A 72,089-nucleotide genomic window follows, 5' to 3' on the forward strand; every position below is an offset into this window, starting at 1 on the left:
ATTAGGGGCAAGGAAAGCTACCAGCGTACATGCCAAACGAATTTGGCTTCCGTCTGGCCGATGTATGCCCATATGCTGCAAAAAAAAAAAAAAAAAAAAAAAAAAAAAAAAAAAAAAAGGTATGAAATAGACTATGCTATTCCATCCCGCGGGGTCCAGAAAAAAAAAATAAAAAAAAATATATATATATATATATATATATATATATATATATATATTTTTTTTTAAACATGGTAGGCTATGAGTGACTGATGCCACTGTATGGCATCCCTTAAACGATCTTAAGTGATAGGACGGATGCGTTAAATGGATGCTTAACAGTGGCATCTGTCACCCATAGACTATTTAATAGCATATGTTTAACGGAGACATCATAAAAACTTTTACGACCCCTTTTAATGACGTATCCGGCAAACTGATACCATTAGAGCCTATGAGTGACAAATGGCATAATTTAATGTATGCGTCGGGAGCTTATCCCAAAAATGTGACGTAAAACAGCCCCTTTGATGGTCAGCTGACCCTGCTGAAATCAGCGAATTGGGTCGAAATGAATCTTATGTAAATAGCCAGTTTTACCCCGTCATACAACATAAAAATACCATACAGAAGTAAAATGTAATAAGACCAGACATAAAATATTACGGTTTGAAGTTTTATATTGACTGCTGAATAAAACAGCATGATTCTTCAATTAAACAATATACCATCTAGAATTGAAAAGCTCAATAAAAGGGAATGTGATGGTAGTTTTGAAATATAATGAAATGGACGCCATTTTAAAGTATAAATCATTCAAATGAATGTGTATAAAGACATCTACAGGGCAAGATAACAGAAGAACGCAGAACTCTTGCATTAGGGATCAGCTCTATGGTTCAGGCACCTCAAAGGAAAGGCACCTCTGGAATAATTTGTTAGAGCCCCTGATAAATAGATAGACCAACCTAATCTGCAGGACAAGACTGTTATCCCACTTCACATTGTTCTAGATAAACAACTAGCAAGTCAAAGACCTGTGGCTGAAAAATTGCCAACCATTGAGGGAACACGGGAAACACTTTATCACCTTGGGTTGGTGAGGACACCTACATATAATCCCGGCTTAGCCTTATTACAATACTTACACGTCTAATATACTTTCGGAGCTTTGTCTTGTCTTCATCATCTACAGATTAAATTGGTTGCTGTGGAGCAGTCCCGCTTTGTAGTCTGGACCACGCCCTAACAGCTGTTAGGATGCATTTAGGGGTAGAATCCAGACTACAAAGCCAAACTGCTCTACAACAACCGATTTTGCAGGAATCCGCAGGAGACAACCAAAGCTCTCCAGCGAAGAATATATTAAAAATTGATTGTAGGTTTAACAGCGATTTATTAAAAGTAATTTTTAAAAGTTTAAGGATCTATGTAAAAATTTTCCCCAAAATGGAAACTTCTGCGGCCTCACCAAAGACCAGCAAGGAAGAAAGCCAAGATTTGGAACTTTACTACAACTCAAACATCTGTAAACTTGTGATTACATTGAACACTTGATATTTTTGTTACCTAATTGAGAGGTCTGTGCATATAGCGATTGCACCGTAATCATTGTTTTGGAGGACGTCTACATTGTAACGATGGAACTGCAGGCCTCTTTGGCAGCATAGGGGGCAATCAAGTTCTGTCAGTACAGCTTATTCCATCAATGACAGCCGGACAAGGAGCTGTGAAAGTGCATGAGTTAAAAACAAAACTTTTTTTTTTTCCAATCAAGTATTAGTGGAGGGATGGGCATGTGTGAAGTTTGAGGGAATGAAAAGAGGTATTCATAGTTTCTCTGGAGTGGCGGGGACCGGACGCTCCACATAGAACAAAATATAGGCTTTTGCTTTCATCACAGTCTCTTCTTCTGTAAGGGTTACTGTACTGTCATTGAAATGGAACCAGCGTCCTTCATGGGTTGCATAGGCTGTGTAGTGACCAGAGCCAACACTGTCCAAGAAAAAATAAACACAAATAAAAAACAAGGTAATTCCAGATTTAAATAAAATATATGTAATAAAAAAAAAAAAAAAAAAAAAAAAAAAAAAAAAAAAAGAAGTGTTCAATTGTATAACACAGCGGTCATTCATCAAAGATTGTGTGGTAGTGAAAATTAGAATTTAAGGCTTATTTATCACACTTCTGGACCTGGGTGCCAGGGAGAGAAAGAGAAACCAGAAGACTTTGATTGGATTTTTAATTGGATGATTCCATTAATTTAAAAAAATACAAAAAAAAAAAAAACTTGACACCCAATAAGGCTGGGTTCACATGGTGTGCATTTGTTGAGTTTTGAAATTGCCCAAAAAAACAAACAAAAAAAAGCCAAAAAATAATAATACACGTACGTTTTTACAAAGGGTTTTCAGACGTAAGCCTATTAAATTGAAAACCAGATTACAGCTGCAATACTTTGTAAAAACGTATGGATATTTTTTTAGAGGAGTTTCAAAATGCAACAAAAACGTACAGTGTGAACCCAGCCTAAGAGACACTTGAAGGAATAACATGTCTCAGCTGTCAGATAATCTCATTCCTCAGCTATAAAACAGAATTAACAAGTGCTGGGCATCTAGCACTAAAGGCACAAGGATAGACACGCTCCTTACAATCATTGTACTCACCCTGAACCATGATGAACTACAACAGCTGCTAGATCATAAAGACAGCTTTCGGGACCCATATTTTCTGGCTGAGAGAACGACACAAAACATACTTTAAGTTGCAGAAGACATGAAACTCTGCTTGTTAGCCGCATTATCACAGTTTTTTTTTTTTTTTTTATATAAATGTATATAGGAAAGAGCCAGCATGTGACATGCATTACCTCCAGTAAAAAGCACTTCATGTCCAATCCTCGCAGTGGAAACTCTACGTATGTGTCCACCTTGTTCCTAAGGTAAGCGGTCCAGTGGAATCTTTTCAAATGTAAGCAAAGCACCTGCAGACACATGAGGCCACATGAGACGTGTGGTAACAAACAAAATATCTGTAAAAATGATTGCCTGGTTTAGAAAACCCATTTTCAAATACCCTATTAGAGCTTTCGGAGTCAATTGAGGGGTTTGTGTAGTTTTAGACCATCATCAATTAGCCAAAGTAGAGAATGGCTACAAAAAGAATCTCTCTGGAGGATCTGGCACATCTGTGAATTACATGAACGGTTCATTGGTTTCAATGGGGATAATGTAAAGGCCCCTTTACACTGGCCAATTATCGGGCAAACGAGCGTTCACAGAATGCTCGTTCCCGACAATTGCCCTATGTAAACAGGGGAATAATCAGCCGATGAACGAGCAAACAATTGCTCACTCATCAGCTGATCATATAGTTTTAAATACTGAAAATATTGTCGTTGTTGGCAGCACATCTCCCTGTGTAAACAGGGAGATGCGCTGCCGACAGGATAATGTATGGGGACGAGTGTTCGGAGTAATGACCGCTCGTCCCCATACATAGTTCCGTGTTCCAGAAGCAAGCGAGCGCCGATCAACGAGCTGTCTCATTGATCGGCGCTCGTTTACACGGCACAGGCCGGGCTGTGTAATAATACTTTTATGCTTAATGTCCCCCATGGAGGCACTGCTGGAGAATTGAACACTGGTTCAACAGGTTCCCTTGTAGATTACAGCTAATCTCTTAAAGTCCCATCAGTGGGACACCCTGTAACTAGCTTATTTTTTTCAGGGATCCCTGCAACAAAAGGGGATTGTCTAAAGCGGACAACCATCCTTAAGTGCCCGTTTGTGACGCAGCTGTTTACATTTTATTTTTTTGCGGTTTTTGAGCAAACAGAAACATAGGGACATTGTTATTTATACCTCTCTTCTAATCCCTGTTGCATTGGATCTTGTTTTGGGTAAAAAAAACAGAATCACTGGTGTGTAATCATGGCATTAGTAGGTTATTTCTGCAGTATAATTTCAGTCCATCAGTTTTCACAATAAAGGTCTTTGGTCTCACGCACCAGCTGCTGCACGGAATATCAGCTGTCTACTATGTGAACTGCTGAGAGCAAAAGCATGCATAAGTGATTTGAGCTGTGGTGCAATTCCGGCACAGCACTAGCGTGGTAGTGGATCAGACTCAAAAATCATAAGGGGCCTTTGGTCCTGCATTCTAGGCAACAGTGGAGGTCCCGGTTTACACCAGTACTACATTTACTTTTTTCCCACTATGAGCACTAAAGACACCAGTATAATTTTCAAAAACAAAATATATCACTGAAACAGTTTGCGTTATATTTTCCTCACCCTTATTCCAAACCACATAGCAGCAATAACAGCTATAACAATAAATTATATTTTGCATTCAGATATGCCAAATCTAAATTGGTGTGGGTACATAGGACATTAGCAAAAATAAAAATACATTGAAACTATCCCTGACCTAGACCAGATTTATAATGGCCTTAAGGTTTGAGTGTACCATCCCTTCAGAAGACCACCTTTTACTGCAGTTTTGGGTGGCTACCTACATTGTGGATGATGTTTGTTTACCCCAGCAGAACATACCCATTCTTAATGGGTCTAAAAATCATACCATTTTCCACATGCTAACCTTTGGTAGTTTCTGGATCCAAAATTTTTTGGTGGATTTCTGTTTCTTTTTACATTTCAGGCACATGTAGAGCTCGCTCTCATCCAATTCTTCAAGGTCTGTGAAGCTGCGAAGGCAGTCTTAAATGAGAGAGATAAGATGATGTAAAATACCTGCAAGCCAAAAATCAGCATGATGTAAAAGCCACAAAAAGGAAATTGCCACCTGAAAGTTTAGTTCTGGTAGGAGTTTTTCAACCACCTACAGTCCCTTCATGTTGTGCTCACCAGAGCGGCCTCCGTAGCCACAGTAGCCCAACATCACAACCAAAATTTCCACACTAAAATGGATGGGGGACTGCCCACTCTTGTCAAAATTGTGATCTCTAGTAAATTACATTATGGCCTCATGCACACGACCGTAAAAACTTCCGTTATTATGGGTCGTAATTACGACCCGTAATAACGGGCTCATAGACCTCTATTGGCCACGGGTACCTTCCCGTTTTCTTACGGGAAGGTGCCCGTGCCGTTGAAAAAGATAGAACATGTCCTATTTCAGGCCGTAATAACGGCACGGACAGCCCATAGAAGTCTATGGAACTCCCGTAATGATGGGTGGCTACATGTGTGCACCCGTCATTACGGCAGCGTTGCTAGGCGACGTCCGTAAATAGTCACTGTCCAGGGTACTGAAAGTTAACTGATCGTCAGTAACTCTTTCAGCACCCTGGACAGTGAATTCCGATCAGAATATAGAGCAACCTGTAAAAAAATAAATTAAAGACGTTCATACTTACCGAGAACTTCCTGCTTCCTCCAGTCCGGTCTCCCGGCCGTTGCCTTGGTGACGCGTCCCTCTCGACATCCGGCCCGTCATCCCTGGATGACGTTTCAGCCCATGTGACCGCTGCAGCCAATCACAGGTCAATCACAGGCTGCAGCGGTCACATGGACTGCCGCGTCATCCAGGGAGGTCGGGCTGGATGTGAAGGGAGGGACGCGTCACCAAGGCAACGGCCGGGTAAGTATGAATTTCTTTAAATTTTATTACAGAAACGGCTGTCCCTTCTCTCTATCCTGCACGGATAGAGAGAAGGGCTGCCGATTAGTGCAGTGCTATTTTGCAGCCAAAAACTTGCCCGTAAATACGGGTGGAATACGGGTGGAATACGGGTGACACCGGACCCATATTTACGGGCACGGGTCCATAAATACTGGTGCAAACCGGGTCGAATACGTGTGACACCGTACCCGTATTTATGGGTGGGAAAAAAAAATACGGTCGTGTGCATGAGGCCTAACCCGTATGAAAATAGATTGTTTAAGAATAGAGGTTGCCCTCTGAAATTTATTAAAGTATGGGATCCTTACCTTATTCCCAACAAATACTCTCACCACTTAGGTCTGAACTTTTGGGTCTGTATTTTCCACTTAGTGCCCTACTCATTTCTTTTTGAGTAACTTAAACAGTATGCCTGTCCTCTTCAACTTTGGCCTTACTGAATGCTCATAATTTTTAGACAGATGTACCACCTGTTATGTCTGATATTACTTCTGTAGGCCTCAATGTAAAGTATATACATGTTTTCACCATTTGATAGAGTGTTCTGCATTGTACACAAACGTTTTATTAAATGTCAGCTTTGTGTTTAATAAAGCAAGCTAAAAAAATAAATAAATCATTTTTCATATGTTCTTAGGTCGCTTTAATAGCAAACCGGAAACCTAAAGGCAACACTAGGTATGGATGAAAAGTTGAAGGCAAGTACGTTTGAAGTATGGCAGATTTCTTTGATTTAAAGTTGACAAGCCATTTGGCTGTTCATTGAAATTATAGATTTTTTAACAAGATATATAATCGTATTAAAATAAGTAGCGCTAAAAGAAGTGAGGTGTAAAAAAGCTGGAAATACAGACAAATTCAGCAGTGCCATTAATGACACGATAGATGCGAAAAGTGGACAAAATGGGGAGGGGGGGGGGGGGTGGTGGGGGACAGTGGCGCTCCTCCTCCTCGTCTTATGTATGGTTTGGATTTAGTCTTCTACCAAAATACTGAGCAGAAAGCCTTTGTCTGGTAGTGGGCACACCACCAGAGAATCCTGCAGTCGTGAGTCCCTGCAGTAACGGTATATGCCGGCAGCCACCTACTGCGACCTCTGGGAGGATAAATCCTTGTCGTGGGGATAAAATTGCAAGCAAGAGGCAACAAAGAAAAAGTTTACGCAGTCTCTTGGTAACAGCGCCAGGATAGCAAGTACAACTGCAATGTGTAAAATGAAATTCTCTCTTTATTTGTGCAGACCAGTTTTACATTTTACACATTGCATTTTTACTTGCTAGCCTGGCGCCGTTACCAAGAGACTGCATTAATGACAAGGGTATCCGTGCCGGAGGTTGCTGGGAGAAAAGAAAAGCCACAATTTTATGGCTCATTTGACTGAACCAAGTCTTCGTGCAGTTACAATGTTATACTGCTATGATTTGTACAATGTAGATTGGCAAAATTACTCTATTTCCATTAACATTTGATGTAATAAAGTAACTAAGAAATTAAACTAAATCTGTTTGTGCCACCTTTAGCAGTAATAAGTACAACTATGCTCTTCCTATTAGTTCATATCAGTCTTTCACATTGTTGTATGGACAGATCAGAAAATATGGAACTACTTTAACTACATCGGTCATATTTTAGCTGGCGTAAAACAAATACACTATTATACAGAAATCTAAATGTTATTTTTAGAGGTTGGAAAAGCCTGTTAAAGCAAACACTCTATAGAGGCTTAGACACGTTAACTGGATTTTCCCTTTTAGTGATGATGCAGCAAGACAGTGATACAAAACACAAAAGGAAGTCTACTTTAAGTTTTGGATTGACGCAGTCAAAATCCTGACAAACTCAATAGAGAACCTGGGGCAGAAGCAGAAATGAGCATTTCATGCAGGCAATCCTACCAATGTGACCATTATCTAAGTCGGGTTGAGTAGAACCATGGTGGGACTACTGTAATAATATGGACGCTCTAATGCGCCCAACTACAGAGGTCTGAAAGTGGTCATAAGGTTCAGTATGCAGCTTCCTTGGTCTCTGTGTGTGGTGGGGCTATTCGCCATCTCTTTGGCGTGGCCGTTTAAGTTTATAGACACTTTTCTGATGGGATAAAGTATTTCTTCGGAATGTTATCATTGACGGCCTATCCTAAGGATATGACTTTGGCACCATTGCCCCTTCATTGCACCGACTGGCCAGGATACCGGAGGTCCAACCCCCTCCGGTAAAACATTGATAGCCTATCCTAGGGGGTAAGACATCAACATTTAGGTCCTTTATTCATTGAAGGTGCCATAAAGTGCACACACCCTGGTACACCGTCTATACAGAAAATGCAGAAAGTAGGAAACTAAATTGATGATACATTCCCTCAACAATTTGCATTGTGGGGTTTACCCGTCTTGGAAATGTATGGATAAATTAAAAACTGTGTTACCATTCCCCTTGTCAATAGGGTGTGTCCCTACACAGTCTGGGACAGTCAGCACTAAATGGGCACTTTGACTGTGTAGGGTGTTGTCTAACAATGACCTCTTGTTTGTGTAATTGATCAAGTCCTATGATTGTTCTAACCAGCTGTATGGATTACAGAACTGAACAAGCTTTAAAAAATAAAACATAATTACATGCCCAATGTCAAACATATTGATGCTCAATAAAGTGAAAGAAAAAAGAACCCAAAAAAACCCCAAAAAACCTGGAAAGCTGAAATACTGAGAAGCGTCAAATGTCGTTGCCAAGCCATTATCAATCTATACCTTTGAGAGTGCAGGTTGGTCCATTTTCTTGGTTCTTACGTTTGTTACGGAATTGACTGGGAATATCTAGAGAGAGGTCTGCAAAGAGAAGAAGTGATCAGGATGATGCACATTCACTGCAGGTCGTACCTTAAACGTTCTCTATACTATTAAAACAAACAACGCCTGGAATTAAGAGGGGTGCCACTGTAAGGACTTGTGCACATCATGTTTTGGTCCTACATAAAGCTCCTGACGTATAAGTTAAACCTAGGCTGTGATAGACGCCTTAACAGTGGCATCCGTCACCAGAGTTTTATGGCATCAGTAACGTATACGTCATGAAAAGCTATTGAAAAAGACCATAACGTATGGGTTAAATGTATACCTGTAAAGTATGCCATACAGAGGGCATACGTCACCCATAGACCCACACGTTAAAAAAAAATATATAAAAAAATTTAAAAAAACGAAAACTTATACCGTGCATTATTGGACTAATGGAGCCCCATGGACACATTTAGCGTGTATGTTGGAAGCTCTCCATACGTACACGCTAAACCTAGGGCAAAATGTGATTCTCCCAGGCACGAATAAACATTCAATCCCGATTTTGCCTCAGAATTTTTTTTCTTCAACAATATGTTCTGATCGATTTCCAATATAAAGGTATATATGATTCTGCCTCTGTATTGAACGCAAGACTTGTGGGAGAAAGTTGTCCAGATGTGCTCTTTAGACTACACCTCTAGATTAGAACACTGGTATGTGAATTTTTGAAGTTATAAATAGGGGTGCACTATGATGCAGCATTTAACCTCAGATTAGGTGTTTTTTTGGTTCTCCATCAACTGGGAACATGTAAACACCAGGTATAAGGTAAGATACGCACTTAAAGCAGATGTTCACATTGTGTAACGGTCAAGTCACTGAGCAGTTAGTACAGTGGGTAGTTTCTTAGGGTATGTTCACACAGAGTTTTTTTTTACACCGACGCGGAAACCGCGTCGGAAAACGTGCAAAAAAACGGCCGAAAAAGGGTCTCCCATTTATTTAAATGGGAGGCGGAGGCGTTTTTTTTCCCAGCGAGCGGAAAAATAGTCTTGCGGGGAAAAGTGACATGCCCCATCTTCGGGCGTTTACGTCTCTGACCTCCCATTGACATCAATGAGAGGCAGAGAAAGCGCACTTCTCGTTTTTTTGCCTGCGTCGCTCAATGGCCGAGGGAGACTTTAGTGGTAATAGGAATTTTTTCCTCCCAAACATTCTAACTTGTTAAAAGTAAATAAAACCAAGACCATTCTGCTCTTTAGGTCTTTGAATCAATTGATCCAGATATGCACAATGTTAATAATAAAAGAAATATACTGGGAGATTGAGGCTGGCATGCCATGCACTAACATGGCGATAACTGCATCACAGAAATGATGGATGTCTAATTTATTCACTGCACTTGAGTCATGGTTAACTTGATTACGACATGAGTCATTGCAACATGTTGTCATTGCAACATAGATGGCATGGTAATATGAGACACTGTGTCCAGCTGGGAACTCTGAGTGCTAGGTTCTTAATATGAAACACATGTATATTGTTATAATGTAATAAACTAATCATGTATATTAAATGTGTTATCACTGGCACAGTATATGTTTTTAACAATTTTTTCAACTGCACTTGACACTTTATTTAACCATTGTTTTGTGGTTATCTTTTAATCTTTGGAATATTGGATTAATTCCATCTTAATATTAATATTTTACTTAACTATCACAATCATGTAATCACATGCCATGCTGTATTTAAACCTGCTATTCACATTGTGTGTTATGCCCCCATGTGGGCTGAAACGTTGCACTGACGTATGGGTGAATAAACCTTTTTTTCACTGAATTGGAACCGGTGTTGTGCTGCCTAATCGTTTGGAAACTTAGATTCTCCATGCCCCTTATTAGCTTCGTTGCTCTTCTTTGTATTTTTTCTAACTCCAGGGTATCTTTTCTATGAACTGGAGCCCAGAACTGAACTGCATATTCTAGATGAGGCCTCACTAATGCTTTGTAAAGTGGTAATATTAAATCCCTGTCCCGTAAGTCCATGCCTCTTTTGATACACCACAATATTTTGCTGGCCTTTGAAGCAGCTGATTGACACTCCATGTTGTTATTTAGTTTATGATTTACAAGTACACCCAGATCCTTCTCATCAAGTGACTCCCCCAGTGTGGCTCCCCCTAGGACACATGATCCATGCAGGTTGTTCGTACCCAGGTGCATAACTTTACATTTATCTACATTAAACTTCATTTGCCAAGTGGACGCCCAAACACTTAGTTTGTTTAAATCTGCCTGCAATTCACAAACATCTTCCATAGTCTGAACTATATTGCATAGCTTGGTGTCATCTGCAAAAATAGAAATAGTGCTATTAATCCCATCCTCTATATCATTAATAAATAAGTTGAATAATAGTGGTCCCAGCACTGAACCCTGGAGTACACCACTTATGACCGGTGACCATTCAGAGTAGGAATCATTGACCACAACTCTCTGGATACAGTCCTTGAGCCAATTCTCAATCCAATTACAAACTATATTTTCTAAACCTATAGTCCTTAATTTACCCATTAGACGTCTATGGGGGACAGTGTCAAATGCCTTTGCAAAGTCCAAAAACACTATGTCCACAGCGGCCCCTCTGTCTAGGCTTCTGCTCACCTCTTCGTAAAAACAAAATCAGGTTGGTTTGACAACTTCTGTCCTTCGTAGTAAAAGTGACAGCCAGCACGGTTTTACTATTTTTTGCCACATAATTCTGTATATAGTCCCTCAAACATCTTCACAATGGATGTACTGGTCTAGAATTACCCAGGAAAGACCTAGAACCCTTTTTGAAAATAGGCACCACATTTGACCTGTGCCAGTCCCTTAGTACTATACCAGTCACTAGAGAATCTCTAAACATTATGAAGAGCGGGACAGCAATAACTGAACTAAGCTCTTTAAGAAGTTTAGGGTGTAACCCATCTGGTTTCAATAAAAAAAACTTCTCAAAATCAGGAGCTGATCAACAGCTCCGTATTTTCAGACGTTTTTTTAGCAAGCGTGTGAACATACCTTAAAGGAACAGTGTCATCACAAATTATTTTTTTATATGTTAAAGATGTTAGTGCTTTATTAAAAACGTTTATATTCATTTGTGTGTTTGTGTTTTACTTTTTCTTATTTTTACACTTTTTCTTCCCTATGGGGGCTGCCATTTTTTGTTCCATTTCTGTGTGTGTCGATTAACGACACATACAGACATGGAATACGGCAGCCACAGTCCCATAGGGACTGCGAACGGCTCCCGTCCCATTGACTGCAGTGTACGGCGTCTGTGTGGGAACTGCGCATGCGCCGCTCCCACACAGTCCTATTCGAAATTGGCGCCGTCCGGCGCCATTTTCCTGTGGACCGGAAGTCGCGGCCGGACAGTAATATTACTACTTCCGGTCGCGGCTTCCGGACTTGTGCACTTGCACCAGCGGCAGCAAACGGAGCGGACGGGCCGGAGGGAGCCGCGGCGGCAGGAGCAGGTAAGAGATTTCAATGTATGTTCGTGTTTGTGTGTGTTTACTACTGTATGTAAACCTACTACACTGTGGGTTAGCTAAAAAAATGGCGACACACAGTGTAGGAGGTTACACCGTTCAAACCCCTCGTTTATCCCGGCACTAGCCAGGATAAAGGAGGGGGGGGATGCTGAGAGCTCACTAGAGCGAGGGCTTTTAACCCAATGTTGCAATGCTGCAATTTTGGAAACAGCTCCATCTAGTGACCAAAAATGGGTAGTATTATAAATTAGAAATAATTTATAATATTTCCTGGACTCGTGCAAAAAAATAAAAAAAATTTGAACAATGTTTAATCACCCACACACTAAATGTTTAATTTTTTAAAAAAAAACATGTTTTTCTGGCAACACATTCCCTTTAACCGATCGCCTTCTTCACTCTCCAGGAGAGAGGAAGACTAAAGAGTTAAAAACAAAACTTTTAGTACCTTATCTGCCAAGATAACGAGCACACTGGCTCCTTATCTCTGGGCAGAAGCGATGGAGGGAGAAGGTGGTACCAACACACACAGGGAGAGAGAGAAGTGCATACTGCTTGGAGAGCTGCACTTGTAACTTGTTTCATTAAAAAAACAAAAAAAACACGTTTGTTTTATGAAACGAAGTCAAAGAGGTCTCGACACTTGTAAAGAGCTGACATAGCTTCTGCACTCAAACCCTGATGCACGCTGCAAACGTCTATATACGTGCTAACTAGGGATGTCACGATACCAGAATTTGGACTTCGATACCGATACTTCGTTTAGTATTGTGATTTCTATACCAATTCAATACTTTGCCAACAGTAATTAAAAAAAAAAAAAAAAAAGTTCTTCCATTTTCTGATGTGAGGCGCGAGGTGTCATGATGAATTTTGAATGTGTCTCACATTAATAGTAATTAACCCTATCATGTTTCTCAGTCATAATGGTTTAATGTGTTAGGTACATGATAGGGTTAATTACTATTAACGTGAGGCACATGGAGGTTAAATTCATCACACCTCGTGCCCCACAAAAAGTGATAAAATAAACACTGCTTTCTATTTTTTTACAGTGTACACATCATAAGTGATGCAAAAAAATTGTTGTGCAGGTTATTACGGCCGCACCAGTACCGAATGTGTATATTTTATGTATTGAGACTTATTTTATTGTTTATTGTAAAAAATGTGTATGTGTATTTTTTTTAAATTTAACATTACTTTGTTTTTACTTTATTGTACTGGCATATCTCTATATTACAGTACATTAGCCGGTGTACTGATAGTACACAGGCAGTTGTTAGGACATACCCAAGTATGCCCTAAAAACAGGAAATATGGTAGGACATCCCCGGGGTCCTTCAATGGACCCTGGCCTCTCTGCCCATATATGGTATGTCTCTCAATCGCGTCACAGGAATTCCCTGACACGCAATTCAAGGGGCATCCCCCCTCATTTTCCACTGAATGCTGCAGTCCGCTTTGATAGCAGCATTCACAGGAATAACGGCGAAGATGAGAGGCTTCTCTGATCTCCACTGTTATAGAGCGGGGCTGCGGCTGTGTAATACAGTCATTGCTCCGCTCCTGACAGGAAGTGCGTGCGTGGCCAGCATGAGGAGATGTGGCCGGCGCTGCACTTATGAGCGCAGGCACGGAGGACAGAACATGGGGGTGTTTTGCAGCACGGCCGCCATGTTCTGTTTTCAGTGCCACCGCTCATTAATGCAGCGCCGGCCGCATCGCATCATCCTGACCCCGCGCACTTGTTATCAGTACTCCGGAGCGCACCAATGACTATCACACAGCCGCAGCCTCGCTCTCATACATTCATGTGTTACAATGCTGAGCTGTGCGGCCGCAGCCTCGCTCTCATACATTCATGTGTTACAATACTGAGCTGTGCGGCTGCGCAGCTAAGTATCGAAATACACGACATAACTGTATCGAACCGTTTGGGGATGCAGAGTAGAGTATCGAAACAGTATCGAAGTTTCGATACATCGCGCATCCCTAGTGCTAACTGCACGGTGCATCGGCAGTTAGAACGTATATATCCGTATGGCAGTCGTGAAGGGGTTAACTTAGCTTGGACCATATCTACATTTAGTCAATTCAGTATATTAATTGATGTATTAACAGCACTGGCACATCAGTGCACTTTCTTCTGTTGTATATACAGAGCTAAAGAACCCATTTAGTAACTCTGCCTTCTCTTGATCCCCTGTGCCCAACTCCCCATTACCACTATCTAGGGGTCCTACATATTCAGACCTTTGCATTTACTTGACAAATTTTTTGGGATTTGTTTTACTATCCTTGGCAACCTGCCTTTCATTTTGTATTTTTGCTGATTTTATTACTTTTTGGCAGATTTTATTAAGCTCTTTATATTTTACAAAGGCTACAGCTGTACCCCCAGATTTATATTTTTCAAATGCCCTTTTTTTGTCATGTATTGCCCCTTTCACAGAAGGTGTAAGCCATGTGGGGTTTAATTTTAGTAATTTATACTTGTTACCTATATGAATAAATTTTGCACTATAATTATACAAAGTGGATTTGAAAATCTCCCATTTATCATTTGTGCCATTAGTTCTTCCCAGTCTATCCTGAATTGCAGCCTTCATCCTGGGGAAATTGGCCTTCTTAAAATTAAATGTTTTTGCCCTCCCAGCCTGTGTATTTTTTACAGTATAGGTAAAATGTAACTATATTGTGATCACTGTTAGGGCATGCCCCCACGTGGCGGATTTCCTCCGCAACTGTCCGCATCAATGCCGCACAGAATCTGCGTTGCAGATTCTGCGGCGGATCTGCCCAAAATGTGCAGTAAATTGATGCGGACTAGCTGCTGCGGACTGCGGGAAAAGTGCTTCCCTTCTCTCTATCAGTGCAGGATAGAGATAAGGGCCAGCACTTTCCCTAGTGAAAGTAAACAAATCTCATACTTACCGGCCGTTGTCTTGGTGACGCGTCCCTCTTTCGGCATCCAACCCGACCTCCCTGTGATTGGCTGCAGCCATCACTTAGACTGAAACGTCATCCTGGGAAGCCGGACTGGAGACAGAAGCAGGGAGTTCTCGATAAGTATGAACTTCTATTTTTTTGACAGGTTGCTGTATATTGGGATCGGTAGTCACTGTCCAGGGTGCAGAAACAGTTACTGCCGATCGCTTAACTCTTTCAGCACCCTGGACAGTGACTATTTACTGACGTCTCCTAGCAACGCTCCCGTAATTACGGGAGCCCCATTGACTTCCTCAGTCTGGCTGTAGACCTAGAAATACATAGGTCCAGCCAGAATGAAGAAATGTCATGTCAAAAAAGCGATACGCATCCGCAGCACACATAACATGTGCATAACAGCTGCGGACTTCATTGCAGAATTTTGACTCTCCATTGAAGTCAATGGAGAAATTCCGCCATGAGTCCGCAACCAGTCCGCCACAACTCCGCAACAACCATTGTATGTTGCGGACACCAAATTCCGCACCGCAGCCTATGCTCCGCAGCGGAATTTTCAGCCTCGTCTAAACGAAGCCTACTAAAAAGTGGAAGGCAATGGAGAAACGGCTCCGCTGCGGATTAACGCTGCGGAGTGTCCGCAGCGGAATTCAAGAGCAATTCCGCCACGTGTGGCTTTGCCCTTACCGAGGTTTTCACGAACATAGACGTTCCCAACAAGATCTGCATTATTAGAAATGACCAGATCCAACAGAGCTTCACCTCTAGTCGGGTCTTCCACAAACTGGCCCATAAAATTTTCCTGCAACAGGTTGAGGAAATGTCTCCCCTTTGCAGTTGAAGCCAAACCATGACAACAATTAATATCCCCGTAATTATAATCTCCCATTATCACTACAGTAATAGACATACTTTGGTAATCGGTCTAACTTCTGATTTATTAAATCTTTTCACATTATGGCTAGAAATTCTCTTTATGCGGCCCATACACGAGACAGAAATTGGGCAAAATTCACTATTTTAACCATTTCGGTCAATCATACAAGGATTTTACACAAAAAATGGCATACTAATTCCAGCTGAATAATTTACTGGCAATGTTACATTTTTTTTTAACCTTTTCATCAACTGAAATGTATAATGGGTTTTTAGCTACAATGGAGTGAAAAAGTGGCCTCTGATCGGCCAGTTCAGTCTGGCATGTTCATGGGGCGGTAGTTCATATGAAAGCTCCAACTTTAAATCAATCGGTGGCATGCCATCCAATTTCTATGTAATGTGTAAGGACAATATAAAAAGGAACCCTCTGGTCAAAAAATGAAAACATAAGCCATCGTATTTAGAAGTGTTCATTACATTTACACGGTAACGTGCTTACTGTAATTTACTGTTACTACACATTTTCTGCATTGCCTCATCAAGTGGCTTTTATCTCTATCACTCTAATTTTCACAGGCCGGTAATTAAATCAGCTGTATGTTAAAGGGTAACTAAACGTCGACAAGCTTCTGACATGTCAAAGAGACCCCCACCAATCGCTAAAAAGAAGCGTTCAGGAGAGTTCAGCCACTTCGGGAGAGTTCAGCCACTTAGTTTCCGTTCAGCTTTTTGTGGAAAGCTGATGTATCGGAGTACCGGCTCATAGACTTTCTATTCAGTCCGTACTCCTATATATTGATTTCTGGAAAAGGCCTAACAGAAATGAAGCGGCTGAGCGCTCACACGAGCACTTCTGCCGCTTCGTTTTAGCGATTGGTAATGGTCTCAGTGCTTGGACCCCCACCAAAACTTCTGACATGTCACTATGACACGTCAGTAGTTTGTCGAACGTTTAGTTATCCTTTAATGACCTCTTCTTGCATAGTGATCAGTGGGCAGCTTCACACAACCCCATGGCTACGAAAATGTAAAACGGTCACTATAGATTTATACATCTTGACATTATCCAAGCCGCATCATCACTGGTGTCCTGTAGGGGAGTAGTCACCACTGTAACATTATGTGATTCAGTTGGAGTATGTTTCCTATACGGACTCCCAAATTACTCATAACATCATTGCTCTGTTATAGCTGCACAGGATTCAGCTATGGCCTTAGTAGAAGACACCAGCACTTTTTAGGTCACTTTTTGGGCTTGGAGAGCTCCAGGATGCTCACCAAAAGCGGATTTTATGGTTTTTGACTAGAGCTACTCTAAGGCTTCTGGGTACTTTTAATGCCCATATTCTGAACATTACAATAGAGTAAGAATGGCTGTCGCCAAGCTAAAACAAATCCCTTGCCCAATTAGACATTCAATGACATTTCTGTACGGTTTGAAACGTGAATACTTGTAGACATTTTTCATATCATTGGGCTTTCTGAATGGTACCAACATAAAAAGACTTTGCTTGTTTAAGCTGGTGTGCAGTCGAGAAACATACCTAGAAATGGGTCAAATTTCCTAGATTCTGTCCCACAAATTAGGCAGTTGACCTCATTCTGCAGAATTCCTCCAAATACAGATGTTACCACTGTGTTTGCTCCATTGCTGCAACATCAAACAAATTAGCAACCTTCATGTAACAACCATAATATTAAAAACAAAACGAAAAAAAATTCCAAGGGGATGCCACTACAGATAAGTTGTGAGAGTATACAGGACTAGTGGAGCAGCCGGTGTTATTAAGTAAACATGATGACTGCACGGTCAGAGGGAATGTCACTAACAAGATAGACTGCTGTAGATCTCATGAACAGGCACTACACTAGTGAGGTGGCATGGACATTTATATTTGTGTTCCTTCCTTCCAGTTTAATTCACTTATAATTCAATGAGCAAACAAAATATTTAAAATTCATGATGGACAATGCAACCTAGCAATGGAACAGCGTTATGCGCGGCTAATGGAGGGATGTTTGTGCCTACTGCTCCAATTTGGAGAGTGGAATGAGTGATTTGCTGAAATGTAATACAAGTGCCTAAATACACAGAACCTAAATATATTAGGAAGTGTGTGCTCAGGGCCCAAGTACAGTGCCGGAACTAGGGCCAGTGAAGCATGCTGAATGGTCACAATTTAAACTGGCTATACCGTGCTTCTAACAGATAAAGAAATGTTTGAGTTAATTCAAAAAGTTTTAGAACATGAAAGGACACTTACATACAACACTTGCTGCTTGAGGATCGGTTGGCGGTTTCCGGTGACATGAGAGATTGACTAGAGCCAGAGTCCCCCTGAAGTTCTAGATGCAAATGGTCCAACAAATACCGCATGAACTCATGGGCATCTTGCTGCTGGTAGCCCCTGTAATAAGTTACAGATGAGCAGATGCCCGCATTAAATTCATTTTTCCAATTAATTAAAGACCAAGAATATTTTTAACATTTGCATCTTCAATTACTATTTCTCAGGACCATTTTACTGTCAATATTTATAATGCCATCAAATTCAAAATTAAATGAAAATATTTGTTTACCAAAACAATGGTTAACAAAGACAAAATGATCATTGGCTTTTGCAGAGTGAAAATACGACGACAATATTCTGCAGTTTTACTATGCACCATTATTAAGAAATAAAAATCACCAGTTTCAAGATCTCAAATGGGGTTTAAATCAGCCGAAGAATTGGCCAGGTCTCATCTCTGAAACCTTTTCTGTTCAATTCTTGAAAGCATGTGATATAAAATTAAAAAAAAAACCCAAAAAAAACTCTTAGATTTTATTTATGTGATAAAAACGTAAAATGCCTCAAGTTAATATGGAATATCAAGCAGAATGTTGTGTAAGGAGTTCGCTCTTCTGTATACACTAACAAAATTGCAAAGGAAGTCTAGCAATAGACAAGATACAGGACATCTTGATTGAAATTTGCCCTAAAAACACACAGATCATATGGAGCCACTATTTTGTTCCTAGTGAAGAATTTAGAGGAACGGACGTGAAACCGGTGCCCCTCTGAAAATAAAGCATCGATCTACAGTAATAATACAGAAGTTCTTAAAATCTACCGTTATATATGTCTATTTTCACACAGAGGAGAAGCAACCCTGTTTAGGCCACATACTTTAATTATACAGGGTGCTATTTTCACATGATGATTTAGATTGCTATTCCATACAGCTGGAAAAAAAAAAATATATAAGTGGCCTGATGAACGCCAAAAGGACACTCTTGGCACCCGTCTGGTGAATGGGACTCTATGAATACGTTCGGCAAATATGCAGTGTGAATGGAGCCTAAATCGTCTGAGTAGAGGAGGAAAGAATGTGTCAGACAGTATGGTAACCATGGGAATAACAATTCCTGCTGCTATAGTCCAAAACTTTTGGACTGAAGTTCCCTCATTACTGATGCCTTAGATCAACAATCTACTCAGGACCGGTCAAAGATCAACCAGTAGTTCTTGATCTAGGCTCTATACCTAGACCCTAAAGCATCTCCTAAGTAACTGACCCTAATAAAGCGGACACCGACAGGCAGGGAAAACTGTGCTCACAGTTCTGCTCTATAATGGAATTCACTGGATAGAGAAATATAGTGTTAAGTATGAATGCAATTCTTTTCAATATATGCCCTGCTGTTTGCACATACAAATTGCATGTCTTGCTATTTTTCATAGCTATTTTCTCCCAGATTGTGCCTGAAGTTAAATCTAGAGAGAAAAAAAAAAAAAAAAAATCGTAAAAAGGTTGTCTGGGTGACAAAAGACAGTTCTCGATCGCCTTTAAAATGGCTGAAACGTACAAAGGAATCTTTGTATGGCTCCTACCTCTCCCACTAGGGGCATGTGGGTGAAACTCATTAAACGATATGTTCCCTTATGTCAGAGTAGTTTACCAGCATAAATAAATGTCTGGAAAAAATGGGCAAGGTCTGTTCTCCCTGTGGTACAAATTATATTACTGCTTGTATAGTGGTAGTAAGCACCTCTCCCTGACTGAAAAATAGAGTCCTGTCCTTGACCATATGATCGGTTTCTATGTTCCACTTTAATTTTCCTATTTGTGTGGAGGGTGCGATTTACATTTTTAAAAGAGAGTGGTGGATGGAGTGACAAAAGAAAGCAAAATTTGCTGCATTGCGCGCCATTTTTCCACCCCTCTAGGCGTTTTCCGCCCCTAGGATAACAGCGACTCCCCTGGCGCGGAGAAGCGGCATAAGAGTCGCCAGGACCTTGGTGAAAACATTGAGAGAAGTGGTGAGCTGGAGGAGTGCGACAAATTGGAAATTATGAGAACCAACAGAGAGTCGTAGGAAACGCTGTTGGGCCCTTGTGACCGGTATGTGGAGGTAGGAATCACAAATATCGATGGAGTTAAGAAACGCACCCTATTCCAGTGAGGTGACCACGGACGGCAGGGACTCCTTCCGGTACCTTTGAGCGAAACAGGCTGACTCAGGGAGGTATCGCACAAAAACTTGGAGGCATGAAGCGGCTGAGAGGCTAGATCAGTTAGGTCTTCCTGCGATGCCCTGGTGAAGCAGTCTGGCCTGCTGAGCACAGGGTAGACCCTGGAGCTACAAAATCAGATCTAGAAAGTGAATCACTAAGGGACACTGCATCTTATAGCGGTAGAGTGGTGCTCTTAGAAAGACGCAGCACAGGCAGGTCCCTGAAGGAGAAACACCCTATTAGGTGATCAGATCCTCTGGAAATGGGAAGAGCATATCCATCCGTTTGGAGACGGTTAAGCGCCAGGTTAGGGTACTTCCATTCCTTTCAGAAGAGCTACTTGAACTATTTTTATTTATTTTTTAAACAGTTGCTGGCGCTGGTGACGGCAGAAAAACACTTCTCCCTGAAAGGGGGTGGTAGTCATCATTAACATGTGAGGCATCGGACAGCACGGAACAATTCCTACATAGCTGCCACCAATTTAGTTTCTGAATTCTGACTCTGAATCCAAGTCAGAGGAGACAGACTGATCCTGCAGGGAGGCAGCTTCTCCAGTGCTGTACCTAATAGGGGACGCTTGAGAAGACACTGAAGAGGAGTGGGATTTGTTTCTGGAGCTTATGGATCTCACGCGTGGCCTGCCCTGAGGAAGAGGTTTTGTTTCCTTAGAGAGGATCCTTAGAGGGCATGGATCGTGGCTGCTACTTGGGATGGCAGGTGCTCCAGGAACACAACCTTGGTCTAAGAGAGTTTGCAAAGGCCCCCTATGGCACGGATTTAGCCATGTCAGGAAGGGCCACATCCAGTTAGGGCACGTCAAAGGAATTCTGGGAGGCTTTGGGAAGCAGGAACTGAATACAGAGAGTAAGATTGGCCACAGGGGAATTTTTTTTATAACTGCGTCCTCAAGCATGTAGCACGCTGCATGCGCCACAAAACCTGGTTGTCGGTTGGAGTCCTCCCAGGGAGGAAGACATGTTGCAAGAACCAAATGGAGACAGGGTGCTAGACAAGTGTCAGATTGAAAAGAAAATCACCTGGGAAAATAATGGCCCCCATGAAAAAAAAAATAAATTAGCCCGCATAGTTAGCCTATCGGACCCTTGGTGCTGTGTCTTGCTGAATGGCCAGTCAGGAGGCTCTGGAGAGTTGGTCGTGTAAAAAGGTAAAATTAGTAAGGCCCTGCTGCCGTGAAATGACCAATGGCGCCACTGCGCACTGATGTACCTACAGGACAAAGGGCAGGCAGACAATGGTCCTGGCACCTGCAGAACCGGAAAAGGTTCTCTTCAGGCCTCCACGCAGGGTCACCTATTCCGTAACCTCTCACAACAGTGGGGTTACTAGCCATACACATGTGGAAGCAGAAAAAGGCATTAGGTGACTGGCGGTGGAGGAAACACAGAGCAGAGTACTGCCTAGTTTCGTGGCATCTTTAGGGGTTGACTAGACCAGCAGTCAAGGTGGACAACAACCCTGAAGCCGACCTGTGAAGCAGGTTGTGTGCCTCCTACAAACACTAGGCTAAAACAGATCAATCTAGCGTTTGTGAGAATTGTATGGCCTGCATGGGGGGGGAGCCTTCTTTCTTACGGTGTCAGCCAGAAAAGGCCTATACCCATGGTGCTGTGTCCCACAATAACTTTAACGAGAAATAGCTGTACTTGGCGGGATGCAAAAGCATTCACTTTTTTTTGTCAACATCTACAAAAAAAAAATACTATGTATACATCAATAGCAGCTTTTAGATGCTCCTGCTAAAAATGAAAATCTCTAAAAGCTAATGACATTAGCTAGATTACCAGGAACGGAGCATACAGGGTTGGTGGAGCGCTAATCTGAAGCTTTAGAGTGATATAGCACAGTTCTTCCTGCAGAAACACAGCAAAGTGAATACATTGCCCCCTCAAACAATACATTTGTACTCACAGCATTAGCATAAAGTACTGGTACGTATTCTTTCATAACGGGACGTTTTGTCAATAGTAAATTTTGGACAAAAACCATACATAAGAATACAGCAGAAAGGTGGGTCAGAGGTCAGCTACGGAGCTTGTATTGTATATTCTCCCTGTGTTTGCGTGGGTTTCCTCCCAAATACACACTGATAGGTAATGGTGAGCCCTAGGGACTGATGTGAATGATGACAATCTCTGTACAGTGCTGCGGAATATGTTGGTGCTATATAAATGAATATATGGAGTTGTGGACAGTGGCATATAGGTGCAATTTTCAAGTTACAACAGAAGTTCAAAGGGATTATCTGGGAAGTTAAACATTATTCTTAGGGGCTGCAAATGAAATAAAACAAAAAAGCAATACTTACTACAGCCATTTAGAGGGCTCAGGGGCCATATGTTGTATTTCTGGCATTATGCCAGACATACAATTCATCACCAGAGAGCCCCGCTGAGCCCTCCGATTGCCTGCAGCGGTTACATGCTACGTACGTGCATGCAAACAAGCACTGGGACTGCCGCCGGAACGACAGCGCTGGATCGTCAGGGGTAAGGATAGGCAAGTATTGCTTTTTTGCTTTAATTCGGAGCCCCTAGAAAAAAAAAAAATCACTTTCGGATAACCCCTTTAAGGTAACATGACTCACTTTTGTGTCAGTTATATTGAAGCCGCTGCATGATAAAAGTCAACGTGCAGCAATAATTTTAATTAGGTTTTAACAGTTTTACTAGCATCTCAACACAAATATTACCTGAAGCTTGGCATGATTTTCCATACAACGTAGAATAAAGACTCTGGACTGAATGCAGCTTGGTTACCTTGCCACAATGAACACAAAGTCTTCCTAAACTCTTCAACCAATGACCTAAAAAACACAAGTATGCCATATTATAAAACAATCTGAACCAATCTTTTTCACGTTAAATCAAAATGTCCTCTGATATCAAACCATCACAGTGTATACAGTTGACAACTCATAACATACAGGCATTTCTATCACTCAGTGTCCCCAATGACAAAAAAAACAAAGGCATAATATGAATCAGAATAGGGTATATCTATGTTGAGGACTTGGCTTATTTTAAACCTTCGGTGTAAAGGAAAAGGATTGAGAATCACGCAGTCTTGGTGAAGTACTAGAAAGAGACACATAAACAAGCTGGCAATTCGGACACCCGTCGGATGGACGTTTCTATCGCCAAAAAAGGCTGCCTTCCAGGAAAATAGGTAAAAAGAAACATCACACATAGGCTCAAAGCGAGAAAACTGCATGGCATCAAGGATCAAGTTGAGTTCCCAAGCAATTACTTGGTGTTGGTAAGGAGAAACTGAATGAGCTACCCCAGGGGTGGGCAAACTTTTTGACTCGCGGGCCACAATGGGTTCTAAAATTTGACAGAGGGGCCGGGCCAGGAGCATTTGGAGGGAGTGTTTGGGCCGGATATACTAAAGCATTAAATGTAGTGTGTGCAAACCTCATAGCACAGTAAGAACACTACAACCCAATTTATTAACTGTCTTTCAAATGTGAAAAATAGCCCTTATCAGTTAATAAATTTGTCTCAAGGAATATGCAAGATATGGCATTTACATACTATTTCGCAGATACTGGGAGGAGGAAATGTAAATAGATTAAAATAACATACGCACTGTGATTTATCAAGAAAAAAGTTCTGTTGACTCTGTAAATTAGCTGCCAACCTCTGAGCAGTAGCCGCCCGTTCTTGTGTTGACTGCTTGCTAGCATAGTTTGCATGCTTCGTGGCAAAGTGACGGCTGATATTGTACTCTTTGAAAACCGAAGGGCTTAATGGTGACGTGAAACGAAGTGAAAATTAAAGTGAAATAAAGAGAAATACGCTCCACATTAACCCCTTAATGACCGGGCCATTTTGCACGTTAATGACCAAGGATTATTTTTTGTTTTTCCACGGTCGCATTCCAAGAGTCGTAACTCTTTTTTTATTCCGTCGACATAGCCGTATAAGGGCTTGTTTTTTCCGGGACGAGTTGTATTTTGTAATTGTACCATTTTTAGATGCTTATAACATATTGATTAACTTTTATTAACTTTATTTTAGGAGAGAATTGAAAATAAGCAGCTATTCCAGCATTAATTTTCACGTTATAAATTTACGCCGTTTACTATGCAGCATAAATAACATGTTAACTTTATTCTATGGGTCGGCACGATTACAGGGATACCAAATATGTAAAGGTTTTATATGTTTTTTCTACGTTTGCACAATAAAAACCCTTTTAGAAAAAAATTACTTGTTTTTGCATCGCCGCGTTCCAAGAGGCGTAATTTTTTTATTTTTCCGTCGATGTGGCCGTACGTGGGATTGATTTTTGCGGGACAATGTGTCGTTTTCATTAGTACTATTTTGGGGTACATAGGACTTCTAGATTAACTTTTATTTTATTTTTTATGGGGGGAATGGGAGAAAAGAGAATTTTGCCGTTGTTTTTTGCGTTTTCTTTGGACGCCGTTCATCCGGCGGTTTAATTAATGTGTTCATTTTATTGGTCAAGTTGTTACGATCGCGGGGATACCATATATGTGTGTGATTTGTTTTGACCGTTTTATTAAATAAAACCACTTTTTGGGGCAAAAAAGTAGTTTTATTTGACTTTGACTGTAATTTTTTTTTTCACAAACTTTATTTAACGGTTTTACTTTTTTTTTTTTAGTCCCACCAGGGGACTTCACTATGCGATATGCCGATCGCATATATAATGCTTTGGTATACTTCGTATACCAAAGCATTATTGCCTGTCAGTGTAAAACTGACAGGCAACCTATTAGGTCATGCCTCTGGCATCGCCTAACAGGCAGATGCTGAAGACAGACCTGGGGGTCTTTGTTAGACCCCCGGCTGTCATGGAAACCCGACGGCGACCCGCGATTTGTTTGCGGGGGCGCCGATCGGGAGACAGAGGGAGTTCCCCCCTCTGTCAAACACATTAAATGCCGCTGTCACTGTTGACAGCGGCATTTAATGGGTTAAACTGCCGGAATCGGCGCGTGCTTCGATTCCGGCAGTTGCAGCAGGAGCCAGGCTGTGTATAACAGCCGTGCTCCTGCCGCTGATCGCGTGGGTAAACTGTCAGTACCCGCGCGATCACAGGACGGATATATCCGTCCTCCTGCGCGAACTAGCAGCTGCTGAGGACGGATATATCCGTCCTTCGGCGTTAAGGGGTCAACGGTCAATGTGTTTTGAGTGCGCCATCTATTGGGAAAACGTGGGCATTGCAGGGAAAGGGGAAAAAAAAAAGGAGGTTTTTACTATTATTTGGACAAGTTCGGCGGGCCGGATTAAAAAGCCTAACGGGCCGTATGTGGCCCGCGGGCCGTAGTTTGCCCATGTCTGAGCTACCCCCTGAAGAAAAGCCAGCATGCCGGACTTAGGCTATGTTCACACAGAGTTTTTTGACGTGGAAACCGCGCCCCAAAACTCGTCAAAAACGGCTCTAAAATGTCTTCCATTGATTTCAATGGGAGGCGGGAGCGGTTTTCTCCTGCGAGCGGTAAAACCGCCTCGCGGAAGAACGGACATGCCCTATCTTCGGGTGTTTACGCCTCTGACCTCCCATTGACATCAATGGGAGGCAGAGAAAGCGTATTTCGCTGCGTTTTATGCCCGCGGCGCTCAATTTTCGCGGCGTGCAGGGAGAGGAAAATCTGCCTCAGACTTCCAAACGCAATTTTAAGGCAGAGATTCCGCCTGCAAAAAACTCAGTGTGAACATAGCCTTATAGGTCAGAGAAGACTGAAACCGGTCTTTTAAACTATATAAATCTACTGGAAAACTAGGAAAGAGATTCTTTGTGGGGTGGAATAGAAAAAAACAAGCAATGATTCCACCATTGTTTTTCGGGTTTCGTTTTTAAAGCGTTCACTGTGCGGTAAAAGCGTCAATTCCAGAGTCAACGGAGCAGTCTACCAGGAGAACATCATGCTTCCCCCTGCTGACAAGCTTTATGGAGATGCTGATTTCATTTTCCAGCAGGACTTGGCACCTGCCCACACTGCCAAATGTACCAATACCTGGTTTAATAACCGCAGTATCACTGTGCTTGATTGGCCAGCAAACTCGCCTGACCTAAACCCCATAGATAAACTATGGGGTATTGTCAAGAGGAAGATGAGAGACCCCAGACCCAACAATGCAGACGAGCTGAAGGCCACTATCAAAGCAACCTGGGCTTCCATAACAGCTCAGCAGTGCCACAGGCTGATCGCCTCCATGCCACACCGCATTGATGCAGTAATTCATGCAAAAGGACCCCCGACCAAGTATTGAGTGCGTATACTGGACATACTATTCAGTAGGCCAACATTTCAGTATTAAAAATAATTTTTGAAATTGGGCTTACATTTGGGTTTTCATTAACTATTAGCCATAATCATCAATATTAAAAGAAAAAAACGCTGGAAATAGATCAATGTGTGTGTGTGTGTGTGTGTGTGTGTGTGTGATATATGTATGTATAAGTGTGTGGGTGTCATATATATATATATGACACCCACACACACACACACACACACACGGTGGGCCATTTATATGGATACACCTAAATAAAATGGGAATGGTTGGTGATATTAACATCTTGTTTGTGGCACATTAGTATATGGGAGGGGGGAAACTTTTCAGGCTGGGTGTTGACCATGGCAGCCATTTTGAAGTCGGCCATTTTGTATCCAACTTTAGTTTTTTCAATGGGAAGAGAGTCATGTGACACAAACTTATCGAGAATTTCACACACTGATAGCAACACCGCAGAAGAAATGCTAGCACAGGCTTCCAGTATCCGTAGTTTCAGTTGCTGCACATCTCGTATCTTCACAGCATAGACAATTGCCTTCAGATGACCCCAAAGATAAAAGTCTAAGGGGGTCAGATCGGGAGGCATTTCTTCTGCGGTGTTGCTATCAGTGTGTGAAGAGTGGGAGAAGAGGGTTGCATTGACAATCCAACACAATGGGCAGCACATTGAACACATTTTATAAGTGGTCAGAAACTTGTAAATAACTCATGAAAGAATAAAGTAACGTTAAAACCAAGCACACCATTGTTTTTCTTATGAATTTCTCGATAAGTTTGATGTGTCACATGACCCTCTTCCCATTGAAAAAACGAAAGTTGGATACAAAATGGCCGACTTCAAAATGGGCGCCATGGTCAACACCCAGCTTGAAAAGTTTCCCCCCTCCCATATACAAATGTGCCACAAACAGGAAGTTAATATCACCAACCATTCCCATTTTATTTAGGCGTATCCATATAAATGGCCCACCATATACATATATTAAATACGAACACGTGTGTGTGTGCGTGTGTGCGCGTGTGTGTGTGTGTGTGATATATAGATTACATACACAGTGAGTGTGTGTCACATGTATAAATGTGTGTGATTATATATGCATATATGTGTGAGAGCGAGAGAGCTGTAAATAAAAAAAGTTCAATAAAGTGATATGTATGTATATATATATATATATATATATATATATATATTAACCAGAAAATATGTGGAAGAGATCCTCCAGCTCACCTGACACTTGATGTATGTGTCGTAGTCATCGCACGGGCTCTCGTGTCGACGCACGATGGGTGTAGGCAGGCAAAGGCAAGGGGCTGAGTCCAGCGATAAAGAGGATAAAATGGAAACTAGTTCCAAGTTTACTAAGTTTTCAATTAAAAAGGTCCAGTAAGTTGGAGTCCTGGTGTGCAGACAGGAGTATGTAACGGTCCAGTCTTGGGGCCTACGCGTTTCAGACGTTAAGCACGTCCTTAATCATTTTATCCTCTTTATCGCTGGACTCAGCCCCTTGCCTTTGCCTGCCTATATATTAACCACTTTATTGAACTTTTTTTATTTTATTAGTTTATTAGTCCGCCTAGGATACTTGAACCAGCGATTGCGAGCTCGACATACTACATTACTAATCGCGATGGGAGGGAGAAACCTTCCTCTTCATAATGGCTCAGATACCCCTTGGCTGCATCCAAGGGGTTAAAGTTTTGGCTGTAACATTCAGCCGACACGCACAACTAATGGAGCGGGCTCAGGTTGTAATCTCGCTTCATACTTTCCCTTATGGCTTCCGCCGGGATGCACTGCAGATAAGGTGTGTGTGTAGGTGTCTCTGTATCTGTCTTGCACCCCCCCTCTCGCTGTAAGTGAGTATAAGTATTTATATTTTTCATATCGCTAACTTTTTTTTCTGTTTTGCAGGTTCCGCTGGACCTATTGAACTACATCATATATTCGGTGGTCTACTGCGATGATCAACTTTTTTTTAAAAATAAAATGGTTAACGAGGGTTTTTATTTCAATAAAATTACCAAACCAAAGAATTGATCCAACGTTTTTGACGCAACACGTTTTTTTTTTAAAAACGCTTGAGTAAAAAAAATAACGGCTTGCTTTCCCATTGATGTAAATGGGAAGCTTTATAAAGCGTTTGCACTTCTTCGTGTGTTTGATGCATTTTGTGTGTGCTTTTTGCAAGTTTTTTGGCGTATAATTAGGACTCCCATTGACTATGGGAATATTTGGTGTGTTTTACGTGCAAAGGGATTGACTCGACAAAAAGAAAAAAAAAGTGTGATGTAAAAAAGCGCGTTGTATGTACTAACAGTGCAATTTATCAATCTAAATGAAAAGCATAATCAAGCGTTTTTTTTTATGTGGGTTTTGGCACGTAAAATGCGCTAAAAAACCACATCAAATACACGCCATGTGAACCGGTCAACTGAAAAGTCATTCACCACAGGGTCTCACCTCTGGACTTTTTTAGCCATTTGGTGTGTCCTATAGCTTCTACCAGCTGCCATTGTAAAAAGACTCCCAAAATGGGAGCTGGACAATGCTTAGCAATTTGAAGACACCTTTTCCTGGCTTGTAGCCAAAAATAGGGAGAGGGGGGGGCGAGTCTCCCTCCCACATTTACAGCAGCTGTGAGCCAGGGTGCTTTCCCTTATTCGGCTTGCTGTAATCCTGGGAAGTGCTTCCCCTGGTGGTCAACATAGGAAAACATGTCACATTATTATTTAATTTTTAAATACTTTCCACCTTCTAGAAGAGAAGAAAAAAAAATACAGCAAAAAACGTAAAAAAATAAAATAAAAAGAACTTACATTAAAAAATTTTTTTAATTTGCAACACATTTACTTTATGGCTAAAGAGGTTTTCCAGGAATGTGAGGGGCCTTCACCAGGATGTCATCCAGGAACAGAGAAGAGCCATGACCGAGGCAAGTACTTTTTTTTAAAAAAACTAGGCAGACGCTAGGCCAAAGAGCTGCAAACTGATAATGGTAGGATTGGACTGCAAACATGAGGAAATGCTGGGAGGCCAGACATATCAGTTTGTAGAAATAAGCGTCCTTGATATGAGGGGGAAAAAAAACTAAAAAAAAAAAAAAAAAAAAAAAAAAAAAAAAAAAACTCACCGAGCTCCATGGTAACAATCACCATCCTCAGGGACATCCGAAACTCAAACCCTGACAATCAGGTTGAGTGTATTCAAGTCCAGGATAAGCCGGACCGACCCTACCTTCTTCAGAACACAAGGCACATTTGATTTTGAAGCCTGTGAAGACTACTTCGCAGACCCATGCCCCTGAAAGGCGGATTGTCCAAAAATTCTGAAAAAGGAGAAGCCTGGACCCCACCCAAGCACGCCCAAGTCAGGGCTGACTTTCAGGCAGAGGTGGACCTGTTGGAACACTTTGAGGGCTGGGGACGTGCATGCCAGGAGGGAAGGGGCTTGAAGCCTGGTTTCCTCTGTCTCATGCTGCGCTGGCTAGTGGAGCGACGAAAGCTCTGAAAACCAAACCTGGATCCAAATGCCAGGGTCTATTCAGAGCCCAGGCCTGTACGATTAGAAATTATTTCATCCAAACGTGGGTGAAAAGTCACGGGAGCCTGCAAAAGGGAGTCCAGTGAGGAAGAGCTTGGAGGTCAGATCGGCTGCCCAAGTCTTATGCCAGAGAGCGCTTCACATAGACACAGAAAGTTGCGTAGAGCACTTTAGGAGCTTGCCTGCGTCTAGAGAAGCTTCCTATAGGAGATGGTGAGCCAGGTCCGCTAACTCATCCTGAACATGATGCCTTGGTGAAGCTTTATGGACCAAGGCTGATGCAAAATCAGGTCTGAGCGCTAAACCCCCTGCTACAGAGGAGGAACGTCATGGGAAAAGGGGTAGCCTACGCGAGACGTGAGGACCAGTTGAAAATCTTGTGATAGGGGACTGGTAGGCCAGATGACCCAGGATGCCCATGGTGGACAGGGAAACTGGTAAGTTCAGTCACCGCCAGACAAGGAATATGCCCATTTCAGCTCAGCAAGGTCATATCATGTGGCGACCAACTCAGAGCTAGGCGGGGCTGCAGATGGCAGTCTCAGGGCTAGACAGGCAGGGCAGAGGGGGACGGACAGACAGACCGCACTGAAATTTGGTGTTGCTTCTAGTGCAAGCAAAAAAGGTGGCTACTGACATTAACGAGCGCAACAACTAGCCTCTGGGTTCAGACTTATAATGTATTAGCCAATTACTCTAATAAAAGAGGGTAACCTGTGCCACGCAAAATTACTCCACCTGGTTACGGGGCGAACGTGGTTTTAGGAGTCCATCAGTAACTGATGCTACAATATACAGCTGAACTCAGAAACTAATAAGGGACATATAGAGAGAAAAAGCCTAACACTAGGAATAGATAAGTAAAGGGCTTTTGGATCACAGCAGGGAACAACGTGGAGGCATGCAATACTGACTGAGGACCTGCTATTATAACATAGAAAGCCCACCCCCTGCACACGACAGGCTGGACCAAAGGGGATAGGGGATGGGCTAACAGAAGTCTGCGCTAACAGCCCATAGGCAGGGAGGCTAAAAAGAACCCACCTCTGTCACATGTTGGGTTGAGGCCTAATAGGCCCAAACTGAATCTAGGGCCTAGAGTAGAGGCCGCGGCTGACAGAAAACATGCATTTGATTAATTGATGGAAAAACCACCTGCCGCGGTTGGGCCACAAGCAGAACCAGCCAGGAGGAAGGAAGAGAGACGCAGGAGACACGGCACCTGAATAAAGGGCTCAGAAGCTGGAAGCAGTGTCAGGGGGTCCTATCCAGGGAGAAATGAGCTAGCTAGAGGATGAGAGTTCAACCTTTTGGTAAAGCAGAAGGGAAAGAATGAACTGACAGGGACCTAGAGAAGAGAGGGGGGCCAGTGTGAGAGAACATACTTACCTAGTGTGGCTTACTCACCCCATCTTGATCCTCTTTGCTAGAGAACCAGCAGGGTTGTGAAAGAAAACTGGAAATGGGTGGGGGGATTACAAGTTTACTTGGTGACCCCATGGCTGGCAGGTAGAGGAGCTAGGCGGCCATGTTCCACTTCATTTTGGGGAGCAGGGTTTAACAGTGTAAGAAAATCAACAAGGTTCACCCTCCTCACACTGGAACAACAGGGAGACAATATCTTCCATGTCTCCCAACCAGAAAAAAAATAAACTAAAATAGAAAAAAATCTGAAAAAAAATCCTGCAAAAGGTGTAGATTATGCTCGGTAAGAGAAGCTAACACTTTTGGCTTAGTGTCTGCCTACTAGTTGCAGCTGGACATACCCCTCTGTCTTATATCCCCCAGTGACAATTACTCAATATAAATTGAGCAGTATTTGTAATTTTGACATGGACTTCGAGCACTAGTGAGTCCCAGGCATCATGTTCTGACAGGCGAGACCCCTGGTAGAAAAAACAAACTAGATGATGCTAAAACTGCACTAATTCATAAGAAAGGTAACTAAGAACTCCACAGCTTACTCATGAATTTATATATTCAGATAGAACTCACACATTGACTTCCCCTTGACTCCTTGTGTGGTAAGTCCGACGGCCAGCGGTTTTCCCATTCCGAAGTTCTACTGCCGGCAGCTCTTTGAAATAGCAGCTAAACTGTTGAATGTTGCTGCACAAAGACAAAATATTCATGTATAAATAGGAATACACAGGAAAACAGTTAAAGTCAAAAAGGGGAAAATGATTGGGATTAATTGTATATCACAGCAGTAACGGAGACCCAAATGAGCGAAAAACATGAACATTTCAAGTTCTTTCAATTACTTAAAGGCTATGTACATCTTCGCAGGTTTTGTTTTTTTAATCAAATCTATGTTAAGTGATTTGAAACTTTTTTCAATTTACGTTTTTGTTCTTTTTGTGTCTCCTCTATACATAGAAGCTGTATCGTTCGCATCAGCCAAATCCGTCAGTGAAGTGAACCGACGATTCGGCTGAGAGCGAGTCCTGTTTGTCTCTAACACACAGGATCACAATAATATTGATCATATCTATGTTGATCAACGGAAGCAGCGGGGAGCTGGCCAAGAGACAGTGTCTGAATAATGCCTCGTTTACACCTCCATTGGTATTTCCGTTGTTCTGCTCAGTCAGAGGAGCAGTAAAATGAAGTGCCATTTCTGGTACGACAGACACAATTGGCGCTAAGCGGAACCCATTGACATTAATGGTTTCAGTCAGGTTTCTGTGGTATTACCGGAAGCAATAGCACGATGCGCTATGGTTTCCAGTATTTTTGGCGGATACTGCCATGGAGCCTCCAACGCAGATGTGGACTGGGCCTAAGAAAAAGATTTACTCGAGTTTAGACCTGAGCAGAAGACAAAGAGCTACAAGACCCCGTTATGAAACGCCACACAATGGCAGCCTGAGGATGTAAACAAACGGCGCACTACAGGGTAAGTGAAATCAGAAACTATTTTTTTTTAGATGTAATGCTCACTTCTCACATGTTGCAGTATGGGAATCACTTTGGCAGTCTTATTTTTTCCTTCAACAGCTCAGAAAACGTCATGAAGACAACCGTTATTAGTCCATATGAACTTCATAAAGGGGGTTTTAGAGTGTACCCACTCCATTAAGTCCACTCTTCCAGGATAACAAAGAATGGACGTCGCTATGACAGACCAAGCCTATCTATGTATTACATGGACAGTTTTTCAGTTTAAATGGCCAGCATGTAATTACTACAGTTGGAGAAAATATATAGCCAGCTGCAACTTCCTCATCAATAACAGCCTAATATCAGAGTTTTTTTGAAGCAGGCCATCAACTGATCAATGCGCTGGTTTCAATTTAAAAAGGGGTTGTGGGGATGAAACAAACCCTTCAATGTCATTAAGCAAGTTTTGACAGCTCAAGCCCCATGCAGACGAATTTGTTTTTGAGGCCGTGATTGACCGGAAAATCTGCAGGTGAATTGTGGACCGATTCATTTCTATGGGCCCATGCACACGACCGTGGTTTCCACTGTCCATGCAGTGGCTGGAAACCTAGACTACAAAAACATAGGACATGTCATTATACGGTCTGGGTTTGTGTGCACGGTCCGTGATTTGCATGTGGCTACGGTCGTGTTAATGAGGCCTAAGGAAAAGCTCCTATAAAAAAAGGAATACCTCAGCTAATATTAAAAAGGACATAGAAATTATTAACAGACCATCTTCAAAGACCTAATTAGTCTCCTAACAAAGTCTCCTTACCTGAGCGATTGAAGTATTGCATTCATAAAACAGGTATTACCCAGATTACGTAGACCAGTGGCACAAATTGCAGAGGTACTTCCCTTGTGAAGAAAGGAAAACCATGAAATAATAAGTCTATGTAGGAAAGTTTACATGCATGACAGTGACATTCACTTATGTGAATTTCAGCACAGTAATATTCCAGTAGTAGAAATCATGTAGTATTTAAAAATTTAGGTGAACATTTTTTTTTTTTCTAAAACCTTTACTGTGCTGGCAAAAGGGGAAAAAAAAATCATTGTTAGGCTGCGTTCACATTTCCGCCGGAACGGAGCCCTGACTGACCCAAACTGAAACCATAGGTTTCAGTTTCCATCACCATTGATTTCACTAGTGATGGCTCCAATGCAAATGGTTTCCGTTTGTCTCCGTTTTGCAAGCGTTCCATCGTTTTGACGGAATCAATACCGTAGTGGATTCCATCAAAACGACAGAACCATTGCACAACGAAGACAAACGGAAACTATTTGCACCGGATCAGTCACCATGGGTCAGATTACTGAATATTTATCACTCCCAGTAATCATTCTAAACAAAATAATTTATTTTTCTAAAGGGCCTTTGCATCAGTTCTATAACATTCCACACACATAATAGAACACAATTGCAGTATGAACTTATTATGTTGGCAGGATATTCTTAATACTTACATTTATTTTGAGAATTTTCTTATTTAGCAAAGGGTTATCCAATAACTTTCGTTTTCTGTATCTTTCTACTGCGAAAGCAGAGCTAACAAAAAATAAAATGAATGACAAGTTCCCTGATACAAACCAAAAATACTTAGAAAGTGATATTGGCACTCATGCCACTTATTTTTACAGCTCCCATCTCCCCATTATACAGATCTAAGGTGATTCATGACATGAGCCCGACCTAATCACCAGTATCCTTAGAGATCAGGCAGGACGATTCTGCATATGTTGTGTTCTGAAGTCTTGTTGGCCACAAACCATGCGGGCACGCAGTTCTACAGAAAATCGGCCTGGTATGCTGGTTAAGGTCTGTGCAGTTTTTGCAAGAAAAACTTCTGTTCACCTGAAGATAGAATGTTAATGTGTTTTGCATCGGTGTCTCGTTCCAATGGCCACTGCTATGTGTAATAAACCCTAATGCGCTAGTATATACAAAAACAGTCTAACAGCTTTAATTTAGGCAGAGTTCACACGTTGCTTAAATACTGCGGTTTTTCCACACCGTATTTAGTTGCGGAAAATCCGCAGTATAATACAGTAGCAGCAAAGTGGATGAGATTTGAACAAACATGCTTATCCACACGCTGCATAAATGGAGGAGCAGAAAAACCGCTCAAATTCACCTGCGGTGCGGTTTTTTTTATTTCCTTAACCCCTTAAGGACGCAGCCTAGTTTTGGCCTTAAGGCTCAGAGCCCATTTTTCAAATCTGACATATTTCACTTTATGTGGTAATAACGTCGGAATGCTTAAACCTACCCAAGAGATTCTGAGACTGTTTTCTCGTGACACATTGGGCTTCATGTTCGTGGTAAAATTTGGTCGATATATTCAGTGTTTATTGGTGAAAAATTGCAAAATTTAGAGAAAATTTTGAAAAAATTTCATTTTTCAGAATTTAAATGCATCTGCTTGTAAAACAGACGGTTATACCACCCAAAATAGTTACTAGTTCACATTTCCCATATGTCTACTTTAGATTGGCATCGTTTTTTGAACATTCTTTTATTTTTCTTGGACGTTACAAGGCTTAGAACATAAACAGCAATTTCTCATATTTTTAAGAAAATTTCAAAAGCCTTTTTTTTAAGGTACCTCTTGAGTTCTGAAGTGGCTTTGTGGGGCCTATGTATTAGAAACCCCCATAAAACACCCCATTTTAAAAACTAGACCCCTCAAAGTATTCAAAACAGCATTTAGAAAGTTTTTTAACCCTTCAGGCATTTCACAGGAATTAAAGCAAAGTGGAGGTGAAATTTGCAAATTTCATTTTTCTTGCTGAATTTCAATTTTATTCATTTTTTTTTCTGTAACACAGAAGGTTTTACCAGAGAAACACTACTAAATATGTATTGTCCAGATTCTGCAGTTTTTAGAAATGTCCCACATGTGGCCCTACTGCGCTCGTGGACTAAAAGACAAGCCCTAGAAGCAAAGAAGCACCTAGTGCATTTTGAGTCCTCTTTTTTATTAGAATATATTTTAGGCAGCATGCCAGGTTTGAAGAGGTGTTGAGGTGTCAAAACAGTAGGAATCCCCCAATAGTGACCCCATTTTGTAAACTACACCCCTCAAGGAATTCATTTAGGGTTGTTGTTACCATTTTGACCGCACATTTTTTTCACAGCACGTATTTGAATTGGGCTCTGAAATGAAAAAAATGTCATTTTTTCCAATAAAATGTCATTTGTGATCAAAATTTCTTATTTTCACAGGGAACAAAATACCCCATTTTGTTGCCCAATTTGTCCTTAGTGTGGCAGTACCCCATTTGTGGTGATAAACTGCCGTTTGGGCCCATGGGAGGGCTCAGAAGGAAAGGAGCGCTATATGTTTGTTGGAGTCCAGATTTTGTTGGATTGGTTTTCGGGTGCCATGTCGCATTTGCAGAGCCTCAGAGGTATCAAAGCAATGGAAACCCACCAAAAGTGACCCCATTTTGGAAACTACACCCCTCAAGGAATTCATTTATGGTTGTTGTTAGCATTTTGACCGCACAGTTTTTTCACAGCACCTATTTCAATTGGGCTGTGACATTAAAAAAATGTCATTTTTTCCAATAAGATGTAATTTTTTACCAAAATTTCTTATTTTCACAGGGAACAAAATACTCAATTTTGTTGCCCAATTTCTCCTGAGTGCATCAATACCCCATTTGCGGCAATAAACTGCAGTTTGGGCCCATGGGAGGCCTCAGAAGGGAAGGAGCGCTGTGTGTTCTTTGGAGTACAGATTTTGTTGGATTGGTTTTCGGGTGCCATGTCACATTTGCAGAGCCCCAGAGGTATCAAAGCAATGGAAACCAACCAGAAATGACCCCATTTTGGAAACTACACCCCTCAAGGAATTCATTTATGGGTAATGTGACCATTTAGACCCCATAGTTTCTTCACAGAACTTATTTGAATTGGGCTGGGAATGAAAACAAAATTATTTTTGTCAAATAATATGTCGTTTTGGCTGAAAATTTCTTATTTTCACAAGAAACAAAATACCCCATTCTGTTGCGCAATTTGTTCTGAGTGCCGCAATACCCCATTTGTTGTGATAAACTGCCGTTTGGGCCCATGGGAGGGCTCAGAAGGAAAGGACCACCATTTGGCCTACTCAGGATTTTCTAGTGCGAAGTCATGTATGCAGAAGCCCCTGAGGTACCAGTACAGTTGAAACCCACAAGAAGTGACCCCGTTTTAAAAACTACACCCTTAAGGCATTCATCTAGAGGTGTAGTGAGCATTTTGACCGGAGACCTACACCCCATAAACTGTAATGTGGGTTCTCCCGGGTATGGCAATACCCTACATGTGGCTGTTATCAGCTGCCTGGACACACAGCAGGGCCCAGAGGGGAAAGACGAGGGGGGATAAGCTGTGCGGAGTGCATCAGGGTAAGTAAAATTGGGGTAAATTATAAACCAAGGGATGTATGATAAATTTTAAAACACTTTCATACAGAGCTCTGGTTATTCGGGACACGTGTCACATTGATATATTGTGTCCTCCCTTATCCCCCTCTTATAGCAGACTTTGCACCTCTTTTGACTTTTTCCCTTCTTGCCAGTTTGGGGAACTTCCCCTGGAAAGTGTTGCCCTGGTACGATGCGTGTGGCCCCGCTTCCAGAAGTACTGGGTGCCCCCCCTTCTTGGTCCCTAAAGATTAGGTTCTTGATAATCACCTCTTGAAATTCCAGGAAAGTTCGCGTCTGGCCTGCACATCGACGTAGCACGTACGCATTGTACAAAGCCATCTATATGATGTTCCCGGCCAGCTTCTTATACCACACCGCATGGCGCTGTAGGGCTTCAGGGCTTGATCTTACAAGTCCATCACTCCCATGTACCTATTGTAGTCCAGGATGCAGTCTGGTTTGGGGGTGGCCTTTCCTTCATATATCCTAAACCTGTAGGTATACCCTGATGCACTCTCACAGCTTATACATCTTCACGCCATACCTTGCCCTCTTACCCGGCAGGTACTCGCGGAATTGAACCCTCCCTTTAAAATGTACCAGGGACTCATCAATAGAAATACACTTCTCGGGGGTGTATGCTTGGGAAAACCGGGCACTGGAACGGTCTAATAGGGGTCTCCGTTTAGACAAACGGTCAAAACTGGGGTAATCTCGGGGTGGGCACGGCTCATTATCAGTATAATGTAAGAAGCGAAGTATTGCCTCATTTATTTATTTTTTTAGGTTCCAGTTCAGTTCTGAAGTTGCTTTGAGGGGCCCATATATTAGAAACCCCTATCAAATACCCCATTTTAGAAACTAGACCCCTCAAAGTATCCACAACAGCATGTAGAAAGTTTATGAACCCTTTAGGTGTTTCACAAAAATTTAGAGCAAAGTAGAGGTGAAATTTACATTATTTTTTTGTCAGAAAATCCTCTTTATACCATTTTTTTTATAACACAAAAGGATTTATCAGAGAAACGCAACTTAATACGTATTGCCCAGATTCTGCAGTTTAGAGAAATATCCCACATGTGGCCCTAGTGCGGTAATGGGCTGAAGCACCGGCCTCCGAAGCAAAGGAGCACCCAGTGGATTTTGAGGCCTCTTTTTTATTAGGCACCATGTCCGGTTTGAAGAGGTCTTGTGGTGCCAAAACATTGGGAACCCCCCAAAAGTGACCCCAATTTGGAAACTAGACCCCTTGAGGAATCCATTGTAGTTTTCTTGGGGTGCATGCGGCTTTTTGATCAGTTTTTATTCTATTTTTAGGTGGCGTGGTGACTAAAAAACAGCAATTCTACTATTGTTTTTTTTTCGTTTTTTTTTACAGCGTTCACCGTGCGCTATAAATGACATATTCACTTTATTCTGCGGGGCGATACGATTACAGCGATACCAGATGTTTATAGTTTTTTTTTATGTCTTATGGCGTTTGCACAATAAAATACGTTTTGTAAACAATCATTCACTTTTTGTGTTACCTTATTCTAAGAGCCATAACGTTTTTATTTTTCAATCAATAAAGCCGTGCGAGGACTTATTTTTTGCGTAACGAACTGTAGTTTCGATCAGCACCATTTTTAGGTACATGCGACTTTTTGATCTCTTTTTATTCCATTTTTTGGGAGGTGAAGTGACCAAAGAATTGTGATTGTGGTTCGGTTTATTATTATTTTACGGCGTTCACCGTGCGGGATAAATAATGAAATAATTTTGAAGTTCAGGCCGTTACGGACGCGGCGATACCAATTATGTATTAGTTTATTTGTTTGTTTATATATTTTTATTAATAATAAAGGACTGATAAGGGAAAAGGGGGGATTTTTACTTTTAAATCTTTTATTTTCTTATTTTTACACAACTTTTTTTAACTTTTTTTTTACTTTATTACTTTGTCCCACTAGGGGACATGAGGGCAGGAGGCTCTGATCGCTATTCTAATACACTGCACTACATGCGTAGTGCAGTGTATTAGAACTGTCAGCTACTCACTGACAGCAAGCATAGTGGGTCCTGACGTTGTCAGGACCCACTAGGCTTCCGTCTATGGCATAGCCGGACGCCATTGTTTGGTGTCCGGTTGCCATAGTCACCATCGCCGGCCGCTATCGCGTAGCAGGCCGGCGATGGCAGCTTAACCCCTAAAAAGCCGCGATCTCTATAGAACGCGGCTTTTAAGGGGTTAATCAGCGGGGAACAGCGATCGGTCCCCGCTGTAGGAGCTGTGACAGCTGCTGAACAAGACAGCAGCGTCACAGCTCCTGTATGTGTCGGGAGGACGGCCGAAACGGCCGTTACTCCCGAGACGTACTATTACGGCATGGAGCGCGAACGATACAGCTGCCATGACGTAATAGTACGTCAAGGAGCGGGAAGGGGTTAAAGGGGTTGTCCGAGATACGATCAAATTTTCAAAAAGTGTGTCATACATTACCCCTTATACAGACAACCTAAATAAATCAGTATTTTATTTTTTTTTAAAAATCAACATTGGTTTACATGAACTCCAGGTCCGGTATGTTGAGGTTTCCTTCTAATTAAACTTTTTTTCCCTGCATGCATTGCAAGAGTTCATGTGAGCTGTCCTTGCTCGTCCCCGCTGACATCCTTCGCGTTTCCTTGCTGACCTTTTTTTGCACCCCAACACCTCCGTAGATGTCATCCCCCACCTCCATAGATGTCCCACTCCCCTCCCCCACCTGTACCTAGCGCTATTGTACGTAGCGCTATTGTACCTCACCGAAGGAGCGGAATCCCACTGATTGTGGATTCCGCTCCTGGACGCTTCTCTTGATGTCTCTGTCTATATATGGACAGAGACATCAAGCGATCCGTTCTGGACAGGAATCACCGGCCACAGTGGAGCTATGTATATAAAGGCGGGGGGTATCTACAAGTGGCTGTGTTTCGCAGGCACCGTCCTTGTTCACTGTGAACACGCACAGGCGCGCTCACAGTGAACAACTACATAGGCTGGGCGTGCACTAAAGATCCAGCACCCGCAGAAACGACACATCACCAGTGACATGTCGTATACCATCCGAGGTCTCTCTGGTCCGAGACCATGTGATCGGTATACGACACGACAGTGGAGGCGGCAGAAAACGTGACGTTGAAGCTCATGTGATGAGCAGGAAAAAGCCGCCAGAGTGGAGAACCGAAGCAAGACTGCAAGGGTAAGTATATTATGAAATTGTAAAGGTGTGCAATGTGGTTTTAAATGTAAAAAAAAAACAAAACAAAAAAAAAAATAATTTCTGACAACCCCTATAAGGACCGAGCCATTTTTCATTTTTTTCTTCTAAGTTTTTCACTCCCCGCTTCCAGGAGCCATAACTTTTTTTTTTTTTTTCAGTGAATGGAGTGATGTGAGGGCTTATTTTTTGGGGGAGGACTTCTAGTTTCTAGTGGCACAATTTAAAGTACCATATAATGTATTGGGAAACTGAAAAAAAGTTCTTTGCGTGCTGAAATTGGAAAAAAACTGCGATTCCTATATTGTTTTTTGGTTTTCGTTTTTACGGCTTTCACCGTGCGGTAAAAACGACAACTTAACTTTATTCTGCGGCTCAATACAATTATGGTGATACAATAGGTTTTTACTACTTTAAAAAAAAAGTGTCATAACTTTTTTATTTTTCCGTGAGCGGTGTGACGGCTTATTTTTTTGTAGATTTTATTGGTACCATTTTTTGATCACTTATTACAATTTTTTTTTAGAGCTAAGTGGACCAAAAGACTGATTTTCTCAGTTTAAAGTTTGTTTTTTTACAGAGCTCACCGTGCGAGTTAAAGAGGCTCTGTCACCAGATTCTGAAATCCTTATCTCCTATTGCATGTGATCGGCGCTGCAATGTTGATAACAGTAACGTTTGTTTTTTGTTTTTAAAACGTTCATTTTGGGCCAAGTTATGAGCTATTTTATATATATATATATATATATATATATATATATATATATATATATATATATATATATATATATATATATATGCAAATGAGCTTTGAAATGGACAACTGGGCGTGTTTTTTTTCGTATGTCCAACTGGGCGTGTATTGTGTTTTTAACTGGGAGTGTTTACGTGTATGACGCTGACCAATCAGTGACCAGTCAGCATCATACACTCCTCTCCATTCATTTACACAGCAGCGATGTGCAGCCACATACACGGAGATTAACGTTAATCAAGTGTCCTGATAATGAATACACACGACCTCCAGCCTGGACGTCATGTGTATTCAGGATCCTGACACTTCTGAATCCTTTCTGTGAGATTTGCAGCAAGGGAAACGAAATCTCGTTTACCTCCGTAATCTCGCGAGATTACGCATGGCTTGCTGGAATCTCACATAAAAGATTCAGAAGTGTCAGAATTCTGAATACACATGACGTCCAGGCTGGATGTCGTGTATTCATTATCAGGACACTTGTGTATGTGGCTGCACATCGTTCTAGTAAGAACGATGCTGCTGTGTAAATGAATGGGGAGGAGTGCATGATGCTGATTGGTCACTGATTCGTCAGCATCATACACTTCTATTCACAACGCCCAGTTAGTAAAACAAGTAAACACGCCCAGTTGGACATACGAAAAAAAAAACAAAAAAAAAACACGCCCAGTTGTCAATTTCAAAGCTCATTTGCATATATATAATAGCTCATAACTAGGCCAAAAATGAACGTTTTTAAAAAAAACACGTTACTGTTCTCTACATTGCAGCGCCGATCACATGCAATAGGCGATAGGGATTTCAGAATCTGATGACAGAGCCTCTCTAAATAACGGTATATTGTAATAGTTCAGACTTTTTTACGAAAGCAGCAATAACAATTTTGTTTATTTTTTACATTACTTTAAAATGTAAAAGTGTTTCATTTTTTACTTTTAATATTAATTTTTTTCACCACTAATAACTTTGTTAAACCTTTTTTTTTTTTTACACATCTTATTAGTCCCCCTAGGGGACTTGAACCAGCGATTGTTAGATTGCTGGCAGAATATACTGCAATACTAATGTATTGCAGTATATCTTCATTTTTACAGGCTTATGTTAAGCGCCAGAGACACTTAACAGAGGCAGACAAAAGGCAGACCTGGGGGCCTTCATTAGACCCCTGGGCTGCCACAACTATTGGTACCCGCCGATCGCGATGTGGGGGTGCCGAGGAGCTGTCAGAGGGGACTGCCCAATCTTTTCAACGCTTCAGATGCTGCGGTCGGGATTGACCGCAGCATTTGAGGCGTTAAATGGCCAGGAACAGCATGAACGCGCTGTTCCTGGACGTTAGTCCCAGGTGTCAGCTGTAAAACACAACTAACACGCACAGAGTATGGAGCGCGCTCCATACTTCCCTATAATGCCTATCATGTACACGATAATGCGTCAATGGGGATAATCTGCCGCATGTCAATTGTATTTGCGTAATCGCTGCTTTTGTGTTGCGGGTTTTCACCATTCAGTTCAATAAGGAGGTGAACCCCACAACAAATAGCAGATGTTGCATTTTTTTTTTTTATGACAGAGAAGCTGCAATTCCGCTGCAAAAAAACGCAACTCAGAAAATAAAAGAGCAAACGAACTTATACTTACACAGAATTCAGTGTTTTTTTATCCAGCCCAGCCTACCTGGATGACGTTTCATCCCACGTGACCGCTACAGCCAATCACAGGCTGCAGTGGTCACATGGGATAAAACGTCATCCCAGGAGGCCGGTATGCAGGATGTCAGAGGGTAAGTACGTGTTTTGGTTTCATTACGTGGAAACATTCCGGCCAAAAAACTGCACCACAATTTGGTGTGGTTTTTCGGACAGAATCCCCTGCGGCCGCCAATTTGTTATACATGTTAACACGGCTTTGTAGACCATGTTATGGTTTTTAATTAGTGAACACCTTGTCACTTTATTTTTTTTAATAAAAACGATAGGTTAAAAAAAACAAAAAAAAAAAAACCCAGTAGTGTTTCCTGTTTTGACTACAAAGGCAAACTTGTTCTTTGCAAAAATGTTTTTGTCTGGAGTTAGACTTGATTTTACAGCATAGAATTTCAACACCTATATACAAAAAGGAAAGTATTTTATTATTTTTACTCACTTTTCCAAGTTCTGTAAGTGTTCCCGAACTTTCTGCACTAAACATAGCTTTGTGTCATTAACCACAAAGTCATCACAGCGGTAACTGCAAGCAAGTAAATAGTGTTTACAAACATGGAATTAAAGGGCATGTATCAGAAAATTATATATTATTTAAAATTGCTTTTTGTTATAAACATTTTTATTTTGGTGGGCTGTTTTGTTACTATCTCCATTAAAAATGAAAAAAATAAATATCTGGACTTATTACAGTCTTGGGGCACTAGAGCAGTCACAATAGGCTGACACTTCCTGTTTTCTGTAGCTCACTTTTCGGCTTTGCTGTATAAACTGGGACAAATTGACAAGTCGTCTTATTATCATAAAGGAGGTTTTACACAGGACGATTATCGGGCAGATGAGTGTTCGTATAACGCTCGTTGCCGATAATTGCCCTGTGTAAAAAGGGCAGCGATCAGCAAATGAACGCTGCCCGTTGCAAACTAATCTGCTGGCCATATTGTTTTAAAAAAGTAAAATATTATCGTTGTCGGCAGCAAATCTCCCTGTGTAAACAGGGAGACGCGCTGCCAAAATGATAACGTATGGGGACAAGTGATCGTATGGGCCCGAGGGATCGGAGTATCGACCACTTGCCCCCATCCATAGCTAGGCATCAACGACGTCTCGATCGGCGCTCGCTGCACCGGCTGCTTATCAGCCAGTGTAAAAGGGCCTTTAGAGGGTGGACAGGGTAATGACCGCTCTGCTGGTAGCATAGATACAGCCTAATAGCGACACTATACACACAGATAAGGCTCTGTATGCATCTCCCTAGAACACCTTCTAAAGGGATTTTATTTTTTATAAAAATGTCAGTGTGCAACTTTCAAATTACTTTTTATTAAAAAATTATTTTTACTCTTTGAGATACAGCTGCTCTGTATCCTGTATACAGAGCAGCTGTATCATTCGCTAAGACCAGAATCTGTCAGGGATCCACCTGTAATCTGTCAAATCTAAGTTATGAACTTAGATCTGATGGATAACAGGTGGATCCTGCGTCAGCGACTGACACAGCTGTTCTGTATACAGGAGAAAGAAGCGGTGTCCCAAAAAGTAAAAATATTTTCCAAATGAGTTTTTATTAAAAGTAAGTTGCACAAAATCACACTGATTACACATTTTTAAATAAAAAATCCGTTTCAAAAGGTCTACATAAGCCTTTAATTGGTGAAGAAGCCAAACAATGCAACATTTTTAATCCAAACCAATTATTTTAAGTGTTTTTACCCCATAATACATGCAATAGAAGAAGAAGAAAAATAAAAAAAAAATAAAAAAAAAGATTGAGGTGCCAATAGACTTTCAATCTAATTAATGAAAGTAAAATGAATTACATGAGACATTCCTAATGGTAATAAGACTAAGCCTCACCAATACGTGCTGTAGCTGCTGCAGTCCATACACACTGTGTGCTGGGTTCGCTCCTCTAACTTTTCATGTGGCTTGTGGTTGGGAAGTGGTGCTTGCGCCTCCTCGTAATGTTTCTTTGCATGACCATTGACGTATCTGTTCATCACATGGAAACAATCACACATGAAGAATATGTTTTTCTCATTAGTGACACTTAATTTATTTTAGCCAGAGGTTTCTCTCCCTTTTCCTGAAGACCATTTAAGCACACCTACATAAATATGCATACACAAATCTATTCAAAGACCAAGCGGTTCTGAAACACTGTACAAGATAAAACACACACAGTGACAGTATGCAAGTTTCTATTGTCTTAGGCTCTGTTCACACTGGCGTCATTGTTTCAGTTTACCAGTTTTCCCTGGATTCTGTAATAACTAAGCCAATATAAACAGAACAGGTTCACAGAGGACATTTTTCTAAAAACATTTCTGTGCATCTCTTTGTGGGGGAGAAAAAAAAAAAAAAGTGTGCACACGTTGCATGGAGGGAATGGGAAAATATAATGTGTTTATAGAGCATCCTCAGATTCTTGAAATTGAAGTATGTTGTAGGCCAGTGATCCCCAACCACCAGGCCATGGATCATTTGGTACCGGGCTGCGGTATCCGCCCCGGTGGCCGCAGAGAGTTCCGGGCGAAAAACCGCACCAAATTGTGGTTCAGTTTTTCACCCAGAACGTCCGCTGCAGAGATCTGCTGAGAATTCCCTCCAACGAGACCGCTGCAGCCTGTGATTGGCTGCAGTGGTGGTCACATGGGATGTGGCGTCAGCCCAGGAGGCCGGCCCTCTGACGTCATCCAGGCCAGCCTCCAGGGATGACGTTGCATCCCATGTGACCGCCGTTACAGCCTGTGATTGGCTGCAGCGGTAACACGGGATGAATCATCATCACAGGAGGCCGGTCTGGAGGAAGAAATAGACTAAGTATAAGATTTTTTTTTCTCTTTCCTAGTTGCGTTTATTGCGGCGGAATCGCAGCGAGTCCAACGCAAAAAAAACGCAACAGCTGCTATTGTTGTGGGTTTTACCTCCCCATTCAATTCAATGGGGAAAACCCGCAACAAATAAGCATCATTTACGCAAATACAATTGACACGCTGCAGAATAAAACTCCACACCGCATGTCAATTTGAGCGTTTTTTCACTGCGTGTGGATGAAATTTATGCTCCCATATCGACTTTGCTGCTATTGTATAATGTTGCAGAGTTTCAACAAAAAATTCAGCTGCGGAAAATTCACAGTATTTACGCAATGTGTTTACTGACCCTAAACCCTGAAAACACACTCCCCCCACCGCCGGTCCAAGGAAAAATTGTCTTGCATTAAACTGGTCCTTGGTTAAAAAAAGGTTGGCGACCGCTGTTGGAGGTGAAGACTATCCCTCTATTGACTTTCAAAGTGCACACAAAAAAACAAAAACAAAAAGTTTTTTGGCTACTAAAGTCTATACACATGTTTTTTCTATAAATGTTTCATGGATTCCTTTTCTTGAAATGAAAAAGCAATGATTTTTATTCCTATCTGCTCCACTAATACCCCGTCACAGATGTGTGTGTGAACAAGGTGCAGAGCAACGCATAAGTAGCGGATATGGCCTAAAAATAAAATCGATTTTTTTTTTTTTAATCTCGATTGTCTTTGTTTTTTTTATAAACCTAAACAAAATACCAAAAGACACCATTCTTTTACATAAGGGAATTACATGCACAGCAATTCATTAATATAAACTGATCATTAGAATTGTCCCTCAGGTTGTGTGTGATCACTCACTTGTAAAAGGGACAATTCTGACCATTGCTTCATGTAAATGGAGATAAACGAGCGCTGATCGACGTGCTAGATCGTTGATCGGCGCTCGTTACTGGTCAGGAATTCTGGCCGTGTTAAACCACCTTACGCGGCATAGCCACCTTTAGAAATGTGACAATGTAGTGCTCATTGGGAAGATAATTTTCTGAACTTCCTGGCAGTAATCCAGTTGAAAAAAATGTGAACCATAGCATGAAATGGCTGCTTACAAAGCACAGTAAATTAAAAGGGATTTTCTGAGATTGCCCCCCACACAAGAAAAAAAACATTGAAAAAAGAAAAAAAATGCTGAGTACATTTCCCATGATGCGGTGCACACGCTAAGAGAGCAATATGCTCTGCCCTGTTTTTTCTGTGTAGATCTCTGCTCCCGCTCGTGGTTGCTCAACATCCTGCCCCATTAATTCAAATCAATAAATGTAATTTCTTCTAATTTAATCTCTATTAGCCAGCAGGTCAAGTGCTGCTGCAACAACCACAAATGCCTGCTACATACAGAGTGCAGCTAGACCGCACATGTGCGTTCCACGCTGTGAAAGTACATGCCCCAAAATGATACGTCACTAGAGACGTACTTATACAGGACTAGGATTATCGGTCCCTAGCGCATGTCATGGGTATACGGCACGGCAGTAGAAGCTGAAGAAAACGTGATGTCACAGATCATGTGATGCAGAAAGAGAACTGAGAACGGGGGCAAGAAAATTAGAAAGTTAGTGTGGAGGAGACTTAAAAATTAGTCACACCATAAAAATTTAACTCCTAAAACCCCTTTAAAGAACTGCAGCTATATTATAAAGGAAAGGGTCCCTTTAAAGAGGCTCTGTCACCACATTATAAGTGCTCTATCTCCTACATAAGGAGATCGGCGCTGTAATGTAGGTGACAGCAGAGCTTTTTATTTAAAAAAACGATCTATTTTCACCACTTTATTAGCAATTTTAGATTTATGAGTGTCTTAATGCCCAAATGGGCGTGTTTCTACTTTAGACCAAGTGGGCGTTGTACAGACCTATCAGCGTCATGCACGCCTCTCCATTCATTTACTCAGCGCATAGGGATCCTGTTAGATCCTTATGTGCTGTCTTATACGAACACATTAACAATACTCAAGTGTTTAGACAGTGAATAGACATTCCATGGGATGTCTATTCACAATCCCTGCACTTCGTTACTCTGTCTGTAGTAGTTACAGCAGAGGACGTGTAATCTCGTTGTAACCTGTCATTTACCGTGTAATCTCGCGAGATTACGCTTCCTCTGCTGTAACTAGCACAGAAACAGTAACGAAGTGGAGACATTGTGAATAGACATCCCGTGGAATGTCTATTCACTGTCTAAACACTTCAGTATTGTTAATGTGTTAGTATAAGACAGCACATAAGGATCTAGCAGGATCCCTATGCGCTGAGTAAATGAATGGAGAGAAGTGCATGATGCTGATTGGTTAGCGTCATACACTCTCCTGTACAACGCCCACTTGGTCGAAAGTAGAAACACGCCCACTTGGGCATTAAGACACTCATTAGCATAAATCTAAAATCGCTAATAAAGTGGTGAAAATAGATCGGTTTTTTTAAATAAAAAGCACTGCTGTCACCTGCATTATAGCGCCCATCTCCTTATATAGGAGATAGGGCACATATAATGTGGTGACCGAGCCTCTTTAAAAAAAGAAACAAGAGCACATACATACATTATATATATATACACACACACGTAGCTGCCGAGCAGGGTGAAGATGTAAAGTGCAGCCATGCTGGACAGGTCAAGTGCCCAGGGGATAAAAGTGTGGAGAGCCTGCTGGACTCACTGCTCTGCCTCTCGCTGCGCTGCTGCTGTGGGGTTAATATTGATTTCACAATTCTGATCAAAATCAGAATTGTGTTTCAGTGAAAGGGCGAACAATTTAAATTAATTTGAATAGTCGCCCAGTCGTCTGGTAGCGTTTCGGAAGGACCTGCAAATGTAATATCAGGACCAATGGAATAGGGAAGGTGGGGGGGGGGGGGGACCATGTGCTGGCAGGCACCACACCCACGGTGCACTCCAATATTTTTTTATATTTTTTTTCAAATCTAGATACTTCTTGAATATGATCATGGTGTTATTCCTATCTGAGACATTTATAGCATACTCACAAGATTTGCCATAAGGGTCTGTTATGTGACTAAATTGAGAGGTGTCTGTGCATGCAGCTCTCTTCATTCAAGCCTATGAGTTTCTATTTCCCCACCACTCAGACATTTACGGAATATCCTAATTTGTTCCACTGTTCATTTCCTAATCCAGAATGCTTAATAACACATCATCTGTCAGGTCTCAATGTTAGATTAATATAATTTTACTGTACTTACCGGCCACAGTGGACACTGGAACAAGTCAGACAAACCCATGGGCTTTTATTGGAACGACAAACTAAAATAGATGCAAACAGTACACAGTGAGAAAAAGGATACGCATAATATATATATATATATAAATAAAATTTTGTAAATGACAGAATGGCACCTAAGTCCTGCTCCATGTTACTGCCGGCCAACAGATGGTGACAGGCTCCTAAAAGGTCTGACAATGGTAGACGCTACCACGTAGGTTGTGATTGGTTAACAGGCAGTAAAAAGGGAAGAGCTAAAGTCCGCAGCCACGTACCGTTATGTTTTGAGTTTAGTGTTATTCACTCGTCAACACATCTGCAAAATTATTTGTTTTTTCTGCTGTTAGGTCTCGTTTACATCCTCACTCGCCCTTCCGTTTTTTCTGCTCTGTCAGAGGGGCAGAACAAGGGAATAACCGGAAGCGCCAGTTCAACTGCACCGCGGACTCCACCAGCTTCCGATGGAACTCATTGACTTTAATGGGTTCCGTCGGGGTCTCCGTGGTTTTGAAGGAAACAATAGCGCAAAATGCTGCGCTATGGTTTCCGGTATTCTCGCCCGGATCTGCGACGGAAGCCCCTAACAAAGCCTCCAACGCAGATGTGAACAAAGCCTTAGTCCCTGGTGGTCCTTCTGTCTGGGCAGTGTAGTTATACACCACCATCAAAGCGTTAGAGCTGCAGGATGGTCATGCCACCTTGGCGGTAGTTTTTTGTTCGCTCGGCTGTAGTAAGGAAGTACTTGCAGCTGTTTCTCCCTGTGCATTATACTGTTGATAGGAGTCTGTACAGCATAGCGGTGGGTGGTGCAGAAATCTAGAAAGGTAAAGGCTATTCTGCATGAGGTTACTGTAGTCCTGGTCAAATGCCAACTTCTATCTCATGAGGTGGTGGAGTGCCCACTATCTGTACACCCCGAAACGATATCTCAAACACACCCCTGGCCTCCTTGGCTGACGGAAACAAAAGGGTTGGACGAAAAAAATCATCCTGTTAGATCCTCGATGTCCCTAATGGCAGCCGGAGGACGAGGATCTGCCAGGGTGCACAAACAGATTGATGGCGGATGGCGCGGTCTAAAGCCACCTTAAGAAAGTAATAATCTCCTTCTCGTCCATTGAGGATATGATTGTAAGAAATATTTCTGTGCTCTTCCTTTTAATACGATAAGCAGAACAATAACACATCTGTTACTGTAATGGCTTGTGTAAGTTACTACAGATAATCAGAAATGGAAGCAGCGCAGAAGAAAGGGGGTACCACAGAGAATTGTGCAGCTCCGAGCAGCCTCGCCCAAGGAAATCAGGATTCAGGAACCGCAACCACTGCAGTGTAGGACTTGTAACAATACCAGCACATGGAGTCACCTCCCCACCTCCATCCTCTACAGCCAGACCCCCACCTAGGGATTTCCTTGTACTAGCTAAAGGAGATAACAAAGAACGTGCCCTAAACCCAGCGAGCGCCTAGGAACCAGATCTCCAACGCACACAAAGGAGGAGGTATTCTGCCACATGTGAACACCGCCTCACAGGCTGGCACTGGACTATGTAAACATGGAAATAGTGGCCCATGTGCCCGCAGTCTGGAGAGGTGATAGGGAAGAGAAGGTGCTGTGAAAACTACTTCATACATACAATAAACTCATGACATAATATATAGTCTAGAATCTATACAGAGCACTGGAAAATAAATAGCAAAAAAACCAAACCATTGGCATAATATAACGGGTTATTACTGATCAGATGAGTCACTGTATGATATGAAATATGGGTCCATACAATACTGAATGCTCTGAACAATAGGGGGTCCACCTCATAGTGCACAGGGGGGGGGGGATCACGTTATTGACATAGTACAAGGATGCACGTGTACTGATATTGTTTGTCACCACTATCGTGATACTACAGATATTCCTGCCCTTCTATGCGTTGTAACAACGTATAAACCTCTTTTATGAGACACCGTATTGAGGGTTAAAGACAGTGCCGTACATACTCGTATTTCCAGTACTGGAGGATACCCCAGCTCAGCTTTTTCTACACAATAACAAATCTCCCACTAGGCCATGCCTGGAGCCGGGGACTTTCCTGAGCACTGCAGCCAGGCGGCGTTGCGTCTCCGGCGATGGAGTACGGGGAGGAGTAACAGAACTCACCACTGCAGCACCACGAGGAGGGGCAACCGCTAGGGAAAGCGGCAGTGTCCGGTGCCATGCAGACACTTGCGGTAAGGTGCGGGCACTCCATGGCGGTGCGGAGGGACACAAGAGGTTAAGACACAGCACAGTGAACCGGGACTTTTTCCATCATAGCAACATGAGGGCGTGGCTTCCTGACGTAAGTTGATATCACTGCCCCTACTGAGTCCAGTCAGATGGTTTCTATAGTAACTGTGCGCTACCAGACGAAGAACAGGGACCGGTTGCTCATATACATCACGCAGGATGCTGTGGAGGCGTCACTCACATTTCCTCCTTTGCACTCGGATCGTTTATATGAAGCGCCCAATTCCATCTAGGCTGCCTATGTATATATAGCGCTAACAAAAACGAAGGAAACAAGTGTCAGTCTGGTTTATACTCTGACACCTGGAAACTGTTGTGCACGGGTCCAATTGTAGTTAATTAGACCCGTGCACAATACTCACTGGGATGTCGTACGGTAAAGTGGGTTTTACACAGGACGATTATCGGGGAGATGAGCATTAATATAACGCTTGTTGGCGATAATTGCCCTGCGTAAACTAGGAAACGATCAGCAGATGAATGAGCAAACGCTCGATCATCTGCTGTTTGTATCGTTTTAAAAAAGTAAAATATTAAATATCGTTGTCGGCAGCACATCGCCCTGTGTAAACGGAGTCGCACTGCCGACATGATAATAATGTATGGGAGCAAACGTGCGCCGATAAACGAGCTGTCTCATTGATCAGCGCTCGCTGCATCAGCCAAAAACGGCCGGTGTAATAGGGCCTTAACTGATGCGGCACTCTAAGGCTATGTTCACACGGAGTATTTTGGGGGAGGAATATCTGCCTCAAAATTTCATTTGGAACTTTGAGGCAGATTTTCCTCTCCCTGCACGCCGATTTTCGCGCCGTTTTTCGCCCACGGCCATTGAGCGCCGCGAGCATAAAACAGCGCGAAATACGCTTTCTCTGCCTCCCATTGAAATCAATGGGAGGTCAGAGGCGGAAGCGCCCGAAGATAGGGCATGTCGCTTCTTTTTCCCGCGAGGCAGTTTTACTGCTCGCGGGAAAAAGACGCCGACGCCTCCCATTGAAATCAATGGGAGGCATTTTCAGGCCGTTTTTGCCGAGTTTTGCGACGCGGTTACCCCGTGTGAACATAGCCTAAGGCTCCCACGGGTCAGATACGCTGCATAAAATCACGCAGCGTAACCAACCTGGAACCCGCAGTACATTCCGTCCGAATAAATCACCCCACATCGTGGTGCGTTTTTTCGGATGGATTCTCCGTTACGGAAAGCAGCGGTAAAAAACGCTCATACTTACCTAGGCCGATGTTATAGCGACGCGTCCCTCCTGTGCAGTCCGGTCCGGCCTCCCTGGATGACGCTGCAGCCCATGTGACCGCTACAGCCTGTGATTGGCTGCAGCAGTCACATGGGATGCATCGTCATCCCAAAAGGCTGGACTGGACGAAGAAACACAAACTTCTGGGTAAGTACGTTTTTTTCTTTTTCCGTAGTTGCTATTTTTGCGTCGTAATCGCTGCGAATACGCCGCAAAAGTCTAAACACTTGGCTTTTTGTTGCGGGATTTGCATCCCCATTGAATTCAACCCGCAAAATCAACTAAAACGCAGCATAAATTGACATGCTGCGGATTTAAAATCCGCACCACAGGTCAATTAACGTTTATGCTGCAGGGTTTTTCGGCAGCGTGGGCATAAGATTTTGTAAATCTCATACACTTTGCTGCTAATGTAAATGCTGAAATTCCGCAGCGTTTAAGCTACGTGGGAACCCAGCCTAAATCGGATCTAAAAAAAACAAAAGATTCATGTTTAAAAAATACAGGACTTTGGGCCCTCATACCACCCTCATGGAGTCTGGTTCTGACAATTTGGTCAGAAACATGCACACCAGTAGCTTGCTGGAGGTCATGTTGTAGGGCTCTGGCAGTGCTCCTCCTGTTTCTCCTTGCACAAAGGTCCTGCTGATGCGTTAATGCCATCCCATGGCCCTGTCCAGCTCCTCATGGAACGGCCTGTGTCCTGGTATCTGATCCATGCTCTTAAAATTGTGCTGGGAGACACAGCAAACGTTCTTGGGACGGCAGGTATGGATGTGCCATCCTTTAGGAGCTGGACCACCTGTGCAACTTGAATGGGCTGCACCTACTGCCTCATGGTAAGAGTAGTGACAAGGACACTAGCAATACAATATAAGAATCAGTCAGGAAGGATAAGGAGAGAGAAATTGTCTGTTGCTACCACCTGCAAAACTGTTCCTTTTTGGGGGTTGTCTTGCTTATGCCTCTCCGGTGCACGTTGTCACTTTCATTTGCATTGAAGTAGGTGAAATTGATTCAGAATCGCCTATGATTCCTAACTGGACAGATCGGTGTCCCTGAAGTTTAATTGACTTGAGGCTATCCTGTGATGCTTAGGGTTTCCTTAATTACCTAGCTCCAATCTGTGGCATGTGGGAGAGAACAAAAATCCAGAGTGAAAGCAAAGTTTTTTAGCCACTTGAAATCTCAAAAATCGGATCAAGTGGTGTGGGACGTCAACGTGTTCGTCGACGTGCCAGTTATCGGCACTTGTCGTAAACTGAGAGGGACAGAATCCTTGAGCTGATAGACCTTGGTTTATCATGGCAGATTGCTACGCATCTAGGCAGAGATGTCAGCACTGTTGCGTGTCCCGGAGGCTGGGAGAACAACAAGGAACGGGAATGACAGCTAGAGGTGCGCGGAGGCGAACCTCTGCACGGACGGATCGTCTGATTGCAAGAATGGTACGTAGTGATCCATTCTGTACTGCAAGTGATTGGATGTCACATCCCAAGCCTAGGGCAGCAACCAGTGTTGACACAAACCATCAGAAGGCGTTTGCATGACATTTGGCTACGAGCCAGATGTCCAGCTACAGCTGTTCCATACACCACACGCCAACGCTCCCAAAGGAAATCATGGGGCACAGCAAGACGGCAATGGAGGCTGGAATGGAGGTTTATCCTCTTCAGTGATGAGTCCCGCTTTTGTCTCGGACGCAATGATAGCCGGAGATTAGTATGGAAACCACGTGGGCAACGCCAAGAAGAGGCCTTCACAAGGGAACGACACAACGGTCCTACGCCCGGAATTATGGTGCATGGTGGGATCATGTACGGTAGCCGACCCCTCTAATCTTTATTTCAGGTACACTAACAGCTCAGCGTTACATTGGAAGCAGTGATACAGCTATTTCTCCAAAGTGTCCCAGAAGCCGTTTTTCAACAGGACAACGCCAGGCCGCATGTTACTCGTGCTACTGTGAGCAGCCTGCGTGGCCTAAACAGAATCCTGTCACTTCTGTAGCGTCTCTGTGATATTTACAGCAAGGCAAGCGTAACCTGTCATTTCAAACGAGATTACGCTTGCCTTGCTGTAGATATCACACAGACGCTACAGAAGTGGTCAGGATTCGTATACACATCACGTCCTGGCTGTAGGTAATGCATATTCATTATCAGGACACTGCAGTAACGTTATAATGTGTTTATGTAGCTGCACATAGCGATATAACTATATCTCTATCTGCAGTGTAAATGAATGGAGAGAAGTGTATGACGCTGATTGGTCACTGATTGGTCAGCGTCATACACTCCTCTGTACAACGCCCACTTGGTCAAAAAGTAAAACACGCCCAGTTGTTCATTAAGAAACTCATTAGCATAAAGCTAATATAGGTCATAACTCCGTAAAAAATGATCGTTTTTCGAAATAAAAAACCACTACTGTAATCTACATTACAATCAGCACCAATCACATCGTGTACAATATAGGCCACTTATAATGTGGTGACAGAGCCACTTTAAGGTAAGGAAGCAAGTTATAGGTGAGAAGCACTGCCCTGTTGTGCAGACGGGTTGCAAGGGCTATATGTTAAAAATGTTTCTCTTAGTGTCAGTATTTTATTTACGAAGTACAGTAAAAAATAGTGTAGTACCGTGTTAGACAGAATCAATATGCAATGTTAAAGGGGTTGTCCCAAGTTGACTCAAATTTTTTTTTTTAAACATTCTAAGCAGGAAATGAATTTTAAAACATTTGCTGTTAAAAAAAATTTAAAATTCATTTCCTAAGTGCCTTTTTTTTACACTTGATAACTCAGCAAGTGCTGGTTATCTTTTCTAAAAAGGGGCGTGAGCGGCTCGATGTCAATCAAGCCGCTCCGCTCTGCAGTGTGCGCGCTCCCGATGTTGCTAGATACTGTAGTTCTAGCAGCATCGGGAGAATGTTCGTCTCAAGCGGGCATGGTAAGCCCGATTGAGACGAACTTACCGTGAATGTCAACAACACTACACTGCACTACACTACACTACATTCACCCCGTTTCGGCAAACAACTTCTCCCCCACCCTCTCACTACATGTAATGTTTGTAGCCGCCGTACCGGTGATGCATCAGCACCCGGCGAACAACTAAAAATATATAAAAAAAATAAACTCACCTAAGACGTTCTAACGGCGCTCTGAACGGTCCCGTCACTTGCCATCTTCCCTCTTCTTGGCGCCGCTCGCATTCATAGTAACAATGCGTTGTGGCGCAGATGACGTAATCATATCAGGCACACGTGATTACGTCATCTGCACCCACCGCTCTGTTATTGTGAATGGGAGAAGAAAAGTGACGGGACCTTTCAGCTCTTCGTGGGAACGTCTTAGTGAGTTTATTTTTGTATGTATGTTGTCATGTATGTGTATATGTGCATGTATGTTTTCTTGTATGTATGTTGTCCTGTTTGTATGTGTATATGTGCATGTATGTATGTTTTCATGTATGTATGTTGTCATGTTTGTATGTGTATATGTGCATGTATGTTGTCATGTTTGTATGTGTATATGTGCATGTATGTTTCCATGTATGTATGTTGTCATGTATGTGTATATGTGTATGTATGTATGTATGTTGTCATGTATGTGTATATGTGCATGTATGTTTTCTTGTATGTATGTTTTCATGTATGTATGTTTGCTTGTATGTATGTTTGCATGTATGTTTGTTTGCTTGTATGTATGTTTGCTTGTATGCATGTATGTTTGCTTGCATGTATGTATGTTTGCTTGCATGTATGTATGTTTGCTTGCATGTATGTTTGTATGTATATACAAAAAGAATACTTTATTGACAATAATAACACACTATAAAAAGAATCCAAAAACCACAGTAAAAACAGGGATCTTTGGCTGATGCATGTAATCAAAACCATGTGACTATGCAAGAGACTGGTACAAAAAGTGCATGTGCGTCTTGAAAGAGGGTAATGAATGTGTATATGTGTCCGTTAAATGGCAGTCTATGCAAAAAGTAGTTCAATGAAATACATGTATAAATATACAATATGATAGACTGCATAGAAATGGATCAAATGATTAAAAATAGCAAGACAACGGATAAAGCAGCACAAGTGCTACATGACATATGAGGTACATAGGAACGGAAACATGCAGGACACAGTAAATGGAAAAGTAAATGGAATATTATATGCAAAGTCAAATAAAGTCTCACATACCCATGGTAGTTGGACGAGGTAAGTGCAGCCAAAGTCCACCCCAACGCGCGTTTCGGCGCTAATGCCTTCGACCCCCAGACGAAGGCATTAGCGCCGAAACGCGCGTTGGGGTGGACTTTGGCTGCACTTACCTCGTCCAACTACCATGGGTATGTGAGACTTTATTTGACTTTGCATATAATATTCCATTTACTTTTCCATTTACTGTGTCCTGCATGTTTCCGTTCCTATGTACCTCATATGTCATGTAGCACTTGTGCTGCTTTATCCGTTGTCTTGCTATTTTTAATCATTTGATCCATTTCTATGCAGTCTATCATATTGTATATTTATACATGTATTTCATTGAACTACTTTTTGCATAGACTGCCATTTAACGGACACATATACACATTCATTACCCTCTTTCAAGACGCACATGCACTTTTTGTACCAGTCTCTTGCATAGTCACATGGTTTTGATTACATGCATCAGCCAAAGATCCCTGTTTTTACTGTGGTTTTTTGGATTCTTTTTATAGTGTGTTATTATTGTCAATAAAGTATTCTTTTTGTATAAACATTTTACTTCTCAGTTCTTCAGCGTCAACTCTTCTTTTTTGGTTTTCTATTGCATTCTTTGATGCTGTTGGGGTTTCACACCCTGAAATCGACCAATTTGTCCACACATATTCACATGTGCGACTTGTTTTGGACTTTTGGTTATGCAGATTTCTGTTGCTCTTTTTCTTATATCGGCTATATGTTTGTATGTATGTTTTCTTGTATGTATGTTGTCATGTTTGTATGTGTATATGTGCATGTATGTGTATGTATGTTTGCTTGTATGTATGTTTGCTTGTATGTATGTATGTATGCTTGTATGTATGTATGTTTGCTTGTATGTATGTTCTCATATTTGTATGTGTATATGTGCATGTATGTTTGCATGTATGTATGTTTTCATGTATGTATGTTTTCTTGTATGTATGTTGTCATGTTTGTATGTGTATATGTGCATGTATGTGTATATGTGCATGTATGTTTGCATGTATGTATGTTTGCTTGTATGCATGTATGTTTGCTTGTATGTATGTATGTTTGCTTGCATGTATGTATGTATGTATGTTTGTATGTATGTTTTCTTGTATGTATGTTGTCATGTTTGTATGTGTATATGTGCATGTATGTGTGTATGTATGTATGTTTGCTTGTATGTATGCTTGTATGTATGTATGTATGTATGTATGTTTGCTTGTATGTATGTTGTCATATTTGTATGTGTATATGTGCATGTATGTTTGCATGTATGTATGTTTTCATGTATGTATGTTTTCTTGTATGTATGTTGTCATGTTTGTATGTGTATATGTGCATGTATGTTTGCATGTATGTATGTTTTCATGTATGTATGTTTTCTTGTATGTATGTTGTCATGTTTGTATGTGTATATGTGCATGTATGTTTGCATGTATGTATGTTTTCATGTATGTATGTTTGTATGTATGTTTTCTTGTATGTATGTTGTCATGTTTGTATGTGTATATGTGCATGTATGTTTGCATGTATGTATGCTTGCATGTATGTTTGCTTGTATGTATGTTTGCTTGTATGTATGTATGCTTGTATGTATGTATGTTTGCTTGTATGTATGTATGTATGTTTGTATGTATGTTTGCTTGCATGTATGTATGTTTGCTTGCTTGTATGTTTGCTTGCTTGTATGTTTGCTTGCTTGTATGTTTGCTTGCTTGTATGTATGTTTGCTTGTATGTATGTTTGCTTGTATGTATGTATGTATGTTTGTTTGTATAAATGTCTGTATGGCTATGTATGATACTGTCTGCCCTGTATCTAAGCCAACTTTGCCGCAGGCTTCTATACATGGTATAACAGTCAGTATCACACATGAAAGTGAAACTAAGCCTACGACATGTTTTATTTAATTATTTTTTTTAATATTTTTGATTTTTTACAGGTTTGGTGTTTGGACTACGTCGGTTTCGAGGACTACTTAGATGACGCTTTTTTATTTCATCAATAAAATGGTTAATGAGGGTTGTGTTGGGGGTGCTTTATTTCAATAAAATATTTTATCTATATCTTTGTGTTTTATTTTCAAGTTTTATTACTATCACTTTAGTAATGGCCGCTGTCTGAGTGACAAGGTCCATTACTAAGGGGAGGCTTAGTGTTAGCCGATGCAGAGGCTAACACTAAACACCATTATTACCCCGGTACCCACCACCACCAGGGGTGCCGGGAAGAGCTGGGTACGATCCAGTACCCGACCATCTATTGTGATGGTCGGGCTCCGGGGCGGCCGCAGGCTGGTATTATGAGGCTGGGAAGGGCCAAAAACAGTGGACCTTCCCACCCTTGTAATGCTAGGCTGCTGCTGCTGTGTTGTATCTGGCTGGTTATAAAAATGGGGGGGACCCCACGTCATTTTTTTTTTATTATTTATTTATTATTTTTATTAAAAAGACATGGGGTTCCACCCAATTTATCATAACCAGCCACAAACAACACAGTGTTATTAGCCTGGGAATGTACTAAGCCAGTGGCCCCTCCCACCTGTGTAATGCCAGACTGCTGCGGCCTTGTATATGGCTGGTTATTAAAAATGTGGGGGACCCAACGTCTATTGTTAAATTTAGAAAAAAAACGACGTGGGGGTCCCCCACATTTTTATAACCAGCCCGATACAACACAGCAGCAGCAGCCTAGCATTACAAGGGTGGGAAGGTCCACTGTTTTTGGCCCTTCCCAGCCTCATAATACCAGCCTACGGCCGCCCCAGTACCCGACCATCACAACAGATGGTCGGGTACTGGATCGTACCAAGCTCTTCCCGGCACCCCTGGTGGTGGTGGGTACCGGGGTAATAATGGGTGGTTAGTGCTAGCCTCTGCACCGGCTAACACTAAGTACCGCCTTTATAATGGACGCTGTCAATCAGCCAACTGCCATTATCTAGGCACTAATAAAGTTTGAAAAAAAAAGACAAAGACAATTTTTTTTTATTGAAATAAGAAATCCCCAACAAAACCCTCGTTAACCATTTTATTAAAATTTTCAAAAAACGTAGATCTACGCAGTAGTCCAACTAATCGAAAGACGTAGTCCAATCGGTACATCAAAATCTGCAACAACATTAAAAAAAAGTTATCAATGTGAACAATACCGATACTTATACTCACCTACACACACACACACAAACAACCACACACAAACATATACACAAACACATAAACACACACCCATATATTACACAAACACACACATAAACACATACACACAAACATGTACACACAAACACACACATATACACACAAACACACACATACACATGTACACAAACACACCCATATATACACAAACACACATATAAACAAACACACAAATATACAAAAATACACACACATACACACAAACATGCACAAACACACCCATATATACACAAACACACACACACACACACACACACACACACACACACATATATACACACACAAACACATGTACACAAACACACCCAAATATACACAAACACACACACAAACATATACACAAACACACCCATATATACACAAACACACATATACACACAAACATATACACAAACATATGTACACAAACACACCCATATATACACATACACAAACACACACATATACAAAAACACACACACACACAAACATATACACACAAACATATACACAAACACACCCATATACACAAACATATACACATACACACAAATACACCCATATATACACTCACACAAACACACACACACACACACACACACACATATGCACAAACACATATACACAAACACACCCATATATACACAAACACACACACATATACACAAACACATGTACACAAACACACCCAAATATACACAAACACACATACACAAACACACATACAAACATATACAGAAACACACCCATATATACACAAACACACATATACACACAAACATATACACACAAACATATGTACACAAACACACCCATATATACACAAACACATACACAAACCCACACATATACAAAAACACACACACACACACACACACACACACACACACACACACACACAAACATATACACACACAAACACAAAAATATACACAAACATATACACATACACACAAATACACCCATATATACACTCACACATAAACACACACACACACACACACACACACACACACACACACACACACATATACACAAACACACCCATATATACACAGACACACACACACACACACACACAAACATATACACACTTACCTTTAGCGGAGCGCAGACTTCTCCTTGCGACGGGTGCCTTTCCACTGCATCTTCTGCGCATGCGCCGAGAAGCGCCGAGATGCGCGTTCACGAGCAAATGACATCCTCTGCTCCGGACGCAGAGGATGTCATTACGCATGCGCGGCCACCGCTAAAGGTAAATAGCGGTGGCCGGGAACCTAGGCAACGAGCAGGATACAAAGAGGGACCGACCGCAACTTCAATCAAGAATAGCAAGAAAACGACATCGCTGGACGACGGACAGGTAATTAGAATTCTTCTTATTTTTACATGGGGGAGCTTTATAGCTCCATTTATCAACTTGGGACAACCCCTTTAAATACTTTTGTGTCAAAAAAGACAAAAGTATTGTAGGTATGATACCTTTATTGGCTAACCATAAAAATTATATATGCGGCTTTCAGAGCACAAAGTTTCCTTCTTCAGGCAAGTTTACAAATGAATGACTTAGAAAAAAGCACAACTTTTAAGATACAGTGAATTCAAAATGACAACTTCTATGGTCTCACTGCTCTTACAGTAAAGAATCTCCTATGTTCGTGTAGAACCCTTCTTTTCTCTAGGCATAGAGGATGCTCCCTTGTTATAGTTACAGTCTTGGCTAAAAATAGTACATGAGAGAGATCTCTGTATTGACCTTTGATATATTTACACATAGTTATTAGATCACCCCTCAGTCAACTTTTTTATCAACTAAATAACCCTAATTATGATAATCTTTTTGGGTACTGTAGCCCACTCATTTATTTTATTACTTTAGTTGGCCATCTTTGAACCCGCTCAAGCTCTACTGTTTTATTTTTTTGTGCACTCGTTCACAAAACTATACACAATATTGCATGTGAGTGATTTATGAAGTGGTAGAACTATGTTCTTGTCATGTGCATCTATACACCTTTTTTTTTTTTTAAATCATTATTTTTTTATTAGTTTATCAAAGAAACCACAGGTTACAGATAATACAATTGGTACAGAATTTCCTTGCAAGGAAGTACCTATGTGATGCATATCAACAATTGAGAAGTGACCTGTGGAGGGGGAAGGGAAGACAGAAGGAAAAAATTAACCGGGGAGGGTGGGGGAAACCAGGATACACACCAAGTATACATTGATTAGTACAACATTTTAGTACCTTTAACAATACATCTCCCATGAATCACCATCTTCTGTGGACTATATTGCTCAGCAAGGGAACCTGTCTATCCACGATCGCCATTGGGATTTGAAGCGCTCCATTTTGTTAAGACGAAGTGCAAAGAGCCTCTCGTACGCACAATGAGATGAAACACTGTCAATCACTTCCAACATAGAGGGAGCTACATTAGTTTTCCAACGTTTAGCCAATAAAAGTTTTACCGAGAGAGATATGTGGGACACGATAACTCTTTGGGGCGGCACTACAGCATCTATGTCCAAGGAGAGAAGGGCTAAGGCTGCACTGAGTTCCATCTGGGTACCTACTAATGTGGACAGTAAATCAAACACCGCTTTCCACAGTGGAGCAATAACTGGGCATTCCCAAAAAATATGAAGTAATGACCCAACCTTCTCGCAACCTCTCCAACACAAGGGGCTAGAGGTCGGGTATATCTTGGACAACTTGAATGGAGTATAGTACCATCTTAAAAGTATTTTGTGGAAAACTTCCAGGAGATTCGAGTTCATAGTGGACCTCAACGTTCACTTAATCGCTTTTTCCCATGCCTCAACGTCATATGTGGACCCCAAATCCTCTTCCCATTTAGCCATTTGCGGGGTTTTGGAGGCTGACACCTCTCCCAGAATTATATCATATAAGGCTCTAGTTAACTTAGAATCCCCCGTGACGGTCTTGAAGATCAAGTCATATAGCCCAGATGGAATCTGTACCTGCGCATGCGATCTAGATGGAAGAAGATGTCTAGCCTGCCTGTATTTAAAAAGATCTGTCTGTGAGATTCCAAATTCCGTACATAGCTCAGAGAAAGGTTTTATAGTGTCATCACTAAACAGATCGGGTAGTGTCACTATCCCCCGGGCGTCCCAGTTCTCCAGTTTTAGGTTAGGAACCAGAAGTTCCAGGGTGTCCACCGGTAGAGGGATCGTGCGGGTAGGAGCGGCGGGGGGTATTGTTTTTAGGGCTGCTTTCCATGCCTGGATAGAAACTGTCACCGTAGGAAAACGCGGAATCAAGCTTTTAGGGAACTTCGCCTGAGCTAACAATAACGAGGAGAGAGGGATATCTCCAATCAGATGGCGTTCAATCGTAGGCCAACTAGAGCCTGTGAATGGAAGACACCAGTGTCTCAATTGACGTACCACTATAGCTGCATGATACGCTTCAAGGTTCGGGACCCCCATGCCCCCCCTCCGTCTATGGACATAGAGACGCTGCCGAGCCACCCGTGGTTTCCCTTTGTTCCAAATAAATCCCATCAACTGATCTTGTAGCTTACGAAGAAGGGGCCTAGGCATAGGGACTACAACTGTTCTAAAAATATATAGTATCTTGGGCAGAATTAACATTTTATATAGGACCATGCGTCCCATCCAAGACGGTTCTGTGTCTGACAAACGCTGAAGTTCCCCCTGCAGTTTATCATATAAAGGAAGAAGATTAATATGTTCCAGTTTAGAGGTATTGGAACATAATTTAATACCTAGATAAGGGATCGACACGTCTTCCCAACCATACGAGAATTCTTTCTGAATGTCCTGGCGCAGTCTTGTGGAGATTGATAATCCCAATATCTGAGATTTGGACACATTAATTTTATAATACGAGACCCTACTGAACCATTCCAGAATTTCGGATACTCTTCTAAGAGATGTCAATGGGTCTGTGAGGGTCAAAATTAAGTCGTCAGCGAATAAGCCTATCTTATGCTGTCTATGCCCTACTGAAATCCCTCGCACCCCCAAATCCATTCGGATCATTTCCGCCATTGGCTCCATAACCATAGTGAACAGTAAGGGAGAGAGAGGACATCCCTGTCTGGTGCCATTGGTGATATTAAATGGTCTGGACATCATCCCGTTAGCCAGGACCCTAGCTGAGGGTGAGGAATATAGAGCACCTATCGCAGTGAGAATGGGACCAGAGAAACCGAACCTTCGCATGGTAGCAAAGGCAAAGTCCCAATGAATCCTATCGAACGTCTTCTCCGCATCCAGTGTTAGGAGAAGAGAAGGCGTCCGGCTAATCTCTGCCTTGGAGATCAGGTTGATGATGCGTCTGGTGCCATCTGGGGCTTGTCGACCTTTCGTAAACCCCACCTGGTCATTATGTATTATGGTAGGGAGTATAGTCAAAAGGCGTTGGGCCAGTATTTTTGCATAAAGTTTGGTGTCGCAATTCAGGATATGGGCCTAAAATTAGCTGGCAGCGTAGGAGATTTCCCCTGCTTAGGGATGGTTACTATGGTCGCTTGCAGCATTTCCTTGGGAAGGCTGCCCTTGACCATTGCAGCGGTGAAAATTTGCGCCAAGTAAGGGGCTAATACCTTCTCATTTAGTTTATAATATTCGGAGGAGAACCCATCCGGTCCCGGGGCCTTATGTTGCTTACCCATCCGAATTACTCTGATCACCTCTTCTGTCAGAATAGGGGCATTAAGTTGGTCTAGCTGTAGAGGGGTTATCTTGGGCAGCTGTAACTTGTCCAAAAACCCATCTATTGTCTCTAAAGTAGGGTGAGACGTGGCAGGGTCTTCTTTTAAATTATAAAGCTTAGCGTAAAATGAACTAAATCTGTCTGCAATGTCTTGAGGGTTCGAAACCTTAGAATCCCCACCTTCTGCCGCTAAGAATGGAATCTTGCTCTTTTGCTGTTTCAGTTTAACCCTTGTTGCCATATATTTGCCCGCCTTATTATGTGAGGTATAGTAGGTCATGCGGAGCGAGGTTAAATGCTTATCAAAGTCCGCTATGAGCAGCCTCCTAAGCTCCTGTCTAAGTTTGGTCAGCGCATCATTTAGTGTATCCGAAGGGGAGGATTTTTGTTGGGTCTCCAGAGCTTTGATCTGTTCCAGGACCTTGTCCGTATTAACCCGTTTCTGTTTATAATAGTGCGAGCTCTGCTTGATCAGGAGTCCTCGCATAACTGCCTTATGGGCATTCCATAGGATAAAGGGGTCCACCTCTGGGGAGTCATTCAGATCAAAATATTCCTGTAATTGAGAGGAAATATGCCCTTTATATTTAGTAAGGGCCATCAGGAAGGTTTTGTTGCGCCAATTCCTGAAGGGACGAGACCAGGGAGCCAACGCTATCTGCATGGAAATAGGAGCGTGGTCTGACCACGTGATCACCCCTATCTCTGCCTTATGTACTGCTTGCAGCAACCATTTATCTACTAGGAATACATCGATCCGAGAGAAAGTGTGATGGCAGGAAGAGTAGAAAGTGAATTCCTTGGACAACACATCATAAAGGTCTTCTTTCTGAGCCCACGGTGAGAGTGTAGGGAGAGACCTCTTGCTCTTGCTGGTGGTGTCCATAACTCTATCTGGAACTACATTAAAATCCCCACAAAGGATGAGTTGACCCTTTTGGATCTTGCGAATTTTCCGCATGGTTTTGTTCAGAAAGCGGATCTGTGAGGCGTTAGGAGCATAGATATTGACTAACGTTATCAAAGAGTCATTGATAGAACACACCAGAGCAAGAAATCTCTCCCCCACATCAATCAAAGAATCCACCAGCTTGAAATCCAAAGTATCTCTGACTGCAATCAAGACCCCCGCTTTTTTCCTATCAGAATTAGCCATAAAAACATGAGGGAAATTCGGACTAACAAAAGAAGGGCACTGCTCCTTCTGGAAATGTGTCTCCTGTAAACACAGAATATCTGCTCTAGAACTTCGGGCTTCTTTCCAGGCGGAGGATCTTTTAAATGGACTATTCAATCCCTTTACATTCAGTGAGACTATTTTAACCGCCATTATCAAAATTTCTAATGAGCATTATACCATATGCAATCTGCCATAACCCCGGCTCATCACCATCTGTAGGCGAACCGGAGAATATACACTTGGTGTAACATGTATGGGAGGAAAACAGGGAATAGTTGAACCACAAAATTAACCACATGTGTCAGGGATATAACAGACCCTGATGAAATATGAGAACCACAGGATCTAGAAGATCTCAACGATCCTGTAAAGATATCTGGGGACGAAAGTTCGGCCTGAAGAGACTCAACCTCATAATCTCAAGCACAAAGTACCTTCAGCGAGAGTCAGTCTGGCCCCGCCACTCCGGAGAAATTCTGGACGGACCTCTAAGTGAGGGTTTCACAGGTATGTCGGACATCGGGACCCCCCATTCCTTCAGCAATTGAATACCATCCGCAGGCTTATGAAGAACATGCGTACGATCCTCCCTCCTGACCAAAAGCTTCGTAGGGAACCCCCACTTATACGGTATCTTGTTGTTCCGTAGCGAGAGGGTAACAGGCAGGAAACTCCTTCTAGCTTGAAGTGTGACTTGTGAGAGATCCGCATAAAGATGTACCCCTTCATAAGGGTCTGGGAGTTTCTGGGCTTTTCGCGCTGCAAACATTAAGGCTTCCTTGACATGGAAAAAATGAATGCGAGAAAGTACATCTCTTGGTACTTCTGATGGTAAATCTTTAGGTTTAGGCAAACAGTGTGCCCGGTCTATGATCAGATCCTGAGGCGAAGAGTGAGGTAAGAGAGATTTAATCAGCTTTTGCAAGAACAATGGGAGGTCTGCCGGAGACACGGATTTAGGAATGCCCCGAAATTTAACGTTGTTCCTCCTGTTCCTATCTTCCATATCCGCCATCTTAGATTTCATACTTTCCACCTCTTCCTCTAAAGTATAGTGTGCATCCACTAGATCATTATGTGCCTGAGTGAAGTCCCCCATTTTCCTTTCCACGTGATCCACTCTGGAGCCTAACTCCTCTATGTTAGTATGTAGCGTAGCAGTAATCTTTGCTAAATCCTTTTGCAGGGACCCCCTCAGGGCCATCACTAGTTCTTTAATAAAAGATTCCGATGCCACCTGGTCTGTAGTGGGGAGGCTAGAAATCGGGTCACCCTCCGCAAGTAAATTATCCTCTTGCAAGGAAATGACAGATGAGATCTGTTCCGTTTGGGAAACCTGGTTACCAGGGGGGGGCTCGTTCTCCTCTTGCTGCTGTCTCCCAGCCGCCATGTGCACGTGGCGTCCCGCCGGTGTCCGTGGGGAGCTAGGGGAAAAGAGCAGCTGGTTGTCCCTGCGTCTCGGGCTGGACACCATCGGGCATTCCGGGGAGTGTGCAGACTCACCGGGAGAATCCGAGGGCGACGCCAGTCCCGAACCTCTGTCACATGTCTCTCCAGAGAAGCTGCAGCCGGCGCCATCTTGGGAGTCCTCCTTCTTCGTGCTGCGGGTGGAAAAGAAGTCCGTTAGCCGCTTCGGGCCGGACTTATTCCCCTTCCTCCGTGTCATCATCGTTGCCACCGGGCTAAGCGGCGAAGAACAGTCGGACCCTGGCCTCGGGTAAGTTTTAATAGACAGTCGCTTGAGGTTTTAAGACGGAGCTCACTCAGAAGCGTCCGTCTCGGTCTGCATCTAAGCCACGCCCACATCTATACACCTTTTGATGCGCCCCATGATCTTATTTTCCTTGGCAGCAGCTGCCTGACACTAGTTGCCAGGGTTGCCAACCTCCACTTCAGAAATTTCTGGACAACTGAGGTAAAAATGACGGACAGACCAAAATTTTTACGGACACATTCGAAAATCATTGCCTGTGCACTGTGCAGTGTTCTAGGAGTGACTCACCAATCACAGCCTCGTCTGTAGCTTTCCCCCCGCTAACTTAGGTGATGTTTTCTCTGATTAGTCATTCACTTTCCCTTTTTTTCTCCATCTGGCCCAGACCGCTGTGACGGCTTATTCCAGCCACGACTTGTCTCTGCAGAATTTGACACATAGACATGTTGGCTTCTCGCTTTTGTAGCACCTTCCAGACCTATACCCCATCCTCTAAACAAACTCATAATCTACAGTGTCCCAGACTTTAATAATGATCCCTTAGTGCTCGACCCAATAAAAGTGCCCTTCAGTAACCGTGCCCCCTTTGTGCCCCGTGTACATAGCGCCACACACAGCACCTCCTTTTAGATAGCGCGACACAACCCCCTCTTGTAGATAGAACAACACAGCCACGCCCCTTGTAAGTAGTCCCACACCGCCCCCCCCCTTGTTAATAGGACGCTACGGATGGAAGAAAAAAACACCCATTTTTTGCGGACTGTCTGTAAATTTACAGACGGTTGGCAAGCCTGCTAGTTACTACAGTTAAGTTTACTGTGAACTAAAATTCTTAAGTTCTTTTCCATGTCAGTGTTAGGCTTCGTTCACATCTGCGTCAGTGCTACGTTCATGGATTCCGTCTGAGCTTTCCGTCATGGGAACCCATGAACGGAACCCTGACTGAAACAAATGGAAACCATAGGTTTCTGTTTCCATCACCATTGATTTCAATGGTGATGGATCCGGTGCAAATGGTTTCCGTTTGTCACCGTTGTTTAAAGAGGCTCTGTCACCAGATTTTGCAACCCCTATCTGCTATTGCAGCAGATAGGCGCTGCAATGTAGATTACAGTAACGTTTTTATTTTTAAAAAACGAGCATTTTTGGCCAAGTTATGACCATTTTTGTAGTTATGCAAATGAGGCTTGCAAAAGTCCAAGTGGGTGTGTTTAAAAGTAAAAGTCCAAGTGGGCGTGTATTATGTGCGTACATCGGGGCGTTTTTACTACTTTTACTAGCTGGGTGTTCTGAAGAGAAGTATCATCCACTTCTCTTCAGAACGCCCAGCTTCTGCCAGATCACGCTGTGACGTCACTCACAGGTCCTGCGTCGTGTCAGACGAGCGAGGACACATCGGCACCAGAGGCTACAGTTGATTCTGCAGCAGCATCAGCGTTTGCAGGTAAGTAGCTACATCGACCTGTGCAGGACCTGTGAGTGACGTCACAGCGTGATCTGGCAGAAGCTGGGCGTTCTGAAGAGAAGTGGATGATACTTCTCTTCAGAACGCCCAGCTAGTAAAAGTAGTAAAAACGCCCCGATGTACGCACATAATACACGCCCACTTGGACTTTTACTTTTAAACACACCCACTTGGACTTTTGCAAGCCTCATTTGCATAACTACAAAAATGGTCATAACTTGGCCAAAAATGCTTGTTTTTTAAAAATAAAAACGTTACTGTAATCTACATTGCAGCGCCGATCTGCTGCAATAGCAGATAGGGGTTGCAAAATCTGGTGACAGAGCCTCTTTAAGGGTTCCATCGTTTTGACGGAATCAATACCGTAGTCGACTGCGCTATTCATTCCGTCAAAACGTCGGCCTTCTGCCTCTATGAGGGGGTAGCAGTGCCACTGAAATCAACTGGCGCAATCCTCTCCTGTACCATAAATTGAATCTGCGTCTAAAGAACACAGATACAGTTAAATGGATCACTACCACATTAGTTCATTGCCCTGCCATTCCAAAGTCAGAGAGGGCAGCATAAAGTTTCTGAAAGGTTCCCTTTTAGTGGGGCTGACTCCAGGTGTGTACCCCAATATAGAGGTTAGGCCCCCAGTTTGTACCCCCATAAATTTAGTGCCCTCTGTAGATAGGGCCACACAGCCCCCTCCCAAGTAGTGCCACACAGCCCCCCCCTCCCAGGTAGTGCCAAACAGCCACCCCCCTCCCAGGTAGTGCCACACAGCCCCCTCCTCCCAGGTAGTGCCACACAGCCCCCCTCCCAGGTAGTGCACAGCCCCTTCCTCCCAGGTAGTGCCACACAGGCCCTTCCTGCCAGGGAGTGCCACACAGCCCCCCTCCCTGGTAGTGCCACACAGCCCCCCTCCCTGGTAGTACCACACAGCCACCACCCTGGTAGTGCCACACAGCCCCCCTCCCTACTAGTGTCACACAGCCACCCTCCCTGGTAGTGCCACACAGCCCCTCTCCCTGTAGGTAGCGGCTTTGGGGTTCCCTCTGGAAGTGGAAACCCCAGCCAGAGCATTGCCAACGCTCTGGCTGGGGATTCCGCTTCAGTAGAAGCCCCTGACGTCACTGTCCATATATGGAAAGGGAGTGTGGGCAGCACAGCAGAACAAGAGAAGCCTCCAGGGCCCAGCTGGGTGCCGACCTCCAGGGATCTGACTTGTAAATCCCACAATGTCCAAACAAGAAGTAGAAAAGAGAGGCAGCACTCCAAGAAGATGTCGTCAGAAAAGTGGATTTATTCTCCCATCAGTGCAGTAAACAGTGCAGCGTTTCAGCTGCTCAATGCTTGACAAAGACTGCATTGAGCAGCTAAAATGTTTCACTGTTTACTGCACTGATGGGAGAATAAATCCAGTTTTCTGAAGACATCTGTTTAGAGTGCTGCCTCTCTTTTCTACTTCTTGACTGTCCATATATGGACAGTGTTGTCAGGGGCAACCCCAGAGCCATAGTCCCGGGCAGAGCGCTAAAGCTCCTGACACCACTGTCCATATATGGATAGTGATGTCCGGAGCAGAGCTGAAGTCCCGGGCAGAGGGCTAGTAGCACTACTGGGACACTGCTCTGCTCCTGACAACACTGTCCATATATGGACAGTGATATCATGGGCTTCCCCAGAGACGGAGTCCCGGAGCAGAAGCCATGACGACGGCAGCGTCAGCACCTGGTGGCCGAGTGAGCCCCCCCCAAGGGTAGTGGGCCCCAACCCTTGCCCAGGTTCGCCGGATGCTGACGCTGCCTTTTAGTTACAGATTACCTTTTCTTGGTGAGAATATCTCACACTCAGCTAACATTCGGATGTTGTGGGAACCTTAAGAGTGGTGATGCAGGGTTGTAGTTATCGGTCATGTAAGCAGAAAGTTTAGAGGGATCACTTTGCCACCTTAAACCAATCTCTGTTGAAAGCTCAAATGTCCTTTCCCAAACCCCTACTTCCCAAGCGCAACAAGCCTATAGAACAGCTAAACACCTCTTAGACACATTTGTACATTCTCAATCACACTGTCATGTAAAAAAATCCCCAGAACAAATTTTATAGATAGGGTAATAGAACAATCAAACTATTAGCCATACTATGGAAGCTAAGATACTCTTACACTCTGAGCCTACCTGGCCTTCTAGACAAACAAAAAACTTTTTTAGAATAAAAAATTAAAGAAGACGAAGTTTGTAAGGCCATTTTTACAACCTCTAATGCCAAAACACCAGATCTTGAAATAATCACCAAATGAATATAGCTTTTTAACTCAATTTTGCTACACGCTGACTGCTTTGCTGAATTAAGAAAGGTTGCTCTCCATCAAACTCAACCTGACCCTCTCCTTAGCCTAATCATACCACCAGAACCACTCAATCATGACTACCAAAAACTTCTGTTGCTATGCTCAAACAGGGTAGAAGTTGCATGAAAAATGTCTGCATGGCTATTGCCCCTACTGACCACTCCCTGTCTGTCACTAAGTTGATGAGACTAGACATAGAAAAGGCTTTTGATAATGTCTTTTTTTAATTATGTTTTTATTAAGCTTTTTTTTATTAGCAGGATAGGATATTAACCAGCATATTCATCTCATATAAATGAGAAAAACGCATAGTTGAACAATAAATGGCCAAAAGCCAAGTACGGTAATTCTGTAGATCAAATCTCACCAACCATACTTAGAGGTAGGAAAAAAGAGATAAGGCCAACACTATACAATCCAATGTACAAAAGCAAATATTAAGCTATATAAGAAAGGTAATTTAATATTAAAGGTAGCCGTCTATGCTGATGACATATTA

At 42.4% G+C, this 72,089-nt stretch overlaps 1 protein-coding gene across 2 annotated transcripts; it reads right to left on the minus strand.

Moving 5' to 3' along the window:
- Positions 1 to 641: 641 nt before the first annotated feature.
- On the minus strand, positions 642 to 51,578 carry USP3 (ubiquitin specific peptidase 3). Of its 2 annotated transcripts, none has more exons than XM_075857660.1 (15): positions 51,410 to 51,578; positions 49,232 to 49,292; positions 45,023 to 45,157; positions 43,608 to 43,691; positions 34,512 to 34,593; positions 33,820 to 33,902; positions 32,112 to 32,225; positions 22,993 to 23,106; positions 18,045 to 18,188; positions 17,325 to 17,431; positions 8,379 to 8,456; positions 4,585 to 4,703; positions 2,852 to 2,965; positions 2,649 to 2,716; positions 642 to 1,974 (listed from the first exon to the last, which is right to left on the minus strand). In XM_075857660.1, exons 1-15 carry the CDS (start codon positions 51,498 to 51,500, stop codon positions 1,809 to 1,811), a joined length of 1,560 nt encoding a protein of 519 aa, XP_075713775.1. In that variant the 5' UTR covers positions 51,501 to 51,578; the 3' UTR covers positions 642 to 1,808. The 2 variants fall into 2 exon arrangements, with proteins under 2 accessions (XP_075713775.1, XP_075713776.1); XM_075857661.1 differs by lacking the exon at positions 51,410 to 51,578 and adding an exon at positions 49,386 to 49,435.
- Positions 51,579 to 72,089: the final 20,511 nt, after the last annotated feature.

The sequence above is a fragment of the Rhinoderma darwinii genome, chromosome 3, assembly GCF_050947455.1.
Source record: "Rhinoderma darwinii isolate aRhiDar2 chromosome 3, aRhiDar2.hap1, whole genome shotgun sequence".
Classification (NCBI taxonomy): Eukaryota; Metazoa; Chordata; class Amphibia; order Anura; family Rhinodermatidae; genus Rhinoderma; species Rhinoderma darwinii.

Coding starts and splice junctions, on each gene's coding strand:
- USP3 (XM_075857660.1), bottom strand. CDS start 51,500: ATGGAGTGCCCGCACCTTACCGCAAGTGTCTGCATGGCACCGGACACT. Junction 49,293..51,409: donor CTCCTCGTGGTGCTGCAGTG/GTGAGTTCTGTT, acceptor CATCTATTTTAG/TTTGTCGTTCCAATAAAAGC. Junction 8,457..17,324: donor GAAATTTGACCCATTTCTAG/GTATGTTTCTCG, acceptor TTCTCTTTGCAG/ACCTCTCTCTAGATATTCCC.